The 72,089-nt window shown below is 31.9% G+C and overlaps 5 protein-coding genes and 1 long non-coding RNA gene across 12 annotated transcripts; all 6 read left to right on the top strand.

Annotated features, from left to right (window-relative positions):
• The first annotated feature begins 21,168 nt into the window (after positions 1–21,168).
• Positions 21,169–27,243, top strand: LOC123227594 (vacuolar protein sorting-associated protein 2 homolog 2-like). Its single transcript, XM_044652650.1, has 11 exons — positions 21,169–21,315; positions 22,639–22,683; positions 23,930–23,964; positions 24,053–24,103; positions 24,936–25,040; positions 25,123–25,194; positions 25,562–25,633; positions 26,407–26,487; positions 26,601–26,636; positions 26,753–26,832; positions 26,968–27,243. Exons 1-11 carry the CDS (start codon positions 21,261–21,263, stop codon positions 27,026–27,028), a joined length of 693 nt encoding a protein of 230 aa, XP_044508585.1. The 5' UTR covers positions 21,169–21,260; the 3' UTR covers positions 27,029–27,243.
• Positions 27,244–29,691: 2,448 nt separating this feature from the next.
• Positions 29,692–33,027, top strand: LOC123227596. Its single transcript, XR_006504547.1, has 2 exons — positions 29,692–29,866; positions 32,673–33,027. It is a non-coding gene; the product is annotated as an uncharacterized LOC123227596 (long non-coding RNA).
• Positions 33,028–33,614: 587 nt separating this feature from the next.
• LOC123227593 (protein SENSITIVITY TO RED LIGHT REDUCED 1-like) lies at positions 33,615–38,524 on the top strand. Of its 5 annotated transcripts, XR_006504544.1 has the most exons (5): positions 33,615–33,822; positions 34,531–35,361; positions 36,491–36,634; positions 37,798–38,008; positions 38,105–38,524. XR_006504544.1 is itself a non-coding variant. In XM_044652647.1 (3 exons), the coding sequence occupies exons 2-3, from the start codon at positions 34,584–34,586 to the stop codon at positions 36,301–36,303; spliced, it is 831 nt and encodes a 276-aa protein (XP_044508582.1). In that variant the 5' UTR covers positions 33,615–33,822; positions 34,531–34,583; the 3' UTR covers positions 36,304–36,468. The 5 variants fall into 5 exon arrangements, 2 of the variants coding, with proteins under 2 accessions (XP_044508582.1, XP_044508584.1); XR_006504545.1 differs by lacking the exons at positions 37,798–38,008; positions 38,105–38,524 and adding an exon at positions 37,271–37,649; XR_006504546.1 differs by lacking the exons at positions 37,798–38,008; positions 38,105–38,524 and adding an exon at positions 37,321–37,647.
• A 6,436-nt stretch (positions 38,525–44,960) lies between these two features.
• LOC123227595 (protein LSD1-like) lies at positions 44,961–49,942 on the top strand. 2 transcript variants are annotated; one of them, XM_044652652.1, is made up of 8 exons: positions 44,961–45,153; positions 45,249–45,367; positions 45,697–45,810; positions 46,952–47,062; positions 47,800–47,912; positions 49,132–49,212; positions 49,319–49,378; positions 49,497–49,942. In XM_044652652.1, the coding sequence occupies exons 3-8, from the start codon at positions 45,699–45,701 to the stop codon at positions 49,536–49,538; spliced, it is 519 nt and encodes a 172-aa protein (XP_044508587.1). In that variant the 5' UTR covers positions 44,961–45,153; positions 45,249–45,367; positions 45,697–45,698; the 3' UTR covers positions 49,539–49,942. The 2 variants fall into 2 exon arrangements, with proteins under 2 accessions (XP_044508587.1, XP_044508586.1); XM_044652651.1 differs by having other exon boundaries at positions 44,962–45,153; positions 45,249–45,343.
• A 2,865-nt stretch (positions 49,943–52,807) lies between these two features.
• On the top strand, positions 52,808–55,056 carry LOC123228289 (CASP-like protein 1B1). 2 transcript variants are annotated; one of them, XM_044653638.1, is made up of 3 exons: positions 52,808–53,128; positions 53,638–53,752; positions 54,796–55,056. In XM_044653638.1, exons 1-3 carry the CDS (start codon positions 52,893–52,895, stop codon positions 54,982–54,984), a joined length of 540 nt encoding a protein of 179 aa, XP_044509573.1. In that variant the 5' UTR covers positions 52,808–52,892; the 3' UTR covers positions 54,985–55,056. The 2 variants fall into 2 exon arrangements, with proteins under 2 accessions (XP_044509573.1, XP_044509572.1); XM_044653637.1 differs by having other exon boundaries at positions 52,810–53,128; positions 54,742–55,056.
• An 8,214-nt stretch (positions 55,057–63,270) lies between these two features.
• LOC123227898 (lysine-specific demethylase JMJ18-like) lies at positions 63,271–71,676 on the top strand. The gene is made up of 11 exons (XM_044653030.1): positions 63,271–63,634; positions 65,016–65,087; positions 65,455–65,532; positions 65,623–66,129; positions 66,227–66,451; positions 67,090–67,251; positions 67,903–68,271; positions 68,391–69,501; positions 69,611–69,714; positions 70,315–70,512; positions 71,071–71,676. The coding sequence occupies exons 1-11, from the start codon at positions 63,593–63,595 to the stop codon at positions 71,431–71,433; spliced, it is 3,231 nt and encodes a 1,076-aa protein (XP_044508965.1). The 5' UTR covers positions 63,271–63,592; the 3' UTR covers positions 71,434–71,676.
• Positions 71,677–72,089: the final 413 nt, after the last annotated feature.

Below are 72,089 nucleotides of genomic sequence, written 5' to 3' on the forward strand. Positions count from 1 at the left end.
GTTTCTTCTTTCTGAGACACTTTATGCTTTCTTCCCGGTAACGTTAATTGGAGGTTAGCAAAGACTGGATCATGGTCCAATGGCAGTATTTCACCCCCCTTATGGGAATTTACCCTAGTAATTGATAGTGCTCTCTTCATCTCTACCTGATTCTCATACACTTGAATATTTAAAAATGTTTCACTTTTTAAAGTTTCAAGGTTTGGCCCTCAAAACTTTCCATTTAGCTCTTAAAGTTTGTGCACTGTTTTTCAAAGGGACTCATCCTTCATTGCTGGGCTGGTTAAGTTACTGGTCCTATACAACTCTTGTGCTCCATTCCGAATCCTTTAGAGATTTGAATTCCTTGTGACTGTTACTACAATTTAAATGATAGTTTCTGAGGGATTTGCTATGTTGCTGACTTAGTAACATTGCTTGGTCAGCATTAGCCAATCCATTAAGTATCCAAATGGTTAGATCTGACCAGAATGTTACCAAGCCAGCACTATAATCTTACCCATTGCTTACACAGGAGATCCATGGGAGACCAGTAACATTAGCTCAGCTAAACAGCTGTACAATGTGAAATCATACTATCTTGTCAGACTAGTTAAACATGTACGATAACAACTAACAAAATTCAATTTTATAAGGATAATGTTAATTGTTAAATTTTACCAAAATAATGGAGTCCCAATGACCTGGCTGGAGCTTCTTTTAGCCACATAATTTCTTTCTTTTAATTTTTGCTTGCAGAAGCTATGGCCTTTTAATTTTTATTGTTTATATTTTCTTCACATTTGTGCTATTATTTTTCAATGCTCTGTTTCTTAATAAAGTAGCTAATTGACATTAAGGTTTTGATTGTAAAAATTTTCTTGTTTGTTGATGTGTTTGTTCAGAGGCTTTAAGGGAGAGCAAGAGGGACATGGCCACTGCAACGAGAGGTATGTATATTTTTCTTACCCTCTTTTTTTTCAATTAGTATTGTATGTTGCTTTGTCCTGAGGAGACTTCATAGATATGTTGAATCTGAAATTGAGACACTGAATTTTGTTTTATCTGCTAGAGTTTCATATGGAACATAACAGGATGTAGGCATCCTGTTCTTAACATATTTCACATCAAAATACATATTATCTTACCTGTGCTTGATGTTGAATCCGTAATAAAGGAATGGATAAGTTCGTAAGAATACATAATTATGAAGAAAAGTGTATTTGTGAAAATGAACTACCCACTCTGCGCAAACTGTATGAGACAGTGAACCATCAACAGGCCATTCTTGAGCACAAGGACCTGGTATGGTTGATAAATAACACAGAAGATCACTTATTATAGGTGTTAACATCAAAGCACGAGGGTCACACTACTAGATTTAGTAGATACCCTTAATGACTTGTTGACATAAGGGTAATCCTGAATCAAATGAGTCTAGACACATGTTCTGAAATATTTGAGTTTTTTGATGTTTCAATTTGGATTTGTTACATGGTAAAAGAATACTTATGCTTCTTCATTGAAATGTAAAATAAGCACAACAGCATCTTGTTCGGGAAATTTATCTAGCGTTTCAAATCATGTTTGTTTTTTGAGGTGTAAGACTTACTAGATATCTTTTTAAGAGAGGGCAAGAGAAAGTTTTCATTATCTTAGTTTTGTGTGATGGATCTATTGTTAAATTGATTAGATTTCTTGAGGGGTTAGTTACATTTCTTATATGAAAGTCCTGATAAAATTTCCAGAATTACATGTTTCTAGTAGCAAATAATAAGACCCTTGCAATGAGGAAATCTAAACTTGTAACATTTAATGAACTGGTAAAATAACATAATGTTTTTATATTGATGTTCAATGTTAATTGTGATTAATGTTAAGGGGCGTAATATTACCCTTTCTATAGATGAAGCAACACGATAAGAAAATTGGTTTTTAAATGGTTTGGAGTTTTGAATATTTGAGAAAAGGTCCTAACATGAAAGTTCACCACTTATTTAACTAGTTTTTAAAAGTTAAAAGTTAAAGTTTTTACTTGTTTTTATAATAAATTTGAGATTAAATTGATTTAAAAATTATTTAAATTCAAATTAATTTCTGAAGATTTTTTTGATTGTTGTCATTCTAGGGTATTTCAACTTTTAGAATTCGAATTTCAATTTTGTTTTTTCGAATTTCACCGTTTTAGGATATATCGATTCGTATTTTTCAGATTTCCGAAGAATTTTTTTATTCTTGTCAATCTAGGGTATTTCAACTTTTAGAATTCGAATTTCGGTTTCGTTTTTTTGAATTTAACCGTTTTAGGATATATCGACTCGTATTTTTCAGATTTCTGAAGAATTTTTCGATTTTTGCCATTCTAGGGTATTTTAACTTTTAGAATTCAAATTTCGATTTCGTTTTTTTTAATTTCACCGTTTTAGGATATATCGACTCGTATTTTTCAGATTTTTGAAGAATTTTTCGATTATTGCCATTCTAGGGTATTTCAACTTTTAGAATTCGAATTTCAGTTTTGTTTTTTCAAATTTCACCATTTTAGGATATATCGATTCATATTTTTCAGATTTTCAAAGAATTTTTTGATTATTGCCATTCAACTTTTAGAATTCGAATTTCAGTTTTGTTTTTTTGAATTTCACTGTTTTATGATATATCGACTTGTGTTTTCTAGATTTTTGATGACTTTTTCGATTATTACCATTCTAGGGTATTTCAACTTTTAGAATTCGAATTTCAGTTCTATTTTTTCGAAAATCACTATTTTATGATATATCGACTCGTATTTTCCAGATTTTTGAAGAAATTTTTTTAAAAGTATTTCAAAGTATAGAATTTGAATATAGATATTATAAAAATGTTTTAAATGGAACATTAAGAACAGATAGATGCATTTTGATATAAGATAACATACGATGATGTTATATAAATTGTCAAATAATTATATGGGGTAAATAAAATATTAGAAAAATATGAGATTTATTGAGCTTTTGAAAGAGTCTTGCAGTATTGATCCAATGAAAAACTACCTTCAACTATCAATGAAGCTAAGAAAAATTGAGCTCAACTGCCTCGTACAGAGATCCAAAATGATGAAAATGTTCAGGGTCTTATTGATATATCTCAGTACTTACAAGAATGTATTCTTGTTTTTGTTACATGTACCCCAATTGAAGGGTAGAAAGATGAAGATGAAGAAGAAAGTAGTGGGGTAAAAAAAGAATACGATTTGAAAAAGTTGATTGATTTCAGTAATGACTCGTTGTACATTGCAAACTCATGGGCTCATGAAGAAAAAGATAGAGTTTCCGACTGGGGTGATTTTGATGGAAATGATATGCCCGATATTCCTTCAGAAGATGTAGAGCCTGAGTATATGACATCAGTTATCAAGGGTATGGATAGTCTGTAGCTTGAAGATCTTATTTCAGGTGGTAAAAATTATTCTAGCCCATTTTTTGACAATGTCCCCACTGATCCATTTAGGTGGCTTCTGGATTTTCCTCCACAGCTATCAGCATCATCAAGTGGTTCCAGATCGATCCGAGAGGAGAATGGTGTAAAGGTTGGTGATATTTTTCATAATAAAGTCCAATTGAAAGACGTTGTGAAGCAATTTGCCTTACTTAAAGGATTTTAATTTGGTGTAAAAAAGTCTGACAATAAACGGTGGGAAATTAAGTGCAAGGGTGAAAATTATGAGTGGTATATACATGCAACCAAGTCCACAGTCGGTGAAGTCTGGGGGATAAACTTTATGAATCTTACCCACACATGTTCAGTTGATCAAATCATGCCACATCACAGACAAGCTGGAGCTTGAGCTTTAGGTCAATTAATGAGATCAAAGTTTGTGATGATTGATCGAATTTGTTGGCCTAAGGAAATAATTGTTGACATCGTCGATCGATATAAAATTGATATTTCATATTCACAGGCTTGGCGGCAAGAAATTGAGGGGTTCACCGGAGGAATCATTTATGTTTTTTATCAGATTATCGCTACAATCTACAACGTACTAATTTGGGCACCGTTACTGCTATTAAAACGGATGATGACCATCGATTTAAGAATTTTTTCATGGCATTAGGATGTTCCATTCATGCATTCAGAGAATATTTTCGTCCGAATATTTGCATTGATGCTGCATTCCTTAAAGGTTGATATCTGGGGCATTTATTCATTGCGGTGGCTCTTGATGGTAATAACCAGATATATCTTGTCGGTTTCGGTGTCGATAAAAAAGAAGATTATGACACGTCGTGTTGGTTTCTCCGAAGGATTAAAGAATGCATCCATGACCTATCTGAGTTGACAATAATCTCAGATCGACATCATGCTATATACTCGACAATGGGTGAAGTCTTTCCAGATATCCACCATGGTTGTTGTTATCATCATCTTATGTGTAACATGTGAGGAAAGTATAAATGAGACTGAAATGTATAGTGTTTTGAACAAGTAATTAAAATTGTAACAGTTTATCTTTTTCATACATTTTAATTATAATCAGTTATCATAATTTTTTCCATCTTACAGGTTGTAGGGGTATACTGGAAAGCTGTAAAATCATACACAGAATCAGAATTTGGGGTGATGATGCAATCTCTTGACTCAATGAACCCTCAAGCTGGAGCTTATCTACGTGATATCGGATTTGAGCGTTGGAGTTGAGCGTACTTTTCGGGTTATCGTTACAACATCATGACCACTAATATTGCTGAGTCATTTAATGCCCTTGTCAGACATGCACAAGGCCTACCCATCACAATGCTCTTACAGTTCATTCGTGGTACTATACAACGATAGTTTTACGAGAGAAGAAACCATGCAAGTAAGTATCAAATCATTATTAATTAAATGTTTTTTCTCGTGTTCTTTTTTCCCTTAGTTTTGGATATTGCCAATTGTGTTGCTAATATATTTTCAAATTACAGACGAAGATCCTAACTTTGTCACCCCTCGGGAGGAGAAAATCAGTAGTCGTCTACAAAGTCTACACGTTTGGAGGTTCGACCAATTACACAGACTCGATATCAGGTTGTCAATTTTGGTGGATTCATGTGTATTGTAAACTTCGGTAAAATGTCCTGCATATGCAGAAAGTTTCAGTTTTCACGTATTCCGTGTAAACATGTCATCGTTGTTGCACGACATATGTGGCTCACGAATGTCAATGCATGGGTTCATCCATTCTTTCAGACCGATATCTACCATGCAATATATCAGAAACCTGTTAATCCTCTTGGAAATCAATTTGATTGGTTGCACTCACCAGAAGGAATGGTTATTCTGCCCCCTCCTCGATAGTCGTCATCCGGGTCGTCCCTCTAACAGAAATCGACGTCCTTCGTAGGGAGAAAATATGACACCGAGGATTTGTAGTCGTTGCCATGAACCAGGACACATACGAACCCAATGTAAAAGGCCAGCACCCGTGCCGACCTCCGCTCCGCAGCGTTCATCTAAAAAAGGCAAAAGGACAAGATCTTGAAATTCGGTGGAATCATTTTTGTTAGTTATATGAGTCATCATTGTTGTACTTCAGTTACATGTAATCGATGTATTTTTATTACTGTTTCAAATGTGTAATTGTATTGATATGTGATATAATAACTTTAGTGTAAATTATTTCTTCATTTTGTGTTTGTTAGAATGAGTTGTTTGAGTATTTCTTTATTTCATCTAACGTTTGATAGTAATATCACTCAAATCAGAAATAATTTTTTATAAAATACATCATACACATACGTATATAAAAAGATGAAAAATATAAAACAATAAAAAAGGAAATGTCAAAAGGTGTAATTCAAAAAACGGTGTAATTCAAAAAAATAGAATTAAAATTTGAATTCTAAAAGTTGAAATACCCTAGAATGGCAAGAATCGAAAAATTCTTCGAAAATCTGAAAAATACGAGTCGATATATCCTAAAACGGTAAAATTCAAAAAAACGAAACTGAAATTCAAATTCTAAAAGCTGAAATACCTTAGAATGAGAAGAATTAAAAAATTCTTCAAAAATCTGAAAAATACGAGTCGATATATCCTAAAACTGTGAAATTCAAAAAAACAAAACCAAAATTCGAATTTTAAAAGTTGAAATACCGTAGAATGGCAAGAATCGAAAAATTCTTTAAAAATCTGGAAAATACGAGTCGATATATCCTAAAACGGTGAAATTTGAAAAAACGGAATTGAAATTCGAATTCTAAAAGTTGAAATACCTTAAAATGACAAGAATAAAAAAATTCTTCGAAAATCTGAAAAATACGAGTCGATATATCCTAAAACGGTGAAATTCGAAAAAATGAAACTGAAATTCGAATTCTAAAAGTCTAAATACCTTAGAATAGTAAGAATCGAAAAAATCTTCGAAAATCTAGAAAATACGAGTCAATATATCTTAAAATGGAAAAAAAAAAAAACACATCGTTAAATATGCCAAAAAAACACAAAATTTGAAAAAACCGAATCTCAAATTTGAAAACTACATATGAAAAAACCCTAAATCAGAAAAAACAGATATAAAATTCGAAAACTACACGTTGAGAAATCCTTTATAAGAATATTTCTAATTTACCCCCTAAAAAAATTCCTATTACAAGCAGGTCCAATATTTTTCCTAACCCCTTAGTAATTTTCTAGTCCTTTAGCGCCCCTACAGTTTCAAAAAAGCAAATTTCCCCCCATCACACGGTATACACCGTAACAACCCACTGTGATGTGGCAAATTTCAAAAAACCCCACAGTGGACTCAGGACTCTCACACAGCTCCCCAATTTTTGAAAAAGGCTAATAACCCCCTAACCCACTGTCAACAGTGAGAGAATTCAGTCGACAGTGGGAAACACTGTTCCCCATGTTGACTGTCGATAACTTCGGAATGAATTTTCGGCCAAAAATTCATTGTTTTGACCTCCAATTTCAACACAAATCAAATCTACGTATGTATAATACAAAACCCCTCAACCAATTCAACGAAAACGACCAAGAATCAAAACATTTCAAGCATTGTTCAAAATTGAAACCCTAAACCCTAAAATCTCACTCAAATTTCAATAATATGAACAATAACTTGATTCAAACAAGATGACGGAAGATATTCTAACGTGCTGTGCCATTTTCGGTTGTCGAAAACGACGAAAATCGTCAAAAATCTGGTCGCCAGTGCGATGATAGTGGGACAGGGGAAAATTTCGAATTTTCCCCTGTTTTTGAATAGTGATTTCACAGTGGGGACAGGGGAAATTTGCTAGGTTTATATATGGGCAGTTTCGATATTTTACAAAAGTTGGGCATTTTTGCTTTAATCTGAATTTTTTGGGCAATTTTGCTTAAACCCCCTTACTTTTGCCTGTATTTTATAATTTCCCTAAATTTAACATGAAATTTCTTCAAACAGTATTTTCCTTTTTTTTAAAAAGTAATTTACCCATTTTCTATTACTTTTTTTCTTATTGGGGGTTAAATTGTTATTTTATAAACTAAGAGGTTGTGTAGTGAAACCTAAGGAAAATTTTCTAAAAATAATTTCATCCAAATTCAAATTTCAAAAAACAATATAACATAAATAAAATAAATCTCAAATATGGATCCACAGATCAAATAATAAATAAAAACAAATTTAAAATTCAAATAACAATATAATATAAACAAAAGTCAATTTAGTTACATGGTGGTTGGATACCATTCACAATAGTTGAAGGAACCGCAAATTTGAATTGCGAACACCATTTTAATATTGGGTCAATTTGGTATAATATATAAATGGATTTTGGCAATTCAATTGACTAAATTTGGGATCGGTTATTTGTAAATATGGATTCAAACTGAATTTAACTCAATTTTGAGTTTGTTTAAGTTTGATTTGACTTGAAAAAGTTAAAGTTGAGTTTAATCTTAAGTTTGACTCAATGAGTTTTGAAAGAGTTAAATTCATATTTGGTTTAATATTATAATATTTTTAATTTAATTATCAATTTAAGGCTTGTTAGTGATTAATTTAAAAATATATATTCATAAATAAAAAAAATTTGAGAAAACTTAAATTGTGTTAAAAAAATTATTAAACTTATTTATAATAAGTAAGATAAGTTATTAACCTGGAACGGGTAGTTTAAGTGGTGAAATAGTAAGCTCCATATATAAAAAAGTAGTAATTCAAGTTTTTTCTAATAACGCTTCGACTTAGATGAGGTTTCTCTTATTAAATAAAAAAGAAAGTTGTTAAGAGTTTCCTTTTGAACATTGAAAAAGAAAATTTAATAACTCACATTATATACTATAAATAAGCTCCAATCAATTCAAAAAAAATTGTTTATTGAAAAGATACATATTATAAATAAGTTTAATTTCTTTGTTCCTTAACAAAATTTAATTATTTTTAATATTTTCTTTTATTAGTATACATAAATTTTAAAAATAATTTTTTTAAATTAAATTCTTTTTCAATTGAGCTTAAGTTGAGCCTTCATGGCTTGTGCTTGAGTTTTTTTTTTTTTTTTTCATAAGACCAAAAGACATATTTCCACTCAAGGTTTGATTCAAACCCAATTTGTTATCTGTTAACTATTAAAAATCTAAATTCTTACTTATAAACTATTAAAAGTAATAAAAATGATTAACTTTAAGAGTAAAATTATTATTTAATTAATAATATATTAAAAATAATAAAATATTATCTATTTTTTCTCGTATATTTAAAAAACTAACAATTTTCTTAGAATTAAACTTTACACTCTTACATTTCCTCTATAGGGTTTTTCCCTCCCCTTTTCTACCACCAAAATTGACAGTTTTGCTCTCCCTTTACTACTTTCTAGTATATCAATTTTATTTTTAAAGTTAACTATTTTTATTAATTTTAACAGTTTATAGATAGAAATTTAAATTTTTGATAGTTAATAAATAAAATATTAAATTTGTATCAAACCTTGGATGGGAAATAGTCATTTGGTCTTTTTATAATTATGACCATGATTGCTTACTTCAAATTTAATTGAGTCCAAGTAATTATCAAGATGGAGCTGGTTGAATTCGAACTAAACCTAATTGTGGGTTCAAGTTTGTAGGCAGTGATTATAATTAAAAATTAGGAATTTTAATAATTTTATAAAGAGATATTTACTTTTTTTTTTATAATCATAATAAAAATTTGGGAAATTTAAAAAAAAACCCAAAATACCCTCCCTTTAAGCAAAAATGCCCAAAATCACTATTTCCAAGCCAAAATGCCCAAAATCACTATTCCTAAGCAAAAATGCCTATGACTTTTTTTAGAATACCAAAATTACATTTTCCCTCATTTATATAACTCTTCTCACTCGCTATTAAGGGTTAAATATAATTTAAGATAAATATGAGGGATTTTTGGATATTTTACATTGTAAAGGGATTTTGATACTTATTTATTTATTTCAAACTTTTTCTAAAATGTCAAAATTACCCTTCCCCTCATTTATATAACTCTCCTCACTCATTAGGGGGGTTAAATATAATTTTATATAAATATGAGGGGTTTTTAGATATTTTACATTGTAAAGGTATTTTGATATTTATTTATTTATTTCAAACGTTTTTTAAAATGTCAAAATTACCCTTCCCCTCATCTATATAAACCCTCCTCACTCATTTTGTTTACACACACTTCTTATATCACTCAAACACTCACTCTCACTTTTATTTTTATTCAAGATCAATTAGTAGGGATTCGTTTGGACGGAAGAATATCATATTTTTGAATTCGACTCGAAAAAATACTATTCATCAAAAAAGGTATTTATGTCAATCTTAACCTAAACTTAATTTTATTTGTTAAGGGTACTTTTTATGTCATAATATAGGGGTTAAATGCAATCTTCACAAGTATGGGGGTTAAATGAATTTAGGATAAATATGGGGGGTTTTTGGATATTTTACATTGTAAAGGCATTTTGATGTTTATTTAATTATTTCAAACATTTTCTAAAATGTCAAAATTATCCTTCCCCTCATCTATATAAACCCTCCTCACTCATTTTATTTACATACACTTCTCATATCACTCAAACACTCACTCTCACTTTCATGTTTATTCAAGATCAATTAGTAGAGATTCGTTCGGAAGGAAGAAGTTCGTATTTCTGAATTCGATTCGAAAAAATACTATTCATCAGAAAAAGATATTTATTCCAATCTTAGTCTAAAACTTAATTTTATTTGTTAAATGTAGTTTTTATGTCATAATATGGGGGTTAAATACAATACTTCACAAGTATGGGGGTTAAATATAATTTATGTTAAATATGGGGGGTTTTTGGATATTTTACATTGTAAAGGCATTTTGATATTTATTTATTTATTTCATTACTTTTTCTAAAATGTCAAAATTACCCTTCCCCTCATCTATATAAACCCTCATCACTCATTTTATTTACACACACTTCTCATATCACTCAAACACTCACTCTCACTTTCATTTTTATTCAAGATCAATTAGTAGGGATTCGTTCAGACGGAAGAAGTTCGTATTTCTGAATTCAACTCGAAAAAATACTATTTATCAAAAAAAGGTATTTATGTCAATCTTAGCGTAAAACTTAATTTTATTTGTTAAGTGTAGTTTTTACGTCATAATATGAGGGTTAAATGCAATGCTTCACAAGTATGGGGTTAAATGAATTTAGGGTAAATATGGGGGGTTTTTGGATATTTTACATTGTAAAGACATTTTGATATTTATTTATTTATTTCATTACTTTTTCTAAAATGTCAAAATTACCCATCCTCTCATCTATATAAACCCTTCTCACTCACTTTATTTACACACACTTCTCATATCACTCAAACACTCAGTCTCACTTTCATTTTTATTGAAGATCAATTAGTAGGGATTCGTTCGGATGGAAGAAGTTCATATTTTTGAATTCGATTCGAAAAAATACTATTAATCAAAAAAAGGTATTTATGTCAATCTTAGCCTAAAACTTAATTTCATTTGTTAAGTGTAGTTTTTATGTCATAATATGGGGGTTAAATGCAATGCTTCACAAGATGGGGGGTTAAATGTAATTCAGGATTAATATGGGGGTTAAAATAATTTTAGATAAATATGGGGGGTTTTTAGATAATTTACAATATATACATGATTTATATAACATGTTAAAAATAGATAGGTATTTCTTTGATAGAAGATAACATACAAGGGTGTTAAATAAAGAAAGAGATAATTGAGGGGTCAAATGAAATGTTATTAAAATTAGGGCGCATTTTCATATTAAACATGGTAGGCGCATTATAATTGAAATTATTGGTTTTTTCAAGTTTCACTCCTTTAGGATATATCAATTCACATTTTCCAGATTTTTGAAGAATTTTTTGATTGTTGTCATACTAGGGTATTTCAACTTTTAGAATTCAAATTTCAATTCTGTTTTTTTGAATTTCACCGTTTTAGGATATATCAACTCATATTTTTTAGATTTTCGAAGAATTGTTCGAGTATTACCATTCTAGGGTATTTCAACTTTTAGAATTTGAATTTCAGTTCTGTTTTTTTGAATTTTATCGTTTTAGGATATATCCACTAGTATTTTCCAGATTTCTGAAGAAATTTTTGATTATTGACATTTTAAAGCATTTCAAAGTATAAAATTTGAATATCTATTTCAAAATATAGATATTATAAAAACGTTTTAAATGGAACGTTACAAACAGATAGATGCATTTTGAGGGGTAAAATAACATACGAAAGTGTTATATAAATTGTTATACAAATTGTTAAATAATTATAGGGGGATAAATAAATTATTAGAAAAGTATTAGGAGTTTTTTTTAATTATTAATAATTGTACGACTGTTTTCCATAGTTATTATTAATTTTTTTATTATAAATGAATAATTATCTTCAAAAACGGGTCATTGCAGGATTGATAATTAAAATGGATGGTTATGTATCAGTTCGTTATCAGGGAGAATGGATTCAAGGTCGCAACAACACAATGAAATATGTTGGAGGAGCCAAACAATTGATTAAAATCCCTTATGGAACAACATTCGAGAGATTTATTGAGCTTTTGAAGGAGTCTTGCAGTATTGATCCAATAAAAAACTACATTCAAGTATCAATGAAGCCAAGAAAAATTGAGCTCGACGGCCCCATCCAGATCCAAAATGATGAAGATGTCCAGGGTCTTCTTGATATGTCCCAGTACTTTCAGGAATGTATTCCTGTATTTGTTACATGTACCCCAATTGAAGGGCAGGAGGATGAAGATGAAGATGAAGATGAAAAAGAAAGTAATTGGGTCAAAAAAAATACGATTTGGAAAAGTTGATTGATTTCAGTAATGACCCGTTGTATATTGCAAACTCATGGGCTCATGGAGAAAAAGATATAGTTCCCTATTGGGGTGACTTTGATGGAAATGATATGCCCGACATTTCTTCAGAAGATGTAGAGCCTGAGTATATGGCATCAGTTACCGAGGGTATGGATAGTTTGCAGCTTGAAGATCCTATTTCAGGTGGTGAAAATTATTCTAGGCCATTTTTTGACAATGTCCCCACTGATCCATTTAGGTGGCTTCTTGATTTTCCTCTACAGCCATCAGCATCATCAGGTGGTTTCAGATCGATCCGAGAGGAGCATGGTGTCAAGATAGGAGATATTTTTCATAATAAAGTCCAATTGAAAGACGCTGTGAAGCAATTCGCCGTGAAGCAATTCGCCTTACTTAAAGGATTTCAATTTGGTGTCAAAAAGTCTGACAAGAAACGGTGGGAAATTAAGTGCACAGTCAAAAATTGTAAGTGGTATATACATGCAATCAAGTCCACTGTCGGTGATGTGTGGGGGATCAACTCTATGAATCATACCCACACATGTTTAGTTGATCAAATCCTGCCACATCACAGACAAGCTAGGGCCCGAGCTTTAGATCAATTAATGAGATCAAAGTTTGTGATGATTGATCGAATTTATCGACCTAAAGAAATAATTGTAGACATCGCCGACCGATATAAAATTGATATTTCCTACTCACAGGCTTGGCATGCAAGAAATTGGGCTATCAATTCATTGAGGGGTTCACCGGAGGAATCTTTTATGCTTTTACCAGATTATTGCTACAATTTACAACGTACTAATCTGGGCACCGTTACTGCTATTGAAACAGATGATGAACATCGATTTACAAATTTTTTCATGGCATTAGGATGTTTCGTTCGTGCGTTTAGACAATATCTTCGCCCTGTTATTTGCATTGACACTGCTTTCCTTAAAGGTCGATATCTGAGACATTTATTTATTGTGGTGACTCTTGATGGTAATAATCAGATATACCCTATTGGTTTCAGTGTAGGTAAAAAAGAAGATCACGACACGTGGTGTTGGTTTCTTATGAGAATTAAAGAATGCATCCCTGATCTCTCTGAGCTTGCAATAATCTCTGATCGACATTATGCTATCTACTCGGTAATGGCTGAAGTCTTTCCAGATGTCCACCATGGATGTTGTTGTCATCACCTTCTGTGTAACATGCGGGCAAAGTATAAACGGGACTTAAAGGTATAGTGTAAACAAGTATTTAAATTTATAACAGTTTATCCTTTTCAAACATTTTGCTTATAATGAGTTTTCATATTTTTTACCATCTTACAGGTCGAGGGTGCATATTGGAAAGCCGCAAAATCATACACAGAGTCTGAATTTGGTTTGATGATGCAATCCATTGACTCAATGAACCCCCAAGCTAGAGCTTATCTATGGGATGTCGGCTTTCACCGTTGGAGTAGAGCGTACTTTCCAGGACATCGATACAACATCATGACCATAAATATTGCTGAGTCATTTAATGCCCTTGTCAGACATGCACGGGGCCTACCTATAACCATGCTCTTGGAGTTTATTCGTGGTACCATGCAACGATGGTTTTACGAGAGGAGAACCCATGCAAGTAAGTATAAAATCGATATTAATTAAAAGTTGTCTCATATACTTTTTTCCACTTTGTTAATCATATTACCAAATGTGTTCTTAATATTTTTTCCGAATTACAGGTGAATATCATAACTTCCTCACCCCTTGGGCAGAAGAAAAGATCAGCAATCGTCTTTCAAAGTCTACAAGTCTGGAGGTTCGACCGATTACACCTACTCGGTATCAGGTTGTTGGATTTGGTGGATTCATGGGTACTGTGGACTTTGGTGACATGTCTTGCACGTGTAGAAAGTTTCAGCTTTCATGTATTCCGTGCAAGCATGCCATTGCCGTTGCACGACATATGAGACTCACGAATGTGCACGCATGAGTTCATCCATTCTTTCACACCGATATTTACAGTGTAATATATCAGGAACCGACCAATCCTCTTGGAAATCAATTTGATTGGTTACACTCATCGGAAGACAGAGTTATATTACCCCCCGTCCTTGATAGTCATCGTCCAGATCGTCCATCAAATAGAAATCGACGTCCATCGCAAGGAGAAATAGTTACACAGAGGATTTGTAGTCGTTGCCATGAACCGGGGCACACACGAACCCAATGTAAATCCTCAGCACTGCTCCCGAGCTCCACCCCGCAGCGTTCATCTACAAAAGGCAAAGGAACGAGATTTTGACATGCTTATACTCAATTTTGTTTATTATATGATTCTTCATTGTGGAACTTCAGTTTTATGTAACCGATGTATTATTATTATTGTTTCAAACGTGTAATTGTATTGTCATTTGATGTAATAAATTTAGTGTTTCTTATTAGTTATTTCAGTATTACTTTATTTCCTCTAATTGTTTCAAGTTTGTACATGTTTGAGTAATCATACGTTTTTATTGTTTTTTCATGTCAAGATGATTTAAAAAATGAAATCAAATACCATACATATCTATATATAACTACAGATAAAGTATATCATACACATAGAGGTACACGACTAAACAATAAATATATACATCTAAACATAGGCAGAACGATAAATATACATCCGTGAACTACTCGATACAGTGAAAGTACAACTGCGCCACTAATCGTCGACGCATAGAGGTAGACGACTCTCGGGGAAAAACGTAGCTCCGTGATAACGCCGAACACTCAAAAAATTGCAACATAAACACGCCACAGTCACCGGAGCCCAACCCCTGCTGAGGGACATCCGACGCTCGATGCAAAGTGAGGGGATCATGTCGTGGAGTCCTCCCAGAAGCTGCCCAAAAACTCGTCGCCTCTAATAACGCGAGAATAAAGGTCATGTACGGTCGTATGCGCTGCTCCAGAGTCCTTATATTCTCCAAAAATGAAACCTCTGAATCGTACACCGTAATCGACCACTCACGAAAATCTATAACTCCGGCGATCCAATGTGCGTTCTCGAAGTTTATAGAGATGAAAACCTATAAACAGTGAGACATTTTAGTTACTTATCGTTGTCGTTATGTTCTTGAATGCAATAGAAATATATATAAATTATACCTGATCGACCATCCCCTACGGTTTATACAACAATCCCGGGGTGTACGCTGCATCAACCATCCTCGTGAAGAGCCCCGAAAACTCGAACTCGTCAATCGGTGTGGTCTGCATCTCAATATGGCCTCCGAAGAATGTGTGAGCAGTCATCCAACGCTGTGAGATAGTCGACTGGTGATTGTCTTGCTGCCGACGTAATAAAGCAAAAAAAGAATCCACATGCTAAAATGGTATAAAGAAGTTCACGTGTTAGTAAATATATCTAGCTTTTTATCAAATTATATAGTTTAGACAACTCACATCGTTGGTCAACCACTCGCGTAACTCTACAACAAGCCTCCAGAAGTTGTCCTTCAACTTCGATCCTATGAAGTACGCATCATGTGTGTCAGAAGCCGCAGCTCTGGTATACCATGTGAGGAAAGATTCCTCACGCTCTGACACAGAGGATGAAATCGTCCTGAGTTACCGTTTTGCCCTCCCTCTGAGTGGATTTGTATACGAGGTGCGAACCAGTGGACCCTTCCGGACGATCCGACCACGTGCTGTACGACCAACTGCATGTTTCAAAAAACTATTAATTCATTATTTCATTCAACAAAATCATAAACATTATTCGATTTATGTTACCTTCTCTAGGTATGCGGGAGGAGGTTTAACTGGAGAATCCTGAATCACGGTCAAGTCAACAGCGCGTGCTCTGTCGACAGACTGCATAATTATATATTAAAATATCTCAGTGACGTATATTTATCAATTATATTTATTTAGTAATTATAATTGACAAACCTCAATGTGAACGGTCTTAGAAACATCCTCCTGTGAACTAATATCCACAAGCTTTTTGGTCGAGCTCGGGATATCAGCAAGTAACCATAGTCGCTCGTCCTGAAAAATGGACAAAACATCATTTAAAAAAAAATATATATATTAAAGACAAATTTATCAATGACGATAATCTTAAATCCCCATAACATGAACCTCCGCAGAAGGTGTTCGGAGATAACCCTCGATCGATGATATATCAATGTCGAGTCCCTATATGCATCAAAAGGAAAAAATGATAAATGATATTTCACCGCTAAAATATCATATGAACAATAATTTTCATACCTCTAGTGGACGATCTACAGCGATAGGAGATCCGATCGCTTGGCCTTCAGGACGAAGACTCTATACAAATATATACCATGAATTAATCGATAACAAAATAGTATTAAAAAGGCCAAACGACTATTTCCCACCCAAGGTTTAGCGTTTTCTCAAATGTCTCCCCTTTAACTATGGAAACACCAAACATCCACCTATGGTCGGTTAGATTTAACAAAACCCTAACGGTGGTAGGGGTAAAATCATCATTTTTGCTATAATATTAAAAATAAACTAAAATAGAATATATTTTGCCCCTCTAAACTTTAAAAACTAACAATTTTCCTCATCCTAAGTTTTAAAAATCGCAGTTTCACCCTAGGATTTGGTTTTGAAATCTCCGACGATCTCTCCCTCCCGAAGTAACCTCTCCTTCTGACGATCTCTTTTCTTCTATTTGGAGGTCCGATCGGCGCCGAAGACGCCTTGGGAGACAAAGAACTTCGTCGAGGAAGACGAAGAGCTTCGTCTTCGTCTGGGAAGACGAAGAACTTCATCTTCCCCGACGAAGTTCTTTGTCTCCCAAGGCATCTCCGGCGCTAATCGGACCTCTAAATGGGAGGAAAGAGATCGTCAGAAGGAGAGGTTACTTCGGGAGGGAGAGGCCATCGGCAACGGAGCCGGAGAGGTCACCAGAGATTTCAAAACCAAACCCTAGGGTGAAACTACGATTTTTTAAAAGTTAGGCTGAGGAAAAATGTTAGTTTTTAAAGTTTAGGGGGGCAAAAAGAGATAAAATTTTTAGGCGTTAGGGTTCTGTTAAATCTAACCGGCCATGGGTGGGTGTTTGGTGTTTCCATAGTTAAAGGAGGGACATTTGAGAAAATGCTAAACCTTGGGTAGGAAATAGTCGTTTGGCCTATTAAAAATTAAGTTATAATGATAAGTGGCATACCACAGATCGGATCAGTGAAGTCACCGAAGGGTCAACCGGTGCTCCATCCTATCGACTACCCTAAAATAATAGTAATATTAAATTTATTCAGTGACATTTTATTTACGAATTTCCTGCATCTGTCCAGAACAGACTCTCTCACTCACCTGTGACATAGAATCGTATGTCATCTGCCATACAGTGACGCCCCAAGGGTAGGAATTAAACCCGTCCAAATGATCAACTAACTGTAAGTACTCCGTGGACACCTTCTTTCGTCGTTCATTCCCCAACAAAACCATGTGTAGAATATACAACAAGGCGAGCTTGACAGCGTCAATATCGTCATCCCCCCATGGCCTTGACAAGAAAACACGTTCGATGTCGTGATACTGCACTTTCAAACAACCGCGAAAGTACGTAGATCTGATCCTATGTCCAGAGGAGCGAGGAATATAAGAAGAAACATCAGTCTGGCGGCTAAACGAAAGCCCTGTCACCAACGCAAACTCAAACGGGCTAAACCTCACATCAACCCCGCTAATCCTAAACCAAAACTAGTCTCTAGCAAAGGGTGGATGTAACTATCATAGTAGAAATGCATGAACAAATATCCCGTAGAATTTAGTTTTGGGTAAACGAAGGAAGGACCCGAAACATGTCCTCTCAAATAGTCGCAGCTGACGCAGGGTCAATGTAGAAGAAATCCGAGATAATGCGGTACGCTGTGCACGAGATATCGCATCTGCCTGGAAGTGTCTGGACTCGTCGGGAATGCGCAGCTCGCTGTCAACCCGTCTTCTTTTGCGAGAAATATCCTGTAACAATCACGTAAAATTTGTTAGACATTCATAAAAATAAATATGTAAACAAATGTATTAGTGAAAAAAACATAAAAAGAAGAGAAATATCAAATAGTCAAAAAGGAAATGACAAAACTTAACAAATAAGAACTGAAATTCGAGTTCGATACGTTCAACTTTCGTAGAATGTTAACAATCGAAAAATCGATCGAAAATAACAAAATATGAATCAAGTTATCTTGAAATGACGAAAAATAGAAAAAACGAAACTGAAATTCAAATTTTATAGGTTGAAATACCTTAAAGTGACGATAATCAGAAAATTGTTTGGAAATTTTGAAAATACGAATTGATATATCCTAAAATGGTAAAATTTGAAAAAACGGAACTGAAATTCGAATTCTATACGTTGAAATACCTTAAAGTCACGATAATCGAAAAATCGTTCGGAGATATTCAAAACACGATTTGATATATCTTGAAATGGTAAAATTCGAAAAAACGGAACTGAAATTCGAATTCTATACGGTGAAATACCTTAAAGTGACGATAATCGAAAAATGGTTCAGAAATCTTGGAAATACGAATCGATATATCTCGAAATGGTAAAATTTGAAAAAACGGAATTAAAATTCGAATTCTATACGTTGAAATATCTTAAAGTGACGATAATCAGAAAATGGTTCGGAAATCTTGAAAATACGAATCGATATATCCTAAAATGGTGAAATTCAAAAAAATGGAATTGAAATTCGAATTCTATACGTTGAAATACCTTAAAGTGACGATACTCGGAAAATCGTTTGGAAATCATGAAAACACGATTCGATATATCCTAAAATGGTGAAATTCGAAAAAACGGAACTAAAATTCGAATTCTATACGCTGAAATACCTTAAAGTGACGATAATTGAAAAATCGTTCGGAGATCTTGAAAATATGATTCGATATATCCTGAAATGGTGAAATTCGAAAAAACGGAGTTGAAATTCGAATTATATACGTTGAAATGCCTTAAAGTGACGATAATCAAAAAATCGATCGGAAATCTTCAAAATACGAATCGGTATATCCTGAAATTGTGAAATTCGAAAAAACGGAACTGAAATTCGAACTCTATCAGTTGAAATACCTATGAATGTCGCCAACCGAAAAATCATTCGAAAAATTGAAAAAAACGAATCGATATATCCTATAAACAAAAAAATCAAAATATTAAGTTGAAATTACATCGTTACATCGTAAGTTGTGTCAAAAAGCACCAAAATTCGAAAACTCAAATTTAAAATTTGAAAAATACATATAGAAAAACCTAAAACAGAAAAAACGGATATAAAATTTGAAAACTACACGATCAGAAACTGTAGATAAGAAAATTCTCAATTTAAACCCTCATGAAAATTCTTTAATTGAAAAGGTCCACTGTTATATGACAAATTTCCAAAAAAACCTCTGTGTTGTAATGAATCTCATTCGGCTCCCCAACATTTTAAAAAACCCACTTTACCCCCCAACTAAGCATGCAAAATACGCTGCCGTGGGAAAATTCGTCTTGCCGTGGGAAACGCCGTTCCCACGGCAAGACTGCTGATCCATTTGGCAGCCAATTTCGGCCAAATTTTGGTCGTTTTGACCTCCGATTTTCACATACATCAAAGCTAGACGTTGTATAACATAAAACCCCTCAATCAATTTAACCAAAACAACCAAAAATCGAAACATTTTAAACATTGTTCAAACCGTAAACCCAAAAATTTCAAATCCAAAATTCTCAATCAAATCTCAATTATATCAACAATAACTTGATCCAAACAAGATTACGAGAGATATACTAACCTTCTTTGCCATTTACGGTTGCCGGAAAGCAAAAAAATCGACTGAAATGACCTTCGCCGTGGGATTGACGTGGGAGGTGGAAAGCTTTTGAAATTTTCGTGGAAATGCACAGTGAAAACGCAACTTGCCGTGGGAATAAATGAAATTTTGCTGTGTTTATAAAGGGGGGCAGTTTCGTAATTTTGCTTTTCCCACGACATCGTGCGAAATTTCATAAAAACCCGACGTGGGCTAAGGATTTCCCCGACACCCCAATGTTTTAAAAAAGCCAGTTTACCCCCCCCCCCCCCCCCCCCCCCCGAAAACCCATTGTCCATGCAGTTGTCGTGGGATAAATCGTTTGCCGTGGGAAACGTTGTTCTCACGGCAAGACTGTCGATCCATTCGACAGCCATTTTCGGCCAAATTTTGGACCTCCGATTTTCACATAAATCAAATCTACACATTGTATAACATAAAACCCCTCAATCAATTCAACGAAAACAACCAAAAATCGAAACATTTTAAACATTGTTCAAACCGTAAACCCTAAAATTTCAAACCCAAAATTCTCAATCAAATCTCAATAATATCAGCAATAACTTGATCCAAAAAAGATTATGGGAGATATACTAACCTTATTTGTTATTTGCGGTTGCCGGAACGAAAGAAAATCGGCGCAAATGACGTTCGCCGTGGGATTGCCGTGGGAGGTGGAAAGCTTTGGAATTTTCTATCGCTTGTACAGTGAAAATTTGCTGACTTTATATATGGGGGCAGTTCCGTCATTTCACAAAATCTGGGTATTTTTGCTTAAATCTAAATTTTTTGGGCAATTTTCTTTGACCCCTTTAATTTTGTCTATTTTTAATAATTTCCCTAAAAATTAATACAGTGGGAAATCAACTGGAATTGGATCGAGTGAGTGGTGGGGGCGGTGAGAGGTATTATTTAATAAAACTAGGGGTATTTAGGTAAATACAAAAACTATAACGGCTAGTTAGACCAATACCGTTGAATACGCGTGTAAAACAACAGTAGGGCAGATCACGCTCCCCGAAATATTATTACTTCTTTCTTCGTTTGGCTTTTTGAAAAACCGGACACTCTTCGTATCTCACTTCACACACCTTCTCTCCGGCCTGCATTACTTGACATTGCTTTGCAGGGAAGTTAGCGTTTTGGAAAGATGAAGATCTTGAAGAAAACCATCAACATTTTCAGGAAGAAAACCTCTCCTAAAGGTAACTTGTTTTTTTTCTTCTTTTCTATCTTTCTCTCGTTCATTCTTTGATGAACAAAGCTTTCTTGCAGTCCCAAGTATTCTTTGCCGTTGTGGGTTTTCTTTATTTTTCCTCCCCAAAACTTTAGATCGTCTTTCTACGTGGGCATTTGATCCCCCGGTACCGTTATCGGGGGTACCCATATTATCTGAAAGTTTACTCTTATGCTGTTTGGCTTCAATAAGTAACAAGTTTACGGTCCAGAATGCTTTAGCATTGTGAGACAATCTATGTTTCCTTCCCCGTAAAGTTACCTGGAGACTAGATAACCTTGGATCATCATCGTCTGGTGGGGGACATTGAGTCTCCTCGGATTCTTTGAAGCTTCAATTTTAATAAGTTTCACTCCAAAAAGTTTCTTCTTTCTGAGACACTTTATGCTTTCTTCCCGGTAACGTGAGGTTAGCTAAGATTAGATAATGGTCCAATGGCAGTATTTCATCCCCCTCATGGGAATTTACCCTAGTAATTGATAGTGCTCTCTTCATCTCTACCTGATTCTCTTACACTTGAAGATTTAAAAATGTTTCACTTTTTAAAGTTTCAAGGTTTGGCCCTCACAACTTTCCATTTAGCTCTTACGGGAATAATGTCTTCTCTATTTGCAACTTGGGTTTCACTCTTAAAGTTTATGCACTGTTTTTCAAAGGTAAAAGGGGCTCATCCTTCATTGCTGGGCTGGTTAAGTTACTGGTCCTATACAACTCTTGTGCTCCATTCCGAATCCTTTTAGAGATTTGAATTCCTTGTGACTGTTCCTACAATGTAAATGATAGTTTCTGAGGGATTTGCTATGTTGCTGACTTAGTAACATTGCTTGGTCAGCAATAGCCATTCCATTAAGTATCCAAATGGTTAGATCTGGCCAGAATGTTACCAAGCCAGCATTATAATCTTACCCATTGCTTGCACAGGAGATCCATGGGAGACCAGTAACATTAGCTCAGCTAAACAGCTGTACAATGTGAAATCATACTATCTTGTCAGACTAGTTAAACATGTACGATAACAACTAACAAAATTCAATTTTAGAAGTATAATGCTAATTGTTAAATTTTACCAAAATAATGGAGTCCCAATGACCTGGCTGGAGCTTCTTTCAGCCACACAATTTCTTTCTTTTAATTTTTGCTTGCGAGAATCTATGGCCTTTTAATTTTTATTGTTAATATTTTCTTCACATTTGTGCTATAATTTTTCAATGCTCTGTTTCTTAATAAAGTAGCTAATTGACATTAAGGTTTTGATTTTAAAATTTTCTTGTTTGTTGATGTGTTTGTTTAGAGGCTTTAAGGGAGAGCAAGAGGGACATGGCCACTGCAACGAGAGGTATGTATATTTTTCTTACCCTCTTTTTTTTTTTTATCAGTTAGTATTGTATGTTGCTTTGTCCTGGGGAGACTTCAAAAATAAGTTGAATCTGAAATTGAGACATTGAATTTTTTTTTATCTGCTAGAGTTTCATATGGAACATAACAGGATGTAGGCATCCTGTTCTTAACATATTTCACATCAAAATGCATACTGTCTTACCTGTGCTTGATGTTGAATCCATAATAAAGGAATGGATAAGTTCGTAAGAATACATAATAAATGAAGAAAAGTGTATTTGTGAAAATGAACTACCCACCATGTGCAAACTGTAAGAGACAGTGAACTATCAACAGGCCATTCTTGAGCGCAAGGACCTGCTGTAGTCGATAAATAACACAGAAGATCACTTATTATAGGTGTATAACATCAAAGCACAAGGGTCACACTACTAGATTTAGTAGATGCCCTTAATGACTTGTTGACGTAAGAGTAATCCTGAATCAAATGAGTCTAGACACATGTTCTGAAATATTTGAGTTTTATGATGTTTCAATTTGGATTTGTTACATAGTGAAAGAATATTTATGCTTCTTCATTGAAATGTAAAATAAGTACAACAGCATCTTGTTCAGGAAATTTATCTAGCGTTTCAAATCATGTTTGTTCTTTGAGGTGTAAGACTTACTAGATATCTTTTTAAGAGAGGGCGAGAGTACGTTTTCATTATCTTAGTTTTGTGTGATGGATCTATTGTTAAATTGATTAGATTTCTTGAGGGGTTAGTTCCATTTCTTTTATTAAAGTCCTGATGAAATTTCCAGAATTACATGTTTCTAGAGCAAATAATAAGACCTTTGCAATGAGGAAAGCTAAGCTTGTAACATTTAAAGAACTGGTAAAATAACATAATGTTTTATATTGATGTTCAATGTTAAGTGTTATTAATGTCATTGAATCTCTTTTTGGGGAGTAATATTACCCTTTCTATAGATGAAGCAACACGATAAGAAAATTGGTTTTTAAATGGTTTGGAGTTTTGAATATATGAGAAAAGGTCCTAACATGAAAGTTCACCACTTATTTATTTAGTAATTGCCAAAATAGTTTTTTGCCCTTATCTTTACCCTGCTGGCCAGCCAAAGAAGGTGGCTGGTAAACCACCAGGCTGAACTCGTAGGGGCTAACAAAAGTTCACCATTTTCTTCTTTCTTTCCACAGACAACCTTTTATTTCCTTTTTTACATGATGTCTCATTTTGTAGGAATTGAGCGTGAGATTGCCTCTCTTCAACTGGAGGTATGGTTCTGCCTCAGAGTTTTAAATTTCAATGCAAATTTCAGTTACATTTCTTTTCCAAAGTTTCACTCTGGTATTCCTTTTGTAGGAGAAAAAATTGGTTGCAGAGATCAAGAAGACAGCCAAAACTGGAAATGAGGCAAGTTTGCTTTTTCGTAAGATAGTTTTCAGATGTTATTCTGACATATAGATATAGGCTGGCATCTAATCAAGATATATGGTCAAGCGATGAGTCGAAGTTTAACTGACCTGCTTATGAGAAGTGCCTTTGTTAGCTTGAGTTATCATGGTGATATATTGTGAGGTATTTTTAGGTGAAAAATTGTGAGTATTTTTTCCACTAAAAACATTATGTTGTCACAACATGCTGATTCACAATCAGGAATGCTGCACAAAAGGTGGACAGGAGTCCTAGCATTATTTATCACATTATATGATTAACTTCTAATTTCATTTTTTGATTTCAGATATAATTGGGGTTATTATGTTCTTAATAACACACCAGAATTTGTACATGATTGCTAAAAAATCAGTTAATATGCTCTTTCTGGAGCACTTACTTAAAGTTATTAGAAGCTCAGTCACAAAATGTGATTATTAAATAATTGGGATAAGGAATATAGAACATCTGTCTGACACTTCGTTGATTGCCTTGTCCCTGCGCCCAACTTATATGTTGACAGAAGAAGTACTTTGAGAACTTTCATCACTGAAAACTGAGTTACCTAAGCCAGTGGGTTTGTCAGATGAAAATTGAATGTAAGATAATATGACCAAATTATGTAGGATCTCTCCAGTAGAGATGGCCAGTCATTGCAGTATTTCAGATGTGGTGATTTTGATTGTGGACTTATCCATAAGACCATCTTAATTGTTGGCTCACAAATCTTAGCCTGATTTTTAAAGTTAGTTGATATATTTTTGAACTGCTTGATTTTTAGTTTGCTTATTACCTATGAGTGTTTATCTAGGCTGCCACAAGAATATTAGCTCGTCAACTTGTTCGGCTACGCCAACAAATAACTAATTTGCAGGGGAGTCGTGCCCAGATTAGAGGAGTGGCAACTCATACTCAGGTTGTTTCTACAAGCCAAATTTAGTAAGATGTAAAATAAAAAATTGTCTGGTATATTAAATGATTGGTGTGTTCATTCATAGGCTCTATATGCTAGTACTTCAATTTCTACTGGTATGAAAGGTGCAACTAAGGCAATGGTAGCAATGAACAAGGTATGCTTTTTAACTCTAGCATTAGCTGATAGTTATTCTTTTGTTATTGTCATTTTCCACTCAGAACATACAAAAAATATTTTCATTTACATCAAAATCTATATTTTTATAAATAGCAGGTGATTCCAGTTCCTTGCAAGGAATTAACAAAATGGTGAAAAATATGAAATGTTAAAGATGATTTAGATGATATTTAGCCCTAATTCTTTGGCATGCGTGTTTATAGACTAAAGTATTTTAATAGAACTCAAGTGCAATATTTTTATTTTTCATTTAGCTTCCATTGCTTGTTTCAAAAGGTTGCCGTAGGCAATGTTTGTTTTTGGCTGAAGTAGTATAGTTATGTAATCTGTCTTCTTTTTCTCAGCAAATGGAACCAACAAAGCAAGCTAAAGTGATAAAAGAATTCCAGAAGCAGTCAGCACAAATGGACATGACGGTAATTTTTCATGTTTTCCTGTAGTATTTTCTTTTGTTCATATTTTCACAATTTTAGTTGTATCATTATTACCATAGTACTTTTTAGAAATTAATCTCCTAGATAAACCTTCTAGGGAAATCTTCAAATCAAATCTTACTTAAATCCTGAGCTTAAAAAGGGGTAGAGATTTGGATGGATAATTAAGTTGTGATGGGATGTGGGTTGTATCTGCTGCTCAAAATGACCTGCACTGTCATTTTCTTTAGCTTGTGAAACCTGATATATACTAATGAGATTAGTTAATTTCACAGTTTTAGACCAACCAGTGTAGGAGTAAAATGGGTGAGGCACTGGCATCTAGAACTTCTTCCCATTTGGCTCTTTTGAAATTAACCCCACCCACCTCAAAAAATATTTCTAATCTAAATTTAAATCTATTTCTTAAAATGAGACTTGATATCCTCTGCAAAATAACATTGTGAGATATGTAGAGTTGCAACTGAGTATAAAACTCATCCACCGAGTACCTCTCACATGTTCATACTTCTGAAATGCCAAATCTCTTTACTAATCTGTGAGAGCAACTTCTAACAATCTCCAGAACTCTTTCATTGCCATACAGTTCTTTAAAACCATTTTCTGAGGGAATAAGGTGTTAATGAAATAACTGGATGCTTCCTTGCATCTCAACAAATTTGCCATGCCTTGTCAATTAGTGCTGTAGAGTCTCTTTCTTTTTCACCCTACAATGTGTGTTTTGCATTTTATAACTCACATTTATTTCTTTACAGATTGAGATGATGTCAGAGTCTATTGATGAGACATTAGACAAAGATGAGGCTGAAGAGGAGACAGAGGAGCTCACAAACCAGGTGATTATCTGCATCATTATTTTCATTCTCTTTGTAGTTTCCTCTTTTATTTCTGGCATAATCTGCTAGCCTTGCATGGTTTATAATTTTCTGTGTTCATTGTTCATTTGTAGGTTCTTGATGAGATTGGTGTGGATATCGCATCTCAGGTTGGTTGGTTTGAGATTGTTTGAAAAACATGAATGCTGCATCAAGAATTTTTGTTTTCATAAATTTGCAGCATTATAACAATAATTTTTATGATTTTGTTTTTCCATTTTAACAGTTATCTTCAGCTCCAAAAGGCCGGATTGCATCAAGGAATGCTCATAACGTTGTTACAGCTGCTCCTAAAACTACAACTAGGTATCTACCTCCTTCTGGGTTCGTTGGTTTATATAATAATCATTGAATTTATGCTACACGAATCTGCAGTTTCCTTTTCTTTTTCCCTTTACCAGAAGTTTGTTTCTCTGACAATAGTTATCATCAAATATGCAGTTCCGAATCTACTGATGTTGAGGATCTCGAAAAGAGGTTGGCCTCTCTTCGCCGCATCTGATCTGGAATGCGTAGCATTCAACCCTGTTCAAACCTTCCTTTCCATGTAAATTTTCTAAAATATATAATGGATTTGATGAAGTAAGCTGGTCTTGTGTTCCTATATATCTATTCTAGTCACTGCTGAAGCTACAGAACTCATTCAAATCTTTTTTCTTGTTTGTGGATCTCTTCTGAAATCAAACAGTTGCTATGGTCTTGTGGTTATGGATTTATGATCCTTATGGAGTTACTAGTAGAATATGGTTATTAGTATTTAAGGTGTATTGAAAATTAGCATATGATACACATATCGTATGATACAATACCTATTATTAATATAGATTAGTTGGTCTTTTTAGCTAACTGATGATATGACAAGGTGAATTTAAGAAATTTTAAAATTTTAGGGGTGCATAATGATTTATGATTATTTTAAAAATAATAAAATTATGTGTATCTATTTTGAGTACACAAATAGGTGAGTAAATGACTTGTTTGGAATTGAAATCTTTAGGTGTTCTATTGGCTTCTACCTAGGATTGAAAGTAATAGGATATCAAATTTAATACGGTATAATGAGTGTATTGTATTATATAATATTTATTATTAGTACGTATCAATATATTTTTAAAAGAAGTATCAAATGACAAAGAGTAGTTAATAAATTTTAAAATTTTAACAGTATTATAATATTTTTTAAAATAATAATATGATAATTATAATTTTTATTATTATTAAAAAAACTTATCTTAGGATGTTTGGAATTGGAACTAACAGATGCTCATTTGTTGGTTTTGATTTCTAATTGGAACCAAAAATAATAAGGTATTGAAAATTAGTATAATCTGGTAAATATATTGTATGATATAATATTTGTTATTGATTTGGATCAATATACTTTTTAAAAAAAGTGATAAAGGTGTATGTAAGAAATTTTAAAATTTTGAAAATGTTTATAATATTTTTAAAGATGATTAGAATTTTTTATTTTTTTAAATTATCTTATATCTGATAATTGTGAGCAACTTATCTATTTAAAATAGGAATGGTCAAACACCCATGTCTCAGTTTCATTTGTATTGTGTTGTTGTTAGGGATGGCAACAGGGAGAGGTGAGGAGGGGATATCAATCCCGGTCCCTGTCTCCGTTGGGGATATCAATTCTCATCCCCAACCCGTTGCCGCTAGAAAGATGAAAATGATTCTCTGTCCCCTCCCCGTAAAAAAAAATCCCCTCCCTGTCTCTGCGGGAAAAAATCTTCTTCCCGTATCCGCAAAAAAAATATATTCTTTTTACCTTGTAAATACAATATAAATATATTAAATAACAAAATTAAGCAAAATTAAAATTAATCTACTATTTCAAATATTATAAATATAATATATTAACTCCTTTAATATATACAACAAAAACCTAAATAAATTTGAAAAACATAAATAATTTAAAACTATAAAAATATATTAGTATTTTAAATAAATATATTAATATAAAGGGACGGGGATAGGGGCGAGGAGGGGAAGGGTCGGAGCGGGGAGGGGACACATGTATCCCCATCCCCGGCCCATCCCGGATTGCAGGGATTTTTTTCATCCTCGTCTCCGCCCCTTTTCTCTTTTTTATTGGAGAATCCCCTCTTCGTTAGGGTCGGAGCCCCTAAAGTCGGGTCCAAATTATCATTCTTAGTTGTTGTCATGTGATTGCATAATGCCAAATAAAATTTAGTTTGAAATCGAACTGATATCCAAACCAAAAACAGACCCTAAAGGTAGGGTTTGAATTATTCTGAACAGAATTTTAGATTTAGTTTCTGATTCTAATTTTAGCATTTACAAACAAATAATGACCTATTTTCAAATTAAATGAATAATACAAAAATTAGGCCAAAGAATTATTTTTTACTTAAGTTTTAATATAAAAATAAATACATATTTAGCAAATTTTGAAAAACTCAAAGTCTTACTTATAGACTAACTATTATTAAAAAAAATTTTTAAAGCTAAAAATAAAATCATTATTTTATCAATAATATTAAAAAATATATAATTTTATTTCATTTTTTTTTTTAATTTTGAAAACTCATATTTCACCCTCACTTTAATTTTGAAAAATAATTTTTCCCTCTTTAAACCCCTAGGGTTTGTTGCAAAATTCAATGACAACAATAATGGCCGCCACCATCTCCACCTTTAGCTCAACAGAGGAGGGAGATGACTAACGACTTCAACGGAGATGAAGAACTTCATCTCCATCAATGAAAAAGAGACGGAGATGAATCTGTCTTGTCTCTCGTCTCTGTCTCTTCGTCGACGGAGACAAAGAGACAAGACAAATTCATCTTTGTCATATGTTATCGGTTGTCTCTTCTCTCTACCAACTAAAAATGGAGACAGTGGCGGTAACTGTTCCCATTGTTGGAGTTTGCAATGAATTTGGAAAGAAAATTTACTTTTTAAATTTGAGGTTAGGGGTGAATTGCAAGTTTTCAAACTCCAAGTAAGAAAATAAGATAAAATTATATATTTTTTAATATTATTAATAAAATAATAATTTTAATAATAATTGATTCATGAATAAGATTTTAAGTTTTTCAAACTTTCTTAACGTGGTTTTAGATTTTTTAAGCACATCAAAACTAGACTTTGGCCTAAAAATTAAAATAATTTTAAGAAATACTGTTCAGCCCACTACTGAAAAACCTTAAATTCCCTAAATTTGTTTCCTTCTCTTCAGCCGAACACAAAAACTTCAGTCTATTGGAAAATTCAATCGACGATTGTCTCTGTTTTTCAGTGGACGATAGTCTCCGTTGCTCTTTCCAGTCAACTACACAGTCTCCGTTTTTGACATTCTCTCTCGGTAAGATTCAGAACTCTTTCTTCTCTCCACACATTTGTTTCATATTTTGGCACCAGATAGATAAATAAATAAATACTTCACTTCCACTGATAAATTCGGTAATGAATTTATTGTTAGTAATATGTGGATCAAAACCGATTCAATCATCATTGCTGCACGTCAATTTTGTGGGTTGACGAAGCATGTGGAATTGGGGTAGGAGATTGTTGAAATTTCGGAAGAATCAATGACTGATTGTCAGAAATAAAATTGGGGGCATCATTGTAATATTAATTTTAAAATTCGATTCAAAACTAGGTGATGGATTGGTTCAAACCAGGTTGGTTTCAGTTCAAATTTTTCACCAAACCGAGAATTCTGTTTGGTTGACGAATCCGTAAAATCATTTTTGTACACCCCTATACGTGACCAGCAATCTAATCGTAGTATAAAGGGAAAATAATATTTTAAAAATCAGATCGGTGATTAAATCGGTTATTTTATAGATTTATGATTCGATTGAAAATCAATCAGTTCAACTTATTATCAAATTATAATGAATAGATTTTATTTAAAAATTTGTAAAAAAATAAAATCAATTAAGATACCTAAACTTATGATGATTAAAATATTTTCTTTTTAAGGAGTGACGATTATTCACATGATTTTAATGAAATAATTAGGTGAAAAAAATGTCTCCATTTTATGATATAGAAAAAAAAAATTCTGCAAATCCATTGTCTATGGAAAACATTTTAATAGATATGAGATATTTTTTTTTTCATTTTGTTTTTGAACTTATATTTTTCTTATAGGCTTTTAAAAATTCATACAATTTAATCTCAAATAATCAAATTATTCAAAATAATTAAAATTTTTAAAAATACCCTAAATTTTAGTGAAATCCAGTTTTACTAGTTTTGATCGATTCATGTGATTCACCTATTTTGATTGGGTTTGATTGAGTTAATAAGTGAATCACTTTTTAATGTTAATCGAATCAAACTTAGAGCTGGTTTCTAGTTTAATCAATTGAATCAATCAATTTGATCCTGTTTTCAAAACAGTGAGAGAATGCAAAAGAACAGTTTTATTTTCTTTTGTAGTTTTTATTGCATATTGAGTGGTATGAAGAATGTTAATTGTTCTGTTTTTTTTTTTTTTTTTATAATCGGAACTTGGTTTGGATTAGTCAGGGGAGTAAATTTATAGTGATTAGATCCATCAATGAAGGTTCAACCCTAAGTTTTGACTTTTAAAAATTTTAATATTTTACCAATTTTGTTAAGTTTTAATAATGTTAATTGTTTTTGGCAAGCTAACCAGCATGATATTTACCAAGTGATAGAAGAAGCAGTCAGCATCTTCATACACGCCTAATCCACCAAATTCTTATAGGCAAAACTTACCTGACAATGGAATTTTTGTTTGTGTGGCATAAAAATGAAAACCCAGAATTATATAAACAGAAACGTTGAAACGTATTTTTTCAAAAACAAACCTTGGGTGATGGACAATGAACCTTATTTTAATAATAAAAGAAAAATGATTGATTATCCCATCTCATTCTCCTTAGCTCCTTACCGAAAGTAGAACTTCTTTGTTTACAACGAAATAATGGACGCTATTTCCTTTACTTTGAGATCCAAAGTTATTTAAAAAGATAAAATAAAAAGAAAAATTATTCTCATAGAGAATGCCGTTGCTCTCTCTTGAGACTCAAATTTTGCTCTTTTAACCAACAATGCAAGCTCAGTGCTATTAATTAGTAGAAAGCACCGGATATGAAGATTGAAGAAAAATTCTTGGCCAAAAGACTCATTCCCACCCAAGATTTAGTTTATTGTCAAACTTTCATCTTTTAAGTTTTAAAAATCTAAATATTCATTCGTCATCCAATTTTTGTTAAAATTTATTATTAGTTACAATTTTATAAGGGTAAAAACGTTATTGGATTAATAATATTAAAAAAAACTAAAATTTTATTCCTTTTTTTCCTCTTAGTTTTGAAAATTGATAATTTTCTCTTGGATCTCATATTTTCCAGTTTTAAAAAATGACATTTTCCTTCCAGCTCTAGGGTTTTATACTTTTTCAAGTTTCTCTTTTGTAGTTGCCCCATAAACTTTTTGACACTTTCGTTTCACCCCCCATTTCTAGGGTTTCAGTGTTTCAACTCTAAGGAATCCGACCGCCAACCAATTTTATCCGTCGGCCCACTATCTTTGTCATCTCTTCTCTGAATCCAATCGAATCATCAGGTGATTACCATGAATCATCTATTTGCAACCTCTCTTCCTTGTGAATGAAAATTCATTAATTTTGTCTATTTGTCATTTGGTTTCGTTCAAAATCTAGGAATAAGGAAAACGACGAACGAAGGATGACAATGGATGAAACCTAATCTCTCAACCCTAACGATGGTTCATCCCGATTCGAAACCCACTTGTGGGTTTTTTTTTAAACAAAACCCAATTGCTATTTTTCAATGACGGGCGAAATCGATACCGAATCAAGAATGAGAGAGAGCAATGACGAGAGGGAGAGAGATTGGGTTGAAGAAGGTAACCGAAGATAGTTCTAATGACCCATAAATGTAGGAAAGAAAAATAATCCATGGGGAGAAATGTAACTTTTCAAAATTTAGCTAAAGAAAAATTGTGAGTTTTTAAAACTAAGGTGAAGAAATAAAATAAAATTTTATTTTTTAAATTTTTTTAATTAAATGACAATTATACATTTAATACTAATAAATTTTATTAATTTTAACTGTTAATAAATGTGTATTTAGATTTTCAAAACTTAACACAGTTTAATAATGGACCAGATGTTAGGTGGGAGTACGTCCTGCGGCAAAAAATTTTCACATAAACCAACAGGCAAAAAACAAAGGAAAGGAAAACAGGTATTGATGTAGATTGAAAATGGATAGGAAGAATAATGTACAAGATTCGCCGAGACTTCAAACCGCTAGAGAGGAGAGGAGTTGAGACGCTGATCCGAAGTTAAAGACGAAGAGGAGTAAGGTCCGTATGGTACATTATTGGAAATTGGTAATATTGCAGATGCTATATTCTTTTACATATGAAACACGTTTCATATTGCCTTAAAATCATTGAAACGACCCCAAAACATTTTGTATCGGTTTTCGAAACGCCATGGTACATTTTTGTTGCTTCCTAGATTTTTGCTATTACATTCTCTTATTTTTAGTAGGTTGTGCATCATTAACATCTCAAAAAACAAAAATTAGGGTTATGCATAAAACACAAAAGTTGATTGTTCCCACAATTGATAATTAAAGGAATAACATAGAGGAAATACTATTAGATAAAGATATTGGGCTCGTTTGAATTGAATTTGTTTTTGAATTCAAGTAAATTCTATTCCAATATAATCTTTTTGACAAGTATTTTGACCGCCTAGTGCTTAGTAACAAATTCTTCGGTTTACATAGTTTCATATGGATATTTAAAAATATCAGGAGTGCTTATAATGCGTACGATGAAAAGCCTCTACAAAAAAGGGTTTTTGATATATTATTAATATTTTTGACCTTATTATCATAATTATCAATATTTTATGACGCACGATACATATCTTGTGATACGTTTTGATACAAGTGGAAAATAATTGTATTATAAAGTAAATATATTTTAACATGGTACACGATACAGAATATTATGTTTTTAATACACAACTTAACTCTTATGAGTATTATGAACTCAAAACGGGAGGAATGAGAAATATCTGATGGCAGGGGGGTTACTTTGCTTTCCGAAAACCATGGGGGCCTAAAAGCCCGCGATGAAACAGGGTTTTGATACTGTTAAAAAACGACGTCGTGTTTGTTCCGAACAGATCGATTCCTACAAAATTTCACTCTCATGGTTCAATTCAATTCTTAACGCTGGTGGCTGCGGCGAATGTATTGGTGGCGCACGCTTCAATCTCTGCTGTAGTGATTTTATTTAAAGGTACTTTTTCTATGACTTCATTTCAGTCTTGCTTGTTGATTGCTTTCACTTCCTTGGTGTTAATTATGGATTTTCTTTTTGATACATGTTGAATCCTTATACAAATTTTAAGTTGAATTAATTTTCGATGTATAATTTCTTGTTTCACTATAGTATTCTTTGTCTAATATTGTTTTTCCTCTCTGTTATTTCTTTAATTATCAAATTGTGGAACAATCAGTTTTCGTGTTTTATTTGATCCGTAGCTGATCACGTTTTAGAACGATAATTTTTTGTCTCTGTTACTAATTAGCCGATAACATTTTTAGGACAATAATTTGTGTGTTTTGGGATAATGTTGTATGGATTAATGTCATGTTATCTTATAATTTTATGATGTACAACCCTATCTTTTTGTTTTGGGATGTTTATGATGCACAACCTACTGAAAATAAGAAAATGCAGTTGCGAAAATTCCTTTTCGGGTAAGTTTTGCCCCACATGAAGCATAATTCTAGGATAGCCGAATTCGTTGTCAGATGAGTTTCGACCCACATGAAAGCCTTTACAAGCTGTTACTAACTCTTGGAAAGAGTGTCAGTAGATTAGGCGTGTGTGAAGATGCTGACCACTTTTTCAATTGGAAATTATCATACTGATTTGCTGCATTTGCATATTTGATATTTTCATGTCATTTACATTTGTAATTTACCTTGTCTTTAATTTTAGGGAAGAGAAGTTAGAATTAATCGTAAAAGAGAAGGGGGAATCCTTGTTTCCTGATGGCTGCTTCTTCAAAGGGTCTCATCCCTGAAACTCAAACTCAGAATGAAGATTGGACCATTGTTTTACCTCGTCGTGGCAAGCAAAGAAGAAATTTACCTAGAATTATAACTCCTGAAGAACAACAGAAACCATGGTGCCCAACGGAAATTGAATCTGATCCTCATAGAGTATCAAAGTTATTACAAAGGATGCAGAACTGCATCAAAAAAACGGAGAGCTCTCACTTCTATCAAAATTTTGTTAATCAAATACAAAGTCCAGATGTCTTGAGTTGCTTTTATAGTATTTTGGGTTCTGAGTTGAAGATGCAAATGGTGATTTATGGTATTGGCAGCATTGAATTGTATGAACCCCCTCGATTGCAGCTTAGCCTTGCGATCTTGATGAAAAGAAAGTTCAGTTGGATTGGCGACATAGAGGTGTTTGATCCAATTCTTTCTGCAACAGAAGCTCGGGTTTTCGAAGCCCTTGGTTGTTCTGTCCTGTCAGTTAACGAACAAGGCCGCCGATGTGCTATAAAGCCAACACTTTTCTTCATGCCACACTGTGAAGCAGAGTTGTATAACAATCTTTTGCAGGCAAATTGGGGAGCAATGTTAAAACGCATTGTAGTGTTTGGAAACAGCTTTGAGATGTACCACCAGCATGTCTCAGAGTTTAAGAGCTCAACTATTGTCAATACAGCTAAGAACGTTTTAGCTGTTCGAAGATTCACAAATGAATTTAGCATTGATATTATTTCAGATGATTATTTTGCAGCGTTTCATGATTCAGGTTGGCATTTCTTCAACCCTGATCTTGGAATTGAACTGCAGTTAACATAAATTTGATGAAAATGGATTCAGTGTATTCTTTATTATATGTCTTAATGGAAATGATTCTATGGTATGTTTTTCTGTATGCTGAAAAGATCGAATCAGTATTCTTATATTTTTTCATATTTATGAGAAGTCTATTTATTTATATATATGATGTGTGTGTGCTGAATATTGTGGGTTGATTAATGCCTCTATCCCAGTCATTTGATACAAGATTCTTAAAGCAGTATTAGTGTCATTCTAAAGCAAGTTAGCGGAAATAATTCATTTCAATCAATGGATGGAAGAAAAAATGTCCATTTCAACATGTTTGATAATCAGGAAAAACAACCTTAATTCCAATAGAAGTTAGTTGAACCAAATCGTTAAAGGGTACATGAGTCTTTTCAACTCTTTTTCAATTTGTGCCGTGTATGGTTGGTTGTTTGGTGATTGCTATTGGAGGTAGAAGTCACTGCACAACCAGGACTGTGGTATTGTATTTTTGTTATATACACTCTACATGTTTATGAATCAGCCTATTTCATGTTTTGAATAAAAGAAGGTGAAGCTTCACTTAGAGTTTTATATTCTTTTACGGCAGAATCACCATTAAGAGACTTCTCTCTTGCATGAATTCTGTGTTTCCTGAAAGCATTGAATAGTGTTCCTTAATTCCAATTTATGTTTGTCGAACCAAATGGTTAAAGGGTACATGAGTCTTTTCAACTCTTTTTCAATTTGTGCTGTGTATGGTTGATGTTTGGTGATTGCTATTGGAGTTTGTGCACAACCAACCTATTCATACCCAAATAGAGAGAGCGCCTAGTGCTTAGTAACAAATTCTTCAGTTTATGTGGTTTCAGTTGGATATTTGGAAATATCAAGAGTGCTAATATGTCTGATGAAAAGCCTATAAAAATGGTTTTTGATGGATTATTAATATTTCTGGCGCCATGACGAACTCAAAAAGGGTGGAACGAAGAATTGGTGACGGCAGGAGGGTTTTATCTTGTTTTATGAAAATCATGGGGGCTTAATATCGCTACAAAGATATAAGGTTTTAATTAGTGTAAACAAAATGACGGTGTATTTATTCCAAACAGATCGCTTCCTACAAAGTTTCACTCTCATGGTTCAATTCAATTCTTAAAAATGGTGGCTGTGGTGGCTGTTCTTGGCAGTGCTTCATTTCCAGTGGCGGCTGTGGCGGAGGCTTCAATCTCTTCTGTTGTGATTTTATTTTGAAGGTAATTTTTCAATGACTTTGTCACTTCATTTCAGTCTTGCTTGTTGATTGCTTTAGCTACCTTGGCGTTAATTATGGATTTTCTTTTTGATTCATGTTGAATCCTAATACAAATTTTTAGTTGAATTAATTTTCAATGTATAATTTCATGTTTTACAGTAGTATTCTTTGTCTAATTGTTTTTCCTCTCTGTTATTCCTTTAATTATCAAATTGTGGAACAATCAATTTTCGTGTTTTATTTTATCCATAGCTGATCACATTTTAGAGCGATAATTATTTTTTGTCTCTGTTACTAGTTAGCCGATAACATTTTTAGAAGAATATTTTTTGTGTTTTGGGATAATATTTTATAGATTAATGTCATGTTATGTTATAATTTTATGATGCACAAGTGCTGAGTAGTGTAGACTAGTAAGGGAAAATGATGAGAATATTGACTGCAGAGTGTTAAGAATGTTAATTGTTGTTGAATTTGAAGAATTTTTCTTTTGTTGCTAAGTATAAAGCAGAATGTTGTTGGCTTTATAGTACTGCAGAGTGTTGTTAGTTTGTCTGAGTATAATGTTGCTTGTGGAGCTAATAGTTGACTACAGTTTTCATTTGGTAATGTTCTTAAGTGTGTGTATTACATATAGGATTGCACAAGGAAAGTTGTTTATAAACTATGCACTGCCATTACGTATAGGATTGCAGAAGGAAAGTTGTCTCAACTCAACATCAAGAGTTTGCTATACCTGATTTTCAATTACATTAAAGGCAAAACTCCTGAGGAGATTCACAAAACATTCAACATTATGCAACTCTATCCTTTGTCTTTCTTTGGATTCAACATTATATAACTCTGTCTTTTGTTTTTCTTTCTTTGGACATGTGTTAACTTAAACTTGCTAAGTGTTAAACAATGGTTATTTAATTGATGTTTTGTTACCTATTGTATTGTCTTTTTGAATCGTGTTATTTATGTTAACAAAGTATTTCTTTTATATAAATAATACATGTTTATGCATCATTTCTTTTGCCCTTTATATTTAAAAGTAAATGATTTTTAATAAATTTAAACCGTAATTCAAATCGTGTTTTTTTAGTTTAGTTTGGTTTTGTTTGAAATCTAAAATGGTTTGGTTTATACTGAAATTTTTCCAAATTTTTTTTTTTTTTATAGTTTGGTTTGAAAAAAGTTCTTAAACCACACCTCTACCTCCAACAACAAAGCATTAAGGTTTTACAATCATAATCTCTAGTTTATTACAATGGTGAGAAAACGAGAAAGAATGCAAAACTCTCAGCCTTTTCTTTTTGTTGACGATGGCAACTTGATGGCTTCTTCGAAGAAACGATCCAAACTTTCCAAACACCACCAAAAGGAAGATAAAGTTAGTATTTGAAGTTAAATTTATAGAATTTGATTTTTTTTTTTAAATTTTTATTATCTGTGCACTCATAGCTAACTTTTGTGGTTTACTGTAAAGATGATTTCCTCTGGAATTAGTTCCAAGATTTTGAAGGAAGCGCTGATTCGGCAGGAGGAGGTTCTTGAAGAGGCTGAAGAGTCTAATAACAATGCCTTTGTTTTCTCCAAAGACGACTGGAGTTAGCATTGAGTTGAAGAAGAAGAAGAGAATATTGATGATTTTGGTGGTTTCTGTGAGACTCAAAGTCAATTGGGCAATCATGAGGTCTGTGATACGTTGTCTGTACTTCTATATCTCAAATTGGGAAATTTTATCCGGTGAAAAAATGAAACCTGTTATAAGAAAAACAAGGCTTGCATTTTGGAATTTGTAACTGTTTGAATTGTAATGTAGGATGTGACTTGTAAAATATTGTAAATATGGTATTTGGTACAACAAGTACTATTCTATCTTTTTAATTGGAAAATTTTGGGCTAATTTTCTGTAATCCATTTTATCCTTTTTTTTTTTTTTTGGTGGAAAACTACTGAGTTAGTTTTCCCTTTTGTTCTTCATGTATGAACGGAAGAGATTGATAAGAAAGATGAGTGATTACTGGAGACATTCTTATCAGAGGATACTGGCCCGCAACTTACAATTGCTGGCCTCATCATCAAGAAGATCAAAGAAAACGATGCAAACCTGGCTTCAGGTTTTTAATTTCTTTATCATCTGAGGATCATGTTGGCCAATTTTTTAATATAGTTTTTGGCTTCTTTTCAATAATTGTTTGTGTTGGAATTTGTAGAAACTCGCCCCTTGCCCAAGTTGGATGAATCCTTCATAAATTTGTAAGAAAGGTAAAGTAACTATTGAAAAATACAACTTTCCTCTTATTTAAGAAACTGTAGATTGTTACTATTTTGTTATAGATTTAGTTTCAATTTTATTATTTAGTTTATTTTTCCTTATTTTGTTTCTTGTTTTCTGATAACAAAGTTTGTCAAATTAGTTCTTAGTTTCTATTCCTTACTCTATTATCATATATAAACCGAGATTATTTCTAAAAAATAATAAAATTAATTTATAATTCAACTTTTATTGGTAACTATCCATACTTTACACATTTGGTTTAAGTTCATTATGTATTAGTCCTTTCTGGAAAAATTGAATGGTTCGTAAGAGACTTTTTTTCTTCTTTGAGTTCCTCTGTCTCCTAAAGTTATCTATGAGTTTTTAGAATATGAGAGGGATGTATTAATAATTTATTTTTTAATATAATAACGAAATATGGCATGAACAAATGTGGGAGGATGTCTTGTACCTTACTCAATCTGAAAAATGGTCTCCTAATGCTGTGTTTCAAGCCACACGAATCTTTGCTCGACACTTTTACAAACTTGTTTTGCTTCCTCAGATTAGAGATGATATCCAGAAGAATAAGAAGGTCCATTTTGCTCTATAGCATTGAAAAAATCACTGTATAAACCTGCTGCATTCAAAAAGGGAATATTGTTCCCTTTGTGTAAGGTATACATCTTCAAATATGTCACCTTAAGTCACATTGACAAAGGCTCTTTGGCCACAAGAATTTATCAATCAGATGGTAATTTGATTTTGCAAATCATAACTATGCTCTAAGCTATTTTTTTTTAATCTTCATTTCATATTCAGTCTGAGACATGTTACCTCAGTGAAGCCGTCATCATCTGGAGTGTTACTGAAAATGTTTGCATTCCTATGCCTCTTTCAAGGTGTGTGTTGTACTACTAGGTCTTCTAAACACTTGGGCATTGTCGGAAAAAAAAAGAAAGGATTAGATCTAGTGGATGTGTGGATGGTTTTACTTTAGGGAATTTGATATGTTTCCCATGTATGGTAATTAAAAATGTCAGTGAAAGGTGGTCAAGAGAATTACTGATGCCTGCCAAAAACTCAACTTGATATTAGATACTTATGAATGATGCTAGTTTTTAAATTTTGAAAGTTGGTATAGAAATTTATATTCTTTGTAATTCTAGCAATAAAATTCATGTGAATTGAATCATAAGCCAATTTTTTCTACATGAACACACATTCCACATTTGAGCTTTTGATAGTTTTCAGTATGAATGGGTTTTTCATATGATACATTTCATTTTCCCCGGTCATATTCAAAAACTGTATTCCTTGACTTCTCTTACCAAGACCCATTTCTGTGATCAATAAAACAATTGAGGAAGACAGGTTTGATATTCCAGATGTACCTATTGAGGAGTATTGAATATCAACTACCCACTGATGAGGTGAGTGCTCGGTATGTCGTTGGTTATATGTAATTGATAGACTTTCATTTTAATAACTGTATTATTTATTTCTGGGTTTGCTTGGATACCAATTTTATGTGAAAAATTAGAAGCTTTAGGATTGCTCTATTTCCGGTCACAGAAGCAGTTTTTGTTCTTGAATAGGCAAACTCTTTTGGTGTACATTTCCCGAATACCTTTATGAACGAGCCCAAATTTAAATGTGTCTTTATTTTAATTCTTGTGAAGACTTCTTCAAGAATGTAGACTGGCAAGGGTGTGGATGTGCCATTATCTTCCCATGACCGCTACGTGCTTGCCATCTGTTTTTTAAATTCTGTGTAAACACCCTTGTGTTCTTAAGCTAGTTATATTTTCACTTGCTGGTGCTGTTCTCCACAACTGAAATTCTTTGAAGAGAACTGTAGATATCATTGTTTGAGGTACTGCAGTGTTGTTCTTAATTTTATGAAGGATTTTCAAAAGAGCCAAGAAACTTATTATATTCATCTGAGTGTTGTTGCCACTAGAAGAGTTTAGATGTAGTCGGGATCAGTGACGGACCCTAGGGGGGTTTAAGAAGGTCAACTGACCCTTTTGGATTTTAAATATTTGTAGTTATCCCTCTTGGGTACGAAAAATGAGAATTTTAATACAATTTTAGATTTGAAAAATTATTAATTTAACATATTAAAAATATTAAAATTATCCTTAAAATTTCTGGGTCTGCATTGATCGTGATAGATGTCTTATTCTTCTACAAGGAATGTTGTCGATTCATATGCCATTATTATGTTGCGAAGTATACATGTAGACTTAGAATATCCATTGTATTTGTGTGAGACATTTTGTAGTTTACAGTCTTTCATTACACTTACAAGAACATGTTTTTTTCATATTAGTTTTTATCGATATGTTTTTATAAAAGTTGTTGTAAGGGGATATCCATGAGATTCTTTATGCATATACACATATAATGTTATATCACAGTTATGTTATTCACATAGTCAGAGTACCTAATATTTGTTTTAACCTAGTTCGATTTATATAGAGAAAATGGGTTTAAAAAAAAATATTTTCACCGTAGTTTTTATATGTATTACATATAAAAAATTATCGGAGTTTAAGATTAAGAGATGCATCTTAGATGATTGAGAAAATTAGCATGCATTGTCATCAGATTTATGGACTGAAGGTATTTATAGGATAATTAACTATAAATTCATCGAAGTTCAGAGTTTACTCCTAGTGACGAAGTTCAGGTGGAATATGTTGATGTCACTTGTTAATATGCAACCAATTTTTTTGCACAATTTCATTAGAAAAGAATTTGGATTCAACAAGTTTAATCCAAATTATTTTTTACTTAAATATTTTTTAACTTAAATAATTTTGTATATAATTATTGTAAAATATTTTTAATATTATTTATTATATTAATTAAAAGTAAAGTATTTTTATTTTAAAAAATTAAAAAATAAGAATAAAATAATAAAAAATTTAGATTATTTTGATTTAAGTAATAAAAAATAAATTATTCAATCAAATAAAATTTAAAATATCTTATTTATGATAATCAAATCATATATGATATCTTGTATAAAAAATTTGATTTTTCATATTATATAACGTATATCGTATTATAAAAAAAAAAAAAAAAAAAAATATATATATATATATATATATATATATATATATATATATAATAAAAATAATAAAATTTAAAAATCACATCATTATGTTAAAAATATTACAATCAACTTTTAAATTTTAAATTTTTTTACATATATCACTACCTTGTTATTATTTAGGAAAAATGGATATAATAATATATATTTAAAAAAATAGACATTATTTTTCTTATTAATAACCCTTATAAGTTATAATTAATATAAGGGAAATTATAATAAATGGCCAAAATTAAAGGGGTCTAAGCGAAATTGTTCAAAATAATCAGGTTAAAACAAAAATGCCCAACTTTTATAAAATGACCAAACTGCCCCTCTATATAAACAAAGAAAATTTTCTTCTTTCCCACAGTAATCTTCCACGTTTTTCACTGTGCAAATTCAAAGAAAATTTGCGCTCCACAGTCATCCCACAGTCGAAGAAATTTTCGGTGATTTTTGTGCTTTTCGACGACTGAAAATGGCAAAGAAAGTTAGTATATCTTCCCTAATCTTATTTGAATCAAATTATTGTTCATATTATTGAGATTTGAGTGAGATTTTGCGGTTTAAAACTTTAGGATTTCAATTTTGAACAATACTTAAAATGTTTTGATTCTTGGTTGTTTTTGTTGAATTTGTTGAGAGGTTTTATGTTATAGCCTATGTAGATTTGATATGTGTTGAAATTGAAGGTCGAAACGACAAATTTTTGGTCTAAAAATGCGTTCGAAGTGATCGATAATCTGACCGTGGGAACAGTGTATCCCACGGTCAGGACGAATTCTCCCACAGTCAAGAGGGATTGATTATGGGTTAGGGGTTAAGTAGCGTTTTCAAAACATTAGGGAGCTAGCTGAGACTAGTTAGTCCACAACGGGTGTTTTTGAAATTTGCCATGTGACAGTGGGTTGATGCCTTGAATACCGTGGGTTGGGGGGAAAATTTAGCATCGCAGTTGTATTTTCACTATATCGAATAGATCACGAGTGCATATTTAGTTAGCTTATTGTTTATTTATCGTTCTTCATATGTTCTTATATATATATTTATTGTATGTGCGTATGTGTATGATGTACTTTATCTATCATTATATATGAATATCCTTTTGATTTCATTTTTTAAATAATCTTGTCACGGAAATAATGATATATGATTTGAGTGATGTTACTATCAAATATAAGACGAAATAAAGAAATACTCAAACAACTAATTCGAACAAATATGAAATGAAAAAATTATTCACACTAAAATTATTATATTAAAAAACTCTTCATATTTTTTTAATATTTAATTTAAGCTCCTATAATTATTTAACAATTTATGTAACACCCTCGTATGTTATCTTGTATCAAAATACATCTATTTGTTCTTAACATTCCATTTAAAACATTTTTACAATGTTTATTATCAAAATACCTCTTATGTGTTTCTAATATTTCATTTAACCCTTATAATTATCTAATAATTTTTTAACAACCTTTTCTGTTACCTTGTATCAAAATGTATCATTTATCTATCTATCTATTATTAACATTTCATTTAAAGTTTTTTTATTATGTTTAATATCAAAATGCCTCATATATTTTTTATTATTTTTTTAACCCCACGTACTTATCTAATATTTCATTTAATACCCTCATATGTTTCCTATTATCAAAATATATTTATTCATTCTTAACATGTTTCTAAATCCTTCATAAATTATGAAATATCAAAATACACCCATTTTTTCTTAACATTTCATTTAACCCCCTATAATTATCTAACATTTCATTTAATGCCATTTTATGATCTCTTGTATCAAAAAACATCTATCCATTCTTAATCTATTATTTAAATCTTTCATGTATTATATAATTTTAAAATACCCCTTATATTTTTTTAATATTATTTTTTACCCCATATAATTACCTAACATTGCATTTATCACCCTTGTATGTTGTTTCATATCAAAATACATCTATCTATTTCTAAAATTTCATTTATAATGCTCTTACAATGTTTAATATAAAAAATGCCCTCATATTTTTATAACATTTCATTTGACCCCTCATAATTATCTAACACTATATTTAACACCCTTGTATGTTGTCTTGTATCAAAATATATTTATCTATTCTTAACATGTTATTTAAATCTTTTATATATTATATAATATCAAAATACCCCCTATATTTATCTAACATTACATTTAACCCCTATATTATTATCTAATATTCAAGTACCCCATTTACATGACATATAAACTGGATTTAACAAATAAAATAAAGTTTTTAGGTTAAGATTCGTATAATTACTTTTTTTCCACGAATAGCCTTTTTTTTATTTGAATTTAGAAATACGAATTTTTTTCGTCTGAACGAACTCATACTTATTGATATTAAATAAAAATGAGAGTGAGAGTGAGTGTTTTAGTGAGATGAAAAGTATGTGTAATAAGAGTGAGAAAGAATGTTTATATAAATGTTGTGAAGGGTAATTTTGGTATTTTAAAAAAAGTTTAGGGCATTTTTGCTTAGGAATAGGAAAATTGGGCATTTTTGCTTATGAATAGAGAAATCCGGCATTTTTGCTTAATGTATGGGTAATTTGGCCAAAATTAATAATTTCCTTTTTTCAAATTATTTACATATATACATACATACATACATACATATACATATACACACAATCAATTTCAATAATGTGGTGAAGGGTAATTTTAATAATTTAGAAAAAATTTAGGGCATTTTTGTTAAGAATAGAAAAATTGGGTATTTTTTTATGAATAGAAAAATTGGGTATTTTTTTATGAATAAAAAAATTGGACATTTTTGCTTAATGAATGAGTAAATTGGCCAAAGTTAATAATTTCCCTTAATAAAATTATCATTTTTATTTTTTTCAATCTTTTTCCAAATTATTTACATATATATATATATATATACATACATACATACATACATACATACATATATATATATATATATATACATACAATCAATTTCAATTCTCAAATCCCAACTCAATCCCAGCTAAATTCAACGATCAATTTCGTCAACTACGTGTTAATTTCTTCATTTTTATCTTCAATTTCACGCTCCTCTCTACCTTTTTTCTTCGGTTTCATCGAATTTCGTCTTTATCGTCGTCGTATTCATATTGAATCCAATTCTTTCTCTTCCTTTTCAAGGTAAATTTGTTTAAACCCACTTCGTTTTTTGGATTTTTTTGCCGTAATTTTGGGATTTTCATTGAATTTGGGTTCGTTTCATTCTTTCTTCGCAGAATAAGAGGTAGGAGAGGAAGAAAAGGAAAAAAATTATCAAATTTTGATTGGGCTTTCAAGCGTTGGAACCGGAGTTATTTTTCTAGATAATCAGGTGATTCATTGATTAATTCTAAAGGTTTGTTTGATTATCCTTCTGGGTCTTATCGGAATTTTTTACTGAAATTGTTAAAAAAAAAATTGTGAATTTTGTAGATTAAATTGAGCTAGTGCTGAGGAAGTATCTCAAAAATTTTGAGATTTCTATGTTTGGGCTTTGTTAATTTTCTCTTTCTAAGTCAGTTTTGTGTTCAATTTTTTTTTTTTTAACCGTGTATGATAACAGTCAGATTGGAGAAGTTAATTCTGTGTACAAGTTTTTATGGTTGGCTACAAAGTTTCTTTTAATTTTCTTTTATGTTGGTTCTGTTGGAAAGCAGCCTCATTTAATGTTTTAACGAATTTCAGCTATGCAGAGTCAAATTGTGTGTAATGGGTGTAGGAGCGTTCTTCTTTATCCCAGAGGAGCAACGAATGTTTGTTGCGCGTTATGCAATACGATTACATCTGTGCCTCTTTCTGGTATTCTTCCATCCTTTGGCAAATTTGGATGTTATCTGCATGCTTGAATACTTGAAATGTTTGTTTGAACGTTTGTGTTGTGGACTTTCTGCCTTTCCAGTAGTTATTTTTGCATATAGTTGTGGACAATTGTTTCTTGAAGTTTTCTCTTTTTCAGAAACTTGGGTTATCTTGGAAGGCCGCCTACCATGAAACTTATCGTAGTAGACTAGTTGGTTGAGGGAGTTTGGGGTATATTTTAGCAAATACTGGAAGTACAAATTTTCAGATGTTGGCATTATAGAGTATTTATTGCATATAGGAAACTGCTTTCAATTTCTCTTTCACCTATATTTTTTTAGGATTAAAGTATATTTCATTACTAACTTAAACTACACTTGTTTTTAGCTAAAATATATTGTTGTGCCCATGATATTCCATAATGTTTTCACTCTTTCTGTTGAGGTAGAAAGAGCAGGCAAATCTTGGTAGAAAATGTCACTTCTGTTGAAAATTATGCATGTGATCAACTTCCCTAGGGATTGACTTTATAGCTTTGTTAATTTCCTATGATGTGTATATTGCATTAATGTGCCTGATTTCAATGGCAGAATTATGAGTTTCAGTGAGTGGGGAAACCATAAATTATGATTAACGAATTATAGAAATAAATCCCTAAATAATCATACTGATCCAACACTTACAAAATGTTAACAGTATGTTATGTAATTCTGTAATATGCCTATACTTACAAAATTGCATCACGATTGCATATTAGACAGCCCCTATATTAACTTTATGTACTTTTCTTTTTCTTCTGTGTCTCTGTCTCCAGTCATTCTTGCACTATTTTTATATTTATTCTGTTCCTTGCATCAGAAAAGTTAATTGATAACTAAATAACCAAGTAACATTCTCAGGTATTCTTTACTTGTCAAAAAAAATTAGAAATTTGACTTTAGACCAAAATTAAAGGCATGGAGCTTAGTGTAAAAGGCAGGACAAAGTACCAATATTCAAGAAGGATAGTGTGGTGAAAGTTCCCATGGATGTTTATTATTTTCTGATTAAAATTGAGTTAATTTGTGGATAAAATGTTGCAGGAAATGGTAAAATCTACTTTTTTGGAGTTTATCATCTAAGTTTGTATAATGTGCTGCAGGTATGGAAATGTCCCAACTTATATGTGGAGGTTGCAGGACATTGCTAATGTATACTCGGGGGGCAACAAGTGTGAGATGCTCCTGCTGCCACACCGTGAATCTTGCACCATGTAAATTATAGGCCTAAGATATGAAGTTTATGATTAGTACTTTTGGAATATATATTTTTATTGATGCATGCTGCACAACCCTTTGACATTCTATTTCCAAATCAAGCCAAATTATGCATATTTCTGGTTATTTTTTGTGTATTCTGAGGTGTGCACTCTCATATGTGTGCAGATAAGACATTAGTTTCTGCACACATGTGCTTGAGGCTGTGGCTCTGTTTCTTAGTATGTACTAGGTGCAATCAACTTTTATCACCTGCCATAATAATATTCTCTGGTGGAGTTTATTAACACTTTTAAGGAATTTTGAACTGGAGAATTTTTTTTTGAAGGAAACAAATGCTGCCACCTTTGAAGGACATCAACTATGATCTTATTTGAATATTGTCTTAAAATTGACATGAAAGCTGTTTGCTGCTGTAGATCTAGTGTTGAGTTTAAGTGTAATTTGCATGGAAGTCTAGTCTTGCATCAGTTGTATGATTCTTCATTAATAACAAAATTTTGGTTATTGGTTTCTCTAAATTATGGTTAACAAATGTGTTCTGGGTACTGTTTCAAATCATGTATGAATTGGATGCGGTCAATATGTATACTTGCTGTGACAATTCATCTCATTTCTCGACATCCTTTAATTGCACTGCTGTATATTTCTAATTGTTTTCTTTGTGGCTTCATTTCTCTAACTGTTAAATTACTGATTTGTTTGTCATGGATTTTTTCTTGTGTGTAAATAGCTCCTAACCAGGTTGCTCATGTCAACTGTGGCAACTGCCGGACAACCCTAATGTACCCTTATGGAGCTCCATCAGTTAAATGTGCAGTCTGTCACTATGTTACTAATGTCGGTGTAAGTATATGAAATGTCTTGAAACTTGTTATGCCCGGCATTATTTAGAATTTGAGTATTTTTTTTTTTTAGTGTTTTAAGAAGTTCTGATAGTCACGTTAATTAGTGGATTGTTAGTGGAGATTCATTCTTTCGAAAATGATTGCATAGTATTGAAGTTATTATAGACATTATCATTAGTTGGAACAGAATAGAGGTTTTCTAAAGATCTGTAACCATACTATTCGCGCCATGAAAGAAGTCAACTTTCTGTTTTGGTTTCAGCAATTTTGGCTTCTAAATCTGTGAACCCTTGGCTTAGGACCCAGGAGGGCCAGGAGTATAAAGTTTGTCACATATTGTCTACAGCTAAGTTCTTGTTTAGTTGTTTTGTTAGGATAAAAAATTTTTGTTTGTTTTTTCAGTCAGAGGCTGAACTGTAGTTTCTTCAATTCCTCTGTAGCAGGGGTACTTCCACAGTTGAGTATAGATTTCCTGGCTGTTCCCAGCAATTTAAGGTGTATTATTAGTCTAAGATTGAATATAATGTCTTATTAGGTACTTTGAAATACTCTTGGAACTTGTAAGATGAAGAAAAATAAGTGTTGAGTTCAAATAAATAACCATATAATCTTTTGTTTTTCTAATATTTTGATGAATGGAAAGTCATTTAGTTTTAGAGCATGGTCGCTGATTGTGTTTCTATTTAATATGACAATCTGGTCCTTCAATTTTGGCCAGCCTTCTGCTTTCAAATCAAATCCAAGTACTTTTTTAACCCCTCATATATGTGTGTGTGTGTGTGTGTGTGTGTGTGTGCGCGCGCGCATTGCTTTGCAATTGATTCTTAACTTCAAATTGTAGGAAGCTCTTCATTTTAAAAATCCAGTTATCCTTGTGTTATAATCTCAATTTATTTCAGAATTTAGGTACAATCTTACTCTAGCATGATCATTCTCAGACATCTTTGTATTGCTTCACGATTCATTACAAGTTGTTAGATTTTGTTTTAATGAAACTATTAGTTAATGTTAATCAGTTTCATTCTTTGGTCCAGCCAAAAATAATTGTAGCACTTCATTTAAGCTGGAGCTGTTCTCTTTGCATTACCTTGCTTGTGTATGCAGTTTCAGTTTGTAATTAGTGTAGGCTGTTTCCATCAACCAAAGAACTACTAGAAATTTTGCTTCCATAACCTTTTCAACCCTTTGTAAGTTTTGATCTCTCCCAAATTTTGCAGATGCCAAATGTAAGGGTTCCACTTCCGGCAAACAGATCTAATGCAACAGCCGCTTCTGGTACATCACCTTCTTCTTCAACGGTAAGTCACTGAATTTGATAATTTTCCAGGATCAGAAAATTGTGTCATGTTGATTTGTTTGATGCTAACTGAATCCTTCACTCTCCTTTTGTTTCAACTCCCCCAGTCTCAGACACAAACTGTTGTTGTCGAAAACCCTATGACTGTTGACGAAAGCGGGAAATTGGTTAGTAGTTCTCAATTTAGTATCTGTAAAATTGTCTTACCATTTCTTTTTTCTTAGATTTTACCTTCTTTCTTGGGCAAAAAACATTGCTGATGCATGTTTCTATCGAACATTCCAGGTGAGCAACGTTGTTGTCGGTGTCACAACAGATAAGAAATAAATCATCAAATGGGCTTCTGTGATGTTGCGGGGATAATCGGTATAAGCAGTCCCAGTCCTAATCCTTATTAGACATTGCTTGAAAGATGGACTTGATTAGTGCTTGCGTATATTGTGGTGGAGCTATCAATTGATATTCATTCAGTTAAAAGAAAAAAAAAGAACATTTTCTAAAATGAGATGCTGAAGAAATTTTAAATGTGCGATGTACATTTTCAGGGCACAAGTAGTGGAAAAGGGGACAAATTGTTTAAGTAATTTGTGTGATTATTAATATTGAACTTATGTTTGTGTCAAGATGCATAAATATGGAAGTTGAATGTGCTGTTAATGCTTGTAGCTTTCCAGTGAACAGAATAATGGATCTACTTATATATAAATTATACATATTTACTTATTTTTCTATGTAAAATTTTATAATTTTTGTGTTTATATTAGAGATTTGTAAGTCAAGTTTAAGAAAATCATGGAAAATGAGGTCACTTTTTGTGTTCCTTATATTGCCATATCTAAAATTTAGGATTTTGTTGGATTGTTTCTCACAAAAGAGCAAGTCAGTAGTAGGGGCTTTGAGGGGTTGGCTATTACTGGTTGAGTGGTTAAGGATGTGCAAACAAATTGTACAAATTAACATGACAACAATTATTTGAATGATTATGAAGTGACAAAAATAGTAAATAATATTTATGATATCAATCCATTGTTATTGGTAAGGGTGATATGAATTGAGTGAAAAATAGAACAACTCAAGTTTGGTTTGAGTTTATCTAGTCGAAGTAAAAGGTAGCTCGAGTTTGGTTATGTTTTGAAGTTTAAAGTTTAATTTGAATATGCGTTTCTTTTTAATTTGCTATTCAATGGTTTTGGATTTATGGTTTTAGTTTGCGGTTAATGACAAAACAATATTGTTTTGAGAATTGTTTAACATCACTTGAATTGAACTATCATTCAAGCTTGAACTAAATCGAGTGATTTTTTCAACTTGTAGGTTGGATCAAGTTGAACTCCTTCTAATTCGAGTTTAAGTTGGTTTTAGAAAGGAATTGACCTTTTTGTTTTAAGTTTGATTCGAGTTTGACATAAACGAATTTGAGTCAAACTAGTTTTTTATATCGAATCAACTTTTTATATCAAACCAATTTAATTTAGAGCTAACTTTATTTATTAAAGTAGTTTATGTTTTTCAATTATTAGAGTATTTTTCAATTTTTAGAGCAGTCTAACCTAAATTGGTTTGAATTTAACTTGCTTTTATGAAAATAAGTTTAATTTTTTTACTCAATTTTGACTCTTTTTATTTGAACTCAATTCCAAACTCTAATAGTTTGAATTGAATCTAACTCTTGACATCGCATTATATTTTTATCCGATAAACTGTGAGTTTTCAAAAACTATAAATTAGGGTTTCATGTTGGATAAAAATTTTGAGTTATTGAGTGGACTCTTTATTTGTTTATTTATTTTCTACATTGCCAGCACCCAAATATGGTTTTCATGTATAATCAAAATTATTCCAGTAAATAATTGGATAATAAATTGAAATTAGAGATAAAAAGGAGATAATTTTCATATAATTAACTTCCAAGTCACAAAGGTGACAAGAAAAAAGCTTTAATTTGCTATTCAAACCACATAAACAAGACATCGAACCTAAAAACATATAGCCAAAGTTCCATCCGAACTTTGATGATGTAATAATTTTTTACTTTTTAAGTTTAAAATATTATTTTTCATCTGTTATTTACATTTGTTAATAATCATCGTTAAATTAGAAAGGTAAAAAAGTTATTTTATCTAAAAATTTATAAAATATTAATATAATTTACCATCTATTAAATATATTGAAAAATGTTCTATCATTTCATTTGAATAAAAATAACTAATTTTAAAAATAAAAAAGGTTATTTTATATAAATTTTTATAAAATTCTAACGTATTTTAACACCAATTAAATATATAAAAGTTATAATTATAATTTTATTCATTTCAAAAAAATGTCTAAAGTGCTTTTTACATTTTTTTTTTTTTTTTTGTGTTTTCTTTTCTCCCTTCTTTTTCTTCTTTCTTCCTTCTTTGTTCATTGTCTTTTTCCAACCCATCTTCATTCTAAGTGCCATCATTTAATTGTTTTTTCATTGCTCTACCTCAGCAGTTGAAAATTGCCTCGCTTTGTTAGATTTCCCCTGATGCAATCCACAGAAATTCCATGAATCCTTTGGTGGATTAAGTTTGACAACTCAACAACAATACAAAGTCGAGTTTCCTATCTAGTGAATCTGATATATAGTTAAAGATAAATACGTATCAAAATATTCAAAGAAAAGCAAACATAAGAGAATATAACCAACCAACCAACCAACCCACCTTTCTTTGTGTTGACGAATTGCGGTTTGTGCAAGTGGCATCAATAGATTTACTTAGTTGTCGACCCCAATTTCCATTTTTTCTTTTGTTGTGTTTTAGTTTGATTCCATATAACTTATTGTTTGTATTATGGAAGATTTTGAAGCAAATGGAAATTGTGATAAGGTAGGGAGGTGGTCCTTTAATGGTGTGAAGAGGTTTGTGCGGGTGGTGGTGGTTTTTTGAGGTGACTTGTGAGAATGTAACATGGTGGTGTTGTCAAACACTGTTTAAATAAATATAGTTGACAACAAGAACAACGACAATGAAATGATAGTGTGATTATGATAGTGGTGGAGACGAGAGAAATGGATAAGAAAGGTGATAGTAGTGACGAAGACAAAACAAAGAATAAAGAAAATAATAAATAAGAAAAAAAGAAATAATAATTATAAAATTATTTAAAATTAGGTTGAAGTATTTTAGTAATTTTAATTGAAAAATAAATATTATATATATATATATATATATATATATATATATATATATATATATATATATATATATAGATAATTGATATTTTTATCAAGTAAAACAGTTTTGTAATTTCACTTCAAAAAATCAGTAATTTAAAATGAAATCAAGTGATTTACACTAACAAATTTTATAGATAGGTGGAAAAAAGACTTTTCAAACTTAAAGGGTGACAAATTTATTTCATCAAAGTTTGGGTGGGACAATGTCATTTGCCAAATATATTAAACTTTTCACAAATAGGTATAATTAAAAATTTTCCTACCCACCAAACACTTTGATAGGAAAACTATGTTGTTGGTTAGACCACCCATTGAAATCTACCTGTGTCTGTATTTGCCTTATGAAACTCTACAATTGATTTTGGTCATCTGTTTTGTCTTTCTTTATCTCTATATATTAACCCATTTCGCCATTGTTGTAGGCAACACAAAGCTTCAACTTTCTTGCTTCATCTCTCTGATTTTCCTTCTCAAGTATGGCCTCACAAAATACCAACAAACCTGAGTCAAGAGCCCCAGTAGTGGTGCAATCAGCCAAGCCCAAAAATTGGGCCCTTTTGCTGCTGAGAGTTTTGGCGTTTTGTGCGACTGCCACTGCCACAATTGTCATGGCTCTCAACAAAGAAACCAACACCTTTGTGGTTGCCACCATGGGCACCACTTCCATTAAAGCCACTCTCACTGCCAAGTTTCAGCACACTCCTGCTTTTGTGTAAGTTTCCTTTCATGCTTAAATAGGGTTGTAAACAAATTGAGTCGCTTACAAGCTACTCGCGGTTCAACTTATTTATTATTGAGCCAAACTCAAGTTCACTGTTTTTCAGTTCGATAAATTCATTATTTTACAGTGCAATTTGATATGATTTTAAAAAATTTCTAAAAATTTCAAATCTTTCACTTATACCCTTAAAATCTACATTTATCCTCCCAAAACTTACATTTACCTATACAAAACTTGTATATCTTAATATAAAGAATTTTATCTTGCCCCCTCAACATTTAAAATTCATATATGCAACCCAGCTATGTACTTGGAATGAGTGAGATAATGTTAAATATATAAACTAAAAAGTTTAACTATAATTTTTCAAGTTGAGTTCAAGTTTTGTGTAAAACTAATGGACCGAGCTCAAACTCAACAATACTCGGTTCAGCGTGATTGTAACCCTAGTCCATGGGACGAAATTGTCAAATGGCTAATTTTAGTGATTGATAATGCAGGTTCTTTGTGATAGGTACTGCATTGGTGAGCCTTCATAACTTGCTTATGATATTAGTGAGCATCCTTGGAGGGAAGCTTCACCTTCGCCATGGCATGGTTGCCATTTTGGACATGGTACATCAATTTTCCTTATCCAAGATAACATTATTATTAATAATTACCCCTGGATCTATTTATAATCACCAAGAATGGTAATTGAATAACACCGTTTACTTTCGTTTTTATCCTCTATTGTCGAACTAATAATGTTATTTCACATATTTCTTATCTTAGTTTTTTTTTACAGTTGTTTAAAAAAATAGTGACGGACCCAAAAATATAACTTAAGAGAGGTAAGGTTAAACAAAAATAAAATTTATGTGAGTCAACAAAAAATAATGAAATCTAAGGAGTTAAATGTAAAATTTTAGGGTCAATATTTCATTATTTTACATTTAACTTCTTGACCCTATAGGTCCACCTAAGGTTGGATTAGAGTCAAATCAAACCTGAATAGGGTGAAACTCAATTTTAACTCGTTTTTAGGAGAGCTTAGCTTGAGCTTGTCAAACCTAGAGAATGATTCGTTCGTATTCGACTCACTTCATGGATCAGGAGCTCGCGTTTGGCTAGGATAAGATTTGAGTTTGTGTAAAAGAGTTGAAGCTGACTTGAGTTTGCTAAAATCGTTCGCTTGAGTTTTGGTTCCCTTGTGGTTTGCAGGTGTCATTCAAAAATTTTTTTTAATATATTTTAGCTCAGGGTTTAGGCTCCTGATCGGTTTTCAAATAATTTTTTAGCTTAGATTTGAGCTCCAATTCGTATATATTAGGCTTTGGTTTGGGCTCGTGATTAATTTTCAAATATATTTTAGCTCGAGTTCAGGTTTATTTAAGCGAAACTCATATTAAGTCAAACAAACTTGCTTTGAATCCAACCTTAGGAATACCCTTGTAAAAAACATTTTCATAAGAAGGGTTTATATTCAGTTTTCAAATCACTCTTAAAATTTGTTAACAATATTCTTTAAATTGAATAATTTATAATGAAAAGTTTGTTGTTGTAAGGAAATTCCCTGATATACGATCACAATTTTAACTTTGTTGTGTACATTATGAAAACAGCTGAATGCGACTTTGATATCAGCCGCGGTGAACGCGGCGGTTTTCATGGCGCAGCTAGGGAAGTATGGCAACTCTCATGCAAGGTGGAGCAAAATTTGTGACAAATTTGAAACTTTCTGCAGCCATGGAGCTATAGCCATTCTTGCTTCATATATTGGGCTTGGCCTCATGTTGCTCATTTCTGTCATGTCCATTCTCCAGCTTATTAGGCCCAAATCAAACTATCAAGTTTCTAATCCATAATTTATTGTTGTTGGCTCAATTTCTCATTGATGTCTTCAATAAAATGTTGTGTGTGTATTTTATTTTGACCAATACTGTGTGTATATTTTTTTAAATATATAATCTAATACGTGGATAATGTGTTATTATATAATTAGTATTATTTTATTTTTAAATCAAAATCACTTAATTATATAATCATGGACAAACCTATTAGAGTGCGAGGGTAACCCAGATAGAGATGACAATTTTAATCTGAATTAAGAAATCCTAACCCTAACAGAGAGAGGATTCTCTGATGGAAACGAAAAAAAATTCTACTGTCAAGGATAGACTAGAGATGAGGATTGATATCCCTTATGGAGACGAAGATTGAAATCTCCTTCCCACGCCTCTCCATTGCCATCCCTAGACGCAAACCGACCATCAATTAAAAAATTTTGAAAATGGGTAGTGAAGGCCTATTACTCATCACCTCTGAATTTCTAATCTTGTTTGTTAAGGTCCATTTTCAAAGTGGAAAGTGTCAAACTCTTGTTACTTCATTGTATTATTTCACAAACATTATTTTCATCAAAAAATTTATGCAGCAAATTTACACAATAGTAAGTGATTTATGTTTCTTTTTTTTTTAAATCTTTAGTCATTTTTTTCTTATTTTTTATTGAATGCTATAAATATACGTATATCTTAATTATCTAATTTATGCACGTTGTTTACAATTGTGTTTCGTCGATGATTATTTTCTTTGTCCCCCATCAAACTACCTTAGTTATATTCAAAACGAGAATTAAAATTTTGGATATATATTTTATGTAAAAAACACATATGAGATTTTGATAAAATTTTTAAGTATATTCAAAACAAGAATTAAGATTTTAAATATATCGAATTACTCAAGTTTCATACAATTCTTCACAATGAAACATCAGTTAGAGCTTTCATAATTTATCGAATTATGTTAAACTGAAGATGTATATCATTCTAACTTGCTTTGTCTTTAAATAATCAATATTCTAATATATAGATCTTCAGATATAATATTATAATTGAGTTTTTAATTAGTACATGAAATACGTACGGATCTTTAATCCGAACGATTGAGTTTTGATTTTTACAGTTATTACATTTTTTTCCTCCCAGTTTTTTGATATTGCATTATTTCCTTTGCTTGAGATTACGTAATTTTTAAAAAGTTTTCCCTAATTGATTGGTAAACAATGACAAACGCACAGAGATCCTCTCTAGACAAAAATCATGGGTCAACCATTGCACATGATAATACATTATTTATGTATCTATTTTTATATTTTAAAATGTGTACATATAGTTTTATTATTTTATTTTTAATTTTGTGTGATCTAGGGTTATGGGTGTATTTAGCCTAAAGTTAATTCAAAAGGGCTTTTTATAAAAGTGCATTTGAGTTTATTTCATATAACTCAATTGTTAAGTTATACTTTTATGTTGCATTTATGTATATGAATAGGTTTCGTAAGGCTTGTGTGGCTTGAGTATAACTTAAGTCAAGTTCGAGTAGGTTGTTATTTGATTTAGTGAACTCATGAGCAAAAGTGAGATTAGGCTAAGCATTTTCTCGGACAATTTAATCTTTAAAAAGTCAAGTCAACAATCTTTGATGGTTCTTGAATGAGCAATTTTTATCTAGAATTTGACTCGAACTTTGCATCTACCTTATCAAGTTGAGTTGGAGCCCAACAATACTTAAGCATGACTCAATCAACACTTTCCTTTAGAGTTAACCTACTACTTGGACTAGAGTGAATATAAAATATATTTATTATTATTGATGCATATTCTTAGAGGTGGCTGCAAGTCAAACCAATTTTAACTAAGGGTTGACTCGATTTTAACATTAGAGGGTAAAATGTAATATTATTAGGTGAATTTGTGTTTGGGATAATTTTAAAGAGGCAATATGAAAGATTAAACGGTAATTTATTAGGCATTGATTAATGATTAAGGGGGTTAAATGATATTTTATAGGATATCGATTGGAATAGCCTGTTTTTTTTCTTGTATATATATATATATATATATATAGAGTTACTTTTTTTTTCTATTCTACATATATAATTTAAAATATAAAATATTTAAAATATTCTTAGATTTTATACTCATCCAATCAAGACTCACCCAATCAAATATAAACTCACCTATTCAATATATAAAACTCACATACTCACTCAATCAAGAATAAAATATAAGGTGAAATGAGATAAAAATATAAAAGAAAGGTTGACCGGGTAGTTGATCGAATGGTTGGCTGGTCGGCTTGCCAAATATCCAGCCAACCAATTTATTTTTAAAAAATTGATCGGCTAACCAATTTATTTTTAAAATGGTTGGCTGGGTGATTGGCTGGTCGACCAACCCATCCAGCCAACCTATCCTATCAATCCAAAATTCTAAAATATTCTTCTTGTAAAGACAAAATCAATTTAAAATGTATCTATATTTGTATAATAAGAAAAAAAAGTAGTTATATATACATAAAAGGTAAATAAAATAGCTATTTTAATCAATATCCCTTATTTTATTATAGTTGTGGTCGGTGGTTTTTGGTATTTTAATGTCTAGATGGGGCTCTTTAAAATTTTACTAATCGTCAGCCCTTATAGGGTTACTTGATATTTTTACAAAGTGTATTCAAATTGTAAAGCATGGATTCTCTGGGTGGAAATGTGATTTTTTAAAATTTAAGTAAAACTGTTTGTATATTTTTTCATTTAAATAATGAAAATTCCCAACTTTTTTTTTTCAAAAGTCAATAGGAGAGGAAAAAGTAAATAAAAAATAGAAAAAAAAATTAACGTTGATGTAGTAATTAAAAGAGCATATGATAGTCACTATTAAATTAAAAAATAACTTATTAAATATTATTAATATATTTTAGAATCTTACTTTGAATTAGCAATAATTTTCTATGAATTTACAATTTGATTATGATCAGATTTCTATTTTAGATCAGTATTATGATTTTTATAATCTTCAAATTCAATAAATAATAATTATGATATATAAAAATAAATTCGTAATTATATTTACTTTGTTAAGGAAAACAACACAAAAAAATGAAAAATATTAGGTATCCTCTTGTAATAAAAATATAAAAAAGCCCTATTTAATAAAAATTAAAATAAAATTACGTTTAATCTAAAATAGGATTTTTCGCAAATAAGCTTACTTGGTTTTACTAATTTGATCATATTTTCCTTTTAAATTGCACCGATCATCCAAAAGTTAAAAAAAATGAATAAATATTCATCTTTTTTCCTGAATTTAATGATTTTTCTCTTTTTAATTTCGATTATTTGAGTGAGGTTTTGATAGTGATATTATTGGAAGTGGGATATTTGATTTGACCTAATTCGAATTTAAACTGAGCTTAAGTTGAAAGATTTGATTTATTTTAAAAGCCAGCTAAATTCAAGTTAGAAAAAGTTTTATTCAATTTGAATTCTGAGCCAGATAGATGACTCGATTTAGTTCAAACTTGACTTATGACTTGATTTAAATTATGTTAAGTAATTGTTAAATAATATCATTTTGTCAATAAGACACAAATTCAAACCATGAATTTGAGTCACATATTCAAGTTATAGATTTAAACTAAACTCGAATCATCTTTAATGTTGACTCAATAAACTCAAATCAAACTATTTTTTATTTGAACCAAACTTGAGTAAAAGGTTATTCAGGCTTGACTCGGTTTGTATCCACATCTAGCTATAAACATGCAATAAACAAAAAAAAAGAATCCATATAAAAAGCAAAAAATGAGTTTCGGTTCAACCAATCATATGGTGATGTGTAAGTATAAATGGTCAAATTAAATATCATTATTAGAGCATAAAACAATATTGTTAATAAAATAATATATAATTGTTGTTTACATTTATTTTATTAAACTATTTAAATATAATAATATTTCATGCACTGACTGTAGGCTCATATAGGTATATATATTAATATATTATTATATAATTAGATGATTTTAGATTAAAAATAAAATAATATTTAATCATATGATAACATATCAATGTTTATACACATAATATAACTATAAATTAGTCATGTTTTAAATTTTATTAATATAAATTTATAACAAAAACTAGGGATGACTAACTGGTCGGGTAAGGGTCGAATACTCTTATCCCCATTCCTATCTCATCCTCAATATAGGGCTAATGGAAAGCCCCGTGGGAAAATTTCTTTGCCCTTCTCCTCTTTGTCTCTCTAGGAAAAAGTTCCCTTCTTTTTTCTCTTTTAATTTTCACTAAAAAATAATAAAATATTAATTAAATATCAGATTATATTTGTAATACTTCAAAACTCTTAAGAGTAATTAATATTTAAGAGTCTTTAGGATGTACGAAGAAAGAGACAAACTAAGAAAAAGACTAGTTGAAGATATATTTATCTTCGTTTTTATTTTTATTGAAAAATCTCTTTCTTGAATAAAAAAGGGCAAACCAGAGACTTGATTAAGAGGACCAAATTGTCATCTCTATCTAAAATATTATTATACATTTTTTAGGGGCACTCGTTATAAAGAGTAAATTAGTTCCCCACTAAAGAATGAGAAAACCATAGTTCTCATCTCTTGTATTTTTAAAGTTCAAATTCCTATCAAAACCTAATACATATGATTCAAATTAAAGTGCATTCGAAAAGATGCAATTCAAATGAATTTGACCAAATCGTGGGTAATCACTTTTAAAGGTAATATAATAATTAAAAATTATATAATTTAAGATAATATAATAAAGGCCAAGACACTTATTCTCACTCAAGATATAGTGAAATCCTAAATTCTCATTATCTAACTTTCAAAAATTCAAACACCTACTCACAAGTAAATTTTTATTAAAAATCTCAGTTAGGATTAGGGATAAACATGTTATTTATTTAAAAATTTAAAAAATTAAAAATTTATCATATTTTCCTCTTAGATTTAAAAATTTTACAATTTCTCCCAACCCAAAGTTTGAAAACTGACAAATACCTTCCTAAAATTTGTTTCTTTTCTCTCTAGCACTGATTCGCCGTCTCTGGTTATTGGTCATCTTCCCTCCTACCTTATCTCTCCCTCCAGACACTCTCCCTTCCCTCTCTGATTGAAGGTATTTGTCAGTTTTTAAACTTTGGATTAGAGGAAAATTGTAAGTTTTTTAAACTAGAGGTATTTGTCAGTTTTTAAACCTCGGATTGGGGGGAAATGTAAGTTTTTTAAATTTGGAGAGGAAAATATAATAAAATTTTAAGTTTTTTAATAAATAATAGTTTTACCCTTGACCCTAATCGATATTTTTAACAGGAATTTGTTTGTGGATGGACATTTAAGTTTTTAAAAATTAGAGGATGAAAGTTTTAGATTTCACTATACCTTAGATAGAAATAAGTCTTTTCGCTTATAATAATTTTTCTGTCTGACATTGTATCATGACTCTTTTCATTAACAAAGCTAAGTTACAGGTGAAAATACATAGTATTAGAATTTAGAAGGTAGACATGTAGTTCTGCCAAACCTTAAGTGGAAAACGGGAATTTAGTTCATTATAAATCCAAAATTTAATGTGAACTTCCTTTATGAGGAAAATATTGTAAAAACTTGGTATTAGTAATTTCTGATGTGACACTTATCAATTAGCTAGCGATATATTTTCATTAATTGGATTATAATTTAATAAAGGTATAATAATATTATTAAGATCTTTTAGATTTTCATGAATAAAATCACCTCTCAAATATCTAAAACAAGATATTATTCTCAACCAGCCACGTTTTACTCGTGTTATTTAAGACAAATTTAATTAAATACCTCATTTACCCTCATTTAAGTAAAAATATTTCAATTTTTATTTTTTAAACAAAAATATCCCTTTTTAAAGTTTCACACAAAAAACCCGAAAAAATTTTAAAAATATAAAAACTATCTTTCACCACTAGGGATGACAATGGAGAGGGGATCTCAATCCCCCTCCTCGTCCTCATAGCAGATATCAATCCCTGTCTCCGTTCTATCCATATTACATGGATAAAAATGATTTTCCATTTGCTCTCTGTAAGGAAAAATCTCTTCCCCATCCCCGCTGGAAAAAAAACCTCTTCCTGTACCTACAAGAAAAAATCTTCTCCTTATACCCTTTAAACACAATATAAATATATTAAATAACAAAATTAAGTAAAATTAAAACTAACTTACTATTTTAAATATTACAAATATAATATACTAACCACTTTAATATGTACAACAAAAACCTTAATAAATTTAAAAAACATAAACAATTTAAAATTATAAAGATATGTTAGTATTTGAAGTAAATATATTAATATAAAGGGATAAAGATGGAAGCGAAGCGGGGCAGGGAAAAGACACATGTATCCTCATCCTCTTTCTAGTTTCTATTGGGGAATCCTCTCTTCATTAGGGTCAGGAAGAGTCGAGACCCGTAAAATAGGGCCAAAATTTTCATCTTTATTCACCACTTCTATATAAACCCTCATTCTCATACATTTCTTATATCATTCAAACTCTCATTTTCACTTTTATTTTTATTCAATATTTGATGTTCTCACATAATTTAAACTCCAAAACATGGTCAAAAAAATATTTTTAAATGAAAATTAGGTTAATCTTTAATCGAATCTAAAATAATTAATTTAAAACTGATATAGGATAATTCGATTAAAAATATTTTATTTTAAATTGAATCTAAATTAATGAGAATTTAAATGTTTAGATTGATTCAAACTCAGTTTATTTTATAAAAATAAATTCAATCTATAATTTAAACCTAATTTGTATTATCTGAATTTAAATTTAAACTTAAACCGATCACATCGAATTCAACCTTAAGTACAACTAATAAATTGTTATTTCAAATTGTTTGGTGAGAAAATTAAATATTAAAAGATGAATTACAGTAAACGCAACACCCAAAAATCTTCTAAGTGAGACCAAATGCATTATTAATAGGGGTGGAGGTGGTTTGGGTTGTTGGGGTAAACAGTAATTTATCCTTATTATTTATTAATAATAATGGTATTGTAGTAATATGGATAATAATTTTTATTATTAATTATAATTATATTTTTATTTATTAAATTTTAAAGAAAAATAATTTATTTTTAATTAATATAATTAATAACATAAAAAATATTTACACTTGAAATTATTTTATTATCTAAATAATTATTGATGTTTATCAATTTTTATTAGAATTTATCAAATATAATAATAATTTATATTTAGTAATCTTTTAATTAATCTATTTTTACGATAATATTTTAGTTTCGGTAATAAAACATTACCTAAACCAAATACACTCTTAGTGTTAATTTATGTGTAAACGAACATATGTTATTATATTATTAGATATTATTTTATTAGTAATTCAATATCACCAATCACATGGGAACGCATTATCGTTAGAAATTAAACTATATATACCCACTTTAGATATATAAATGTATATATACTCATACGTGTCATTATATGATTAAGTGATTTTAAATTAAGAAAAACATAATATCCAATCATGTGATGATACGTATAAATGTGTACATATTTATATACTTAAAATGAGTATGTATAATATTACTCTTATCATTAGTATTGCTTTGAAATATAAACAAAACTTTAATCATATAAAATTATTATGAAATCAAAATATATTTGATTTAACTGGGATTATATTGATTCGAGGTGGCTTTAATTGGGGTTAGATCCAAATCCACAACGCAACTTGATCAAATTGATTTTGAGCTGGAGCTCTAACTCAACAATTTGACTTGAGATTTACTCATTTCTTTATTTGATTATACTATTTATTTTATTTATAGTACTGTTCATCTCTCCAATGGTGTTATTCATTGCATCGTGGACACTTGATGATACTAGATATTAATTTAAATGAGTTCAAATTTGAGCTCAAACTAGATATTTTAGTTTTGATCTAAGTTTGAGTTTACTGTAGTTTTAACTCAATTCAAATTGGACCGAATCCACCTAATATCCAAGAACATTAATATTACTGTCACCTGTGAACCGACGGTAACGTTACTGAAACATTCACCGCACGTGTCAGAAGAAATGTAGAGAGAGTTAGTTGGTTTTTCAGTTAATTCTATGTGCGTTTGGGCGGGTTCTTGTTGACCATTCTCTTTATCAGATCCAACTTCCTCTTCAGACTCAGCTCCTTCCTTTTTAGTTTATTTTATAATTAATTATTATTTTTCAGTTAAATATACACCCTACACGTGTCTCTATCTCTCCAATCTCACCCGTTCCTTCTGAGTTCTTGCGTTACTCTTTCGCTTTTCTTTCTAATTTTATTTTATTTTAAAAGGGAAATTTGGGGGTCAATTGTGAAATCCCTATTTCTACCTTAATTAGGGTTTACTTAGTCAATTCCATATCTAATTTACTTTAAAGAAAAGAAGTTAACTTTAAGCAATTTAATTGAATTTTATCACTTGGGTTTGTTCTTTTTAGGGTTTCATAAAAAATTGATTTTTTTTTTTTGGGGGAAGGATTTGGGTGTTTTTGATCAATTAGGTTTCAGAGAGACAAAAATAGAGGGATTATTTGAATTTTGTTTCAATGGAACAGTCTAAATTCCCTGCAGAATCTCATAGCAAAGAGGTTAGATTTATCCATGTTCTTTTTCTTCTTCTGTTTATTTTTTTTTTTAAATATTAGTGGGCTGTTTTTAATTTGTTTAAATTGGTTAATTTCATGTCACAATTTGCTGTGGATCTCCTTTTTTTAATTTGCATGGTAAAGTTGAAAGCTTTATTTAATTTATTTTTATTAGGCATTCTTGGGCTGCTGCAGATGATTGTGTTAATGTTTATTAGGAATGTTGATTGCTGTATTTGATCATAAGTTATGATCTTTTCGATGATCCTCATTTCCCTGTTTGAAAGAACATTGAATATTTTTAGGTTTTGTTTATGTGATTTGGACGGGATGGTTTGGATATGATGTTCGTTTAATTATAGTTCATGAAATTTGGTGATGTGATGTCTGTAGAGCTTATTGCATGTGGCCGTTAGGAATTTTATTTGTAATAAGCTACAGTTTTTTATACTGAAGGGCTTCTGCTGCCTGGACTTCTCATGATTAGGGTTGATCTTGTTGCTTAAAATCAGTTAGGTTTATACATCCCTTTAGTTTATTGTCAATGTTTCCAAGAGACTTATATAGTTTATTGGCTACGATTAGGAGAAACAAGGACGGAGATATGGTGATACCACCACTAATCATCTCGTTAATTTGTGCAACTCTTATTTCAGGGTTCGTATTTTGTATGGCTGTTGTTTTCATGTGTGTAGCTCGTTGATAGTCCAACTATGATCTGTCAGTCTGCTATCTTGTCCATGCCATTGAAATATTGATGGCTTGAAAGGTTCTGGAGGAATTTTGCTATAGTATCCTGTGATGTCACTTTTGTGGAAGTTTATCTATGATCTTAATTGAACTCCTTGCCATTCCCAAATTTGGACATTTACATAATATTAAAAATTGTCTACTCAACAAACACATTTTGATGAGAAGTCTGGAAATTGGAGGTGAAGGTTAAAAGGCCCCTTGGGTGCAAAAACCATTAAGCTTATGTCTGATATCTGAAGAGAAATCTGATGATGGAAAGTCACCGAATATTTTTATACCTTAAAACGTATTTTATATTGTGGTTCATTTACTTGATGTAGTTTGTGTATTATGGTTTATGAATGTGTTTTCAGTTCTGTACTGTAATTAGCTTGCTTTGCCTGGGCCATTTATAAACAATAAATGATGTTGTATACATTGTTCCGTCAATCCTGTTCGTTAATTTAGTTGGCCTTTTGTTTTCTTGATTATGTGCTTTTATCTACATATTCAATTTGATGCTGGAATGATGGAAAATTTTTCATAACAATATTGTCATTACTGTGTAATAGAGTTTGCTTTGTGCTAGAATAAGGTAAGGGTTATAAATTGAATTTGTTCATGCTTATTTCTTACTGAAGTTGTTTGGCAGGATCATTCTTTGAGGCACACCCCAAAAACTGAAAATATAGTTGAGTGTTCTGGTAGTCCTCAAGGTAGAAAGGTACACAGTTATCTTAATTTCCAATGCCATGATATTTCATTTTGTCATGGTTCTTTATGGATTTGTATGAATTGCTTGGTACAGTGAATGCCAAGTTTAGGGGCCTTTATGGGTGTCATCTACCCTCTATTTGTGTTATTTGATTGCACAAATAAATTTCATAGAATAAACCCGTTTTACTCTTCCTTTATTCCTAGAATTGACAACTATAGTTACCGGAAGAAATTATGTTTTAGAAAAATTAAGATTATGTTTGGTGGGCTCATCATTGTATTACTGCACATTACCCACACATTTGACATTCTTATACTGTAAATTGCTTTCTCCTTCTAACTTGCGATAGTATTGTGATTGTTGGTGGCTTCAGGTTTCAGCTAGGTGGGATCCAACTGAACCATGCAAACCTATAATTGATGAAGCTCCTGTTTTTTATCCAACTGTTGAGGTACTTTTCAAAGAACACACATCTCATGTTGGTTTGTTAGTACTAACTTTGTTTCTTATTTTATGTATTATGTGATTCTCTATCCATCAGGAGTTTGAAGATACACTTGGGTACATAGCGAAGATACGCACAAAAGCAGAATCTTATGGTATATGTCGAATTGTTCCCCCGTCTAACTGGATTCCACCATGCCCTCTTAAAGCAAAAGATATGTGGGAAAATGCCAAGTTTTCTACCCGAATTCAGCAAGTTGACTTGCTGCAAAATAGGGAGCCCATGCGGAAGAAATTCAGGAGCCGAAAGCGAAAGCGTAGAAGGCATTCAAGAATGGGATCCTCCAGGAGAAATGCCAACTCTGCTTCAGAAGTGAATGTTGCTTCGGAGACTGATGAGAAGTTTGGTTTCCAGTCTGGATCAGATTTTACTCTTGAGGATTTTGAGAAATATGCTGCCAATTTTAAAGCTTGTTACTTTGGGATAAATGAGTCTGGGGAAATAAAGTCTGATGGATTTGAGCACAAGAGATGGGAACCCTCTGTGGAGGATATTGAAGGTGAATATTGGCGGATAGTTGAGCAACCAACAGATGAGGTTGAGGTATGAAATATGCTTTCTTGATAGATTTTCTACCCTGTATTGGTTTATTTATGCCTATTAATATTTAATGGATGAATTTTATTCTGTCAAATTGTAGGTATACTATGGAGCTGACCTGGAAACAGGAGCTTTTGGAAGTGGGTTTCCTAAGGCATCAAACATGGTGGCTGAAAGTGATTCCGATCAGTATGCAATGTCTGGTTGGAATTTGAATAACTTACCACGCCTGCCTGGTTCTGTACTATGTTTTGAAGGAAGTGATATCTCTGGAGTTCTAGTGCCATGGCTTTATGTTGGGATGTGTTTCTCGTCATTTTGTTGGGTATGTAATGTTGACTGATGTTACTAAAGTTCAATATGATTAACTGGTTACAAATAACATAATTGTAAATTTAATTGTTTTTCTTTGCTTTTCTTAGATGATATAGGCTAGGCTTACCTTTGGCTAAACCCACCACGTCATTACCAGTTCCTGCACAAATTAACATAACAAAAGCTTTTTAAGTTATCATTTTCCATTTTCTTTTATATGCTCAGTTAACTTACAAACATGCAGACACTAATACTGCAGAGTGAATTTCATTAAACTCTAATGGCAGATTGTTGGCATAATTTGCAGTAAGTGCAGGGAAGGGCTTCTTTTTGTCTTAATTTGTAGTGGAGAGCAGGGTTCTAAATTTTGTTGGAATAAATTATTCTTTTAATTTTTTTTTTCTTTTTTATAGATTCACATCCTGAAACTAGTCATATGTTACTCTTGTGATGTATACTGTATAAAATTTAGGGTGTGATAAAGTAGTTGCAGCTACACCAAATTAGATAGATGGTTTCTATATCTGCCACTACAGTTGAAGTCAAGTAATTAACTAATTATATCCTTGCAAAGCAAATATTGATATAGATTTATTTTATTTGTTTATTTATGTATTTCCTTTTTTGTGGTGTGGTGGTTTTGGACAGCATGTTGAGGACCATCACCTCTATTCATTGAATTATTTACACTGGGGTGATCCCAAAATATGGTATGGGGTACCTGGAAGCCATGCTTCTACTTTGGAGAATGCAATGCGAAAGCATCTACCTGACCTGTTTGAAGAACAACCTGATTTATTGCATGAACTGGTAACTACTTTTATATTTATTCTTAAAGCTTATTTACTATGCTTGGACAACACTTTTATATGTTCTTGTTTATAACATATATTTTATGAAGTCATCATTGAAAAACGCAAATACTCTTTGATTTTTTTAATCATTCTTTAAACATTTTACCCTATCAGATTGCATTGATGTTTTACATGATAATAAATTCATGAGTTATTAATAAACTTAGAATTTTTACATTCTAAGATAAAGTGGACAGTTTCTATGTTTTCATTTCTGGAATTAACTTTTTGGTAGATTTTTAACAACTTAATCATGATAGATATTAGCTCATTATATGAAGAACTCTCCAAAAATGTTTTTTGATAAACTAACGAATGTGACAGAACCTCAGAACAGTCAACTAATAGAAGATAACTGAGGGAAAAAATGAGAATAGGGAACAAAACAGAGACTTAGCCTATGATTTGGATGATTGTTTTTGTAATGGAACTTATTATAAATCATTTATTAGTCTGATGAGAAGTCCTAGAATAACAAGTGCTTGATGCTCCAGTCACATTGTTCACTTTTTGCCACCCTTTCTTACATATTTCTTCAGATTTCATAGAGGCATCACAGATTCTGGTATATTCAGGCTTAAAACTTATAACGTATCTCTTGAACCAGGTCACACAGTTATCTCCATCAGTTCTGAAGGCAGAAGGTGTCCCTGTGTATCGTGCTGTCCAGCATTCTGGCGAATTTGTTCTAACATTTCCAAGGGCATACCATTCTGGATTCAATTGTGGTTTTAATTGTGCAGAAGCTGTGAATGTGGCCCCTGTTGATTGGTTAGCACATGGGCAACAAGCAGTAGAGCTTTACAGTGAGCAGCATCGCAAGACGTCTCTGTCCCATGACAAGTTGCTCTTTGGAGCAGCTCGTGCTGCAGTCCAGGCCCTTTGGGAGCTATCAGTGCTTCAAAAGGAGACACCCGGAAATTTGAGCTGGAAAAGCGTCTGTGGGAAGGATGGAATGCTTACTGAGGCAATTAAGGTTTAATTCTGCTTCCCTCTCTCTTAGTCTCTTGCAGTAACTAACACACACACACATGCATGCATAGACAAAGAGTGAGAGACTTACATTCTTTTCTTCTTTGTGTTTATTGATTTTAGACAAGGGTGCAGATGAAGAAAGAAAGATTAGGGAAGCTCCCAACTTGTTTGAAATTGCGAAAGATGGAAAAAGACTTTGATGTGAAAACGGAGAGAGAGTGTTTCTCATGCTTCTATGATTTACACCTATCTGCTGCTGGCTGCAACTGCTCCCCTGACGGATTTGCATGCCTTAAACATGCAAAAACTCTTTGTTCATGTGAAATAGATCATAGATTTGTCCTTCTCCGCTATACGATGGATGAATTGAACACTCTAGTTGAGGCATTGGAAGGAGGATTAGATGCTTTAAAAAAATGGGCATCCATAGATGTTGGATTGGCTCCATGTAGTGATACTGATGGTTGTTCAGCTAAGGGGGATCTGGAGAGTAAACAATTTCCAATGCAGTGTTGTGAACAAAAGGAAAAGGAAAGTCTATCTTCTTCCCCTAGTACTGACAAAATTGTGGATGTTAATGGTCCTTGCTGTTCTCAGAGTAATGTTTCATCAGAAGTAGTCCAGTCAGACTCTCAGCGAGAAATGTATGGTTTAAGTGCATCTCATACAAGTATAAATAGTCATAATGATGTTAATGATGAAACTCAGGTTACAAACAAAAAGGCTAAGGTGGAGCATGAGAGTTGTTTTGATTTAAATATTGATGTTATCTCTGATGAAAATGAAAGCAAGTTGCTGAATGTATCAGGCAACCCTGGTAAAGAAGCTGTCACAAATCTGAAGACTTGTATGTCAGTGTGCCATCCAGAGAAAGTCTGTAGCTTAGGTGCAGTGAAAGAACCAGATTCAATGCAACTTGATAGTAATTATAATATATCAGGTTCTTGTAAATTTCCAATCAAGGTTCAACCTTCATGTACAAGGGTTAATGAGGATGCTGGTTCATTTGATGGTAAATTGTTTGGGGTTGATCTCATGTTGCCACAACATTCGAAATCACCATCATGCAACTTGTTGAAAAATGAAATCTTCAACAGTTCAGAAGTAAGGAGTTCTGTGACTGAGGAGAGCTATCAGATGAAAAAGTTGAATCACTCAGTTGAACCAATAAAATTTGGATGTGTCATGTGTGGAAAATTGTGGAGCAGTAAACAGACCATTTTCCCAAAAGGTATACTGCATTAGAATTTCTCCATGATTTTTTTTGACTTGTTTCAACTGTAATGTTTTAAGGCATCGGTGGATTAATTTTGTTGCTTCCTACTTGGTTGACTCTGCAGGGTTTAGAAGCCGTGTTAATTTTTATAGTGTGCTAAATCCAGGAAAATTTTGTAGCTATATTTCTGAAGTGGTGGATGCTGGCCTTCTTGGTCCACTCTTTAAGGTGGGGCTGTTCTCTTTGTTTTCCTTTATAAATAAAACTTGAAAATTTTCATTTTTGAATTGAATATGCATGAATAATTTATCTGAGTTGTTAGTTATCATAGTTTATGAAACAACATTCAGATCCTCCACATTATCCCATCCACTTTTATTTGTAAAAAAATTGTTTGTTTATTTAACGGAACATGGAAATAAATTAAGATTGCATTTATTTTTTAGTGCATTCCTTTTATCTGTTTTTTTTTTATTTTTTTTGTTGGGTACAATGGAGAATTTACAACTGCTCTCGTAAAGAACTTTTACTTTTAAATTAGCACCAGCCAATATAGAGCTTTGTAAATAAGATCCTGAAGATGAGTATTAGAATATTAACTAATAAAGAGCTACACAGCGGAGCTAAGGTTGAGGAACATCATGAAACTTTATTAATCTATTTCATAGTTTTCCAAGTGCTGAAGTTCCTTTTGAATTTAAATAGCAATGGTGTTTTAAATGAATTTAGTTATCGAGGAAAGTTCTGAATTCAGATGCTTGACATTTTACTGGATTTTTCCCGCCTATATCTGTGTTCTCTGCTCTCATCTGGCACCATGAATTTCAGGTTACATTAGAAGAATGCCCAGGTGAGAGCTTTTCAAATTTCTCTGCACAAAGGTGCTGGGATATGGTGCTGCAACGACTAAACCAACAAGTTAAAAAATGGAGCAGCTTAGGGGAAAGAAGGCTGCCGCCTCAGCACTCTTTGCAGCACATTGATGGGCTTGAAATGTTTGGGTTTCTCTCCCCTTCCATAATTAAGGTATATCGTCCTCTTTGCTGCCCTAGATAATTGAATATTCTTTGATAGATGGTAGGATACAGTAACAGGTCCGTAGATAACACGCCTTTTCTTGCAACAAGCCTGTAGATAACATGCCCTTTCTAGCACGATATCTTACAAGTTTGCCATATACAGGGAAAGAAAAAGGGTTCATAAAAGTTTGATGCTTATAACATATAGTTGTAGTGCTTTATCCTCCTACTTATTGTGCCATTCTCTTTAAGGTATTCCCAAATTCTTACTAGATCGCATCCTCTTTTGCATCAATGGTAAATTCTGAATCGCTGAAACCTATTGTGTTGCTGTTGCTACTTATAACCACCCATAAATTATCTCCTTATACCTGTAGTACATAGAGACCTGCATTGTTTTAGTGCTCTTAAAGGTATGATCCTTTCAGATTGCTCTCAAAAATCTGCATAACTTAGAGCTTGTCCACATTCATGTAAAGAGAAATAAACAGTACAACTTTATTTTCTTTTGTCTTCTAACATGCATTATTTGTTTATGAATCTAACATCTTGTTTATGTTCACAGGCTATTGAGGCTCTTGATCCAGATCACCAATGCATAGAATATTGGGACAACAAACTGAAAGCTTTGAGCAATACTAGTGAAGTCAAGAATAACTCATTTGGAGTTGGTGGCGCTTCTGGAGAAACCAAGACAAAAAAATTCAGCATGGCTGCGAAAGAGCAAGATCAAAACAGTCCATCCATATGCAGCCACAATCCGGTTGATGAAGAGGTGCAACTTGTTCTACGTGGACTTTTCAGAAAGGCGAGTCCCACGGAGTTAAAAGTAATGCACAGAATACTCTGCAGTGAGGCACAAAGCCCTGAAAGGAGGCTTGCATTCACAGCATTGATTGAGGAGATCCAGAAGAAACAATGTAGATAAAAATAGAGAAATGAAAAGTAGGTGCCATCATTCGTTCTCATTCAACATAACTTCTTCTTCGATTTGCCAGGCCTGATTCTTTTGAAAATCCAGAAAAAAGAACTAACAGAGAGCTCTCGGGTGTGAGTAGTGCCCTTGATTTGTAGTGTGCCGATGCTTTTAACTGATCATACAGAAGGCCCCGTTGTTTACTGAAAAATTCTTACTAACCTTGATGAAATAATCTCCATTTTAGTTGTTCAAGTTCTGGTTTTAGCCCTCTGTTTCTATTTCTGCTTTCATTTTTGAACATCTAGATGCAAGCATTGTCAAAATTTCCAGTGAATGCATTTACAGGATTCAGGAATTACAAAGTTGAATGCAATGCAGGTTCTAATTTTGTACTAAATCTGCAAATAAACCCTAATCCAACATGGAAGAATACATCAAGAAGCAAGAATATTGCCCAATTGAGATCAAAATTTGCCAAGTTTATGGCAGAAATGATCAATCAAATGACAACCCACAAAATAGAACCAAAGAAACAACTAAGAAGAACCAAAATGATCAATTTATTCCTTCAACTTTAACAACATTCCAGTAATTCTTTACGTCTCCATCTCCACTAATAACTACACTAATTACGAAAGAGAAAATTGTTTCAGAGTACCCAGACA

This window comes from Mangifera indica, chromosome 10 (assembly GCF_011075055.1).
Source record: "Mangifera indica cultivar Alphonso chromosome 10, CATAS_Mindica_2.1, whole genome shotgun sequence".
NCBI lineage: Eukaryota > Viridiplantae > Streptophyta > Magnoliopsida > Sapindales > Anacardiaceae > Mangifera > Mangifera indica.

Coding starts and splice junctions, on each gene's coding strand:
- LOC123227594 (XM_044652650.1), top strand. CDS start 21,261: ATGAAGATCTTGAAGAAAACCATCAACATTTTCAGGAAGAAAACCTCT. Junction 22,684..23,929: donor CATGGCCACTGCAACGAGAG/GTATGTATATTT, acceptor CTCATTTTGTAG/GAATTGAGCGTGAGATTGCC. Junction 23,965..24,052: donor TTGCCTCTCTTCAACTGGAG/GTATGGTTCTGC, acceptor TTCCTTTTGTAG/GAGAAAAAATTGGTTGCAGA.
- LOC123227593 (XM_044652647.1), top strand. CDS start 34,584: ATGGCTGCTTCTTCAAAGGGTCTCATCCCTGAAACTCAAACTCAGAAT. Junction 35,362..36,250: donor TGCAGCGTTTCATGATTCAG/GTTGGCATTTCT, acceptor ATGTGGTTTCAG/TTGGATATTTGGAAATATCA.
- LOC123228289 (XM_044653637.1), top strand. CDS start 52,893: ATGGCCTCACAAAATACCAACAAACCTGAGTCAAGAGCCCCAGTAGTG. Junction 53,129..53,637: donor CAGCACACTCCTGCTTTTGT/GTAAGTTTCCTT, acceptor TTGATAATGCAG/GTTCTTTGTGATAGGTACTG. Junction 53,753..54,741: donor TGGTTGCCATTTTGGACATG/GTACATCAATTT, acceptor TTATGAAAACAG/CTGAATGCGACTTTGATATC.
- LOC123227595 (XM_044652652.1), top strand. CDS start 45,699: ATGCAGAGTCAAATTGTGTGTAATGGGTGTAGGAGCGTTCTTCTTTAT. Junction 47,063..47,799: donor CACCGTGAATCTTGCACCAT/GTAAATTATAGG, acceptor GTGTGTAAATAG/CTCCTAACCAGGTTGCTCAT. Junction 49,379..49,496: donor TTGACGAAAGCGGGAAATTG/GTTAGTAGTTCT, acceptor CGAACATTCCAG/GTGAGCAACGTTGTTGTCGG.
- LOC123227898 (XM_044653030.1), top strand. CDS start 63,593: ATGGAACAGTCTAAATTCCCTGCAGAATCTCATAGCAAAGAG. Junction 66,130..66,226: donor AACCAACAGATGAGGTTGAG/GTATGAAATATG, acceptor GTCAAATTGTAG/GTATACTATGGAGCTGACCT. Junction 67,252..67,902: donor CTGATTTATTGCATGAACTG/GTAACTACTTTT, acceptor CTCTTGAACCAG/GTCACACAGTTATCTCCATC.